This window comes from Colletes latitarsis, chromosome 11 (assembly GCF_051014445.1).
Source record: "Colletes latitarsis isolate SP2378_abdomen chromosome 11, iyColLati1, whole genome shotgun sequence".
Taxonomy (NCBI): domain Eukaryota; kingdom Metazoa; phylum Arthropoda; class Insecta; order Hymenoptera; family Colletidae; genus Colletes; species Colletes latitarsis.
Genome location: NC_135144.1, coordinates 29,745,565 through 29,806,459, shown reverse-complemented (window position 1 = coordinate 29,806,459; position 60,895 = coordinate 29,745,565). Strand labels below are relative to the sequence as shown.

The window sequence follows — 60,895 nt, the reverse complement described above, 5'->3', positions numbered from 1 at the left end:
AGGGGTGGTCAGCAGAGGTCAGCAGAGGCTGGGAGAGGCTGACAGTAGCCAGTCGTAATCGTTATACGTTGTCAGAAGTAACAGGAGTGGTCAGCAGCGGTCAGCAGAGGCCAGCGGAGGCTGGCAGACGTCAGTAGTAATCGTTATATGTTGTCAGAAATGCCAGGAGTGGTCAGCAGCGGTCAGCAGAGGCTGGGAAAGACTAACAGTAGCCAGTCGTAATCGTTGTACGTTGCCAGAAATATAAGCGGTGGTCAGCAGAGGCCAGCAGTGGCAAACAGAGATCACCAGGGGCGAATAGTAGCAAGTAGTAAGCGTTATATGTTGTCGGAAGCATCAGAGGTGGTCAGCAGCGGTCAGCAGAGACGAGCAGAGGCATGCAGTGGCAAGCAGAGATCAGCAGGGGCGAACAGTAGCATGTAGTAATTGTTATACGATGTCGGAAGCATTAGGGGTGGTCAGCAGTGTTCAGCAGAGGCCTCAAAGGCATGCACAGGCAAGCAGAAACCTGCAAAGGCAAGCAGAGACTTGTAGGGACATGCAGTTGTAAGTATTAATCGTTATAGATTATCAGAAATACCTGCAGTGATCAGTAGCGTCCGGCAGAGGCCAGGAAAGTTCAGCAGAGACAAGCACACGCTGACAGAAATCGGCAAAGACCAACGGAGGTTAGCAGAAGTCAGTAGTAATCGTTATAGGTTGTCGGAAATATAAGCGGTGGTCAGCAGAGTCCAGCAGAGGCAAGCAGTAATCAGGAGCAGTGAGTAACAGTCGCTGTATGGTGTAAAAAGTTGTCGGGAGTTCTGTATTTTTGTCAGCACTGGTCATCAGAGGTCATCAGAGGCAAATAGAAACCAGGAGTAATTTGCAGAGTTCAGTAATGAACTCTAGGAAAGGCAAGTAAAAATACCTGGGCAGTCGAGATTCCGAATCGTATGCCGTAGACGGGAGGTCGGATATTAGTTGTTCAAGAGCGAGAAGGGAAGTGTGAGCCTTTCTCTCTCGACTCCCATGAGGCGGTCCGAAATTACTTCGGGCAGCTTCGGAATAATCGAGAAGGAGGGCATGCATCAGTTTGCCTTTGTCGACTTTCCGAAACTCCACGAGCTCACATACGCGTGATCTAGTATGTGTGAGTAGGGCACCGGGTGCTGAATCTGGCATCTCTGCAGCTGTTGCCTATCAATACTAATTCAGTGAAGAGTTTCTCAACCGACCGCCATCTATGAGAAGGAGGCGCTAAAATCGCCTCCGAATTGTCAGGTAGTCAGATTGGGCCACGAAACTCCATAAGGCGGAAGGTCTACTCGTATACCTCGTCTATGGTCACGTGCCGTGTTTACGTGATTTGAAACTTTTGAATCAGGATTCTTTTCATTTTTACCCCATACTGTAAATCTACCAACTGTACCTAATTGACCAGTATGGCAGGTGTTAGAAAACACAGGCACATTAAGTCAACTTTAATTATTTCAACAGATAGTCCAATATGCAATATCTTGCAAGATATAATAACTGTTATAATGGCATTGTCATAATGAATTAAAAATCATACTTGAGAAATCCGGCCTACCAACTCCTAATACTTGAGACTGCGTATCGAAAGGGAATAAAAAGACACGTGATAACCTTTATATATGTATATATATTTTGTTCTATACATACATATATATACATATATTTTTTAATACGTAATACTCCATCGGATATAATAATACATTTGGGCCTGCATAGAACAAACAGACAGATAATGCAACATTCGCATAATTGTAAAGTATACTATAAATTAATGTATACAATATACACATATTTCTCGTGTGCTTTCTCCGATCCGTGAAAACTTTCGATTAAATAGGTCTCTTTCTGCGCAAAAGGAAGGTACAACTCGTTTTGTGCATTTTATTTTTTTTTTCGTTTCCTTTTTCATATAAAAACTCTGTCTTTCATTTTCTTTTTACGGTTAAGATTTATCACACACGAGACGGTTACGGTAAGAATTCTTTTACTCTGTAAATTTATATACGAAATTAAGCATCCAGTAAAAGAGACTAACAAGAAACTTGTAGTAACTAAATTTTGAAATGATGTAGGCACTCGATATATATATTTGTTTCTTTTTTTTCTTTTTCTTTACACGTAATTTCACTTTCATTAGTACGGAGCCGTATTTAATGTATAAAAATTTTACAGTGATTCACGAGTGGTAGGGGTGGAGGTATAGGAGGCGGGGAGGGGGTTGTTTGCTTGCTTCGGAAGTGATAACGCGTCTCCAAGGAAATTTTTCAATTGTCGAGCAAATGGTTCCTTACCATACACATCTAACGTGCCGTGTGCACAGTTTCATGTCTTAGCGTACAGTCTAAAAATTCATTTTAAGTCCGCGTTCGTTCTGCGTAACAACAATTTCATACAGGTTTTTGTTAATACTCATTTCATGCAACATTTATCACAGCGCCATCGCGGTTCGTCGCAAGGAAATACTAAACGTCGTGAACAATATTTAACGTGACTTAGTACATTCTGGTACAAAGATCCATACAATGTACAGGGTGTTCAAACAATCAAGATTTTCGGAAACTTAAATAATCCGTACATTTCCCACGTTCTCTATACGTACACTTTGTATTTTTCGTCTTGGTTATATTTTTATTACAAAAGAACAGGAGGAAGTGTTCGAAAAAAAGAATTATTCTACCCAAGCTTACGTCTAACGAGACTGATCGAACTGCGAAGGCGCTGTGTTCTTACCTAACTTGTCGATCAATCTTACTTCTGGTTAATAAGAGCGTGTTCACGTTGTACACGATTGTAAATACGCCATCAGAAATATATGTAATCTGTGATTAATTTTGTCACGCCCAGTCAATTACGAAGTGTTCTTATTAAAATTAAAAAAAAAAAAAAAATAATTTGCTTATCGCAATTGTAAATTGTAAAATGCCAATAGTACGCCAATGTATAAATGTAAACGATTTTTATTATTCATGTCGGACGATCGTGTATAATGTGAAAGGCGCGTTAACATATTCCCTTCCTTATCATTGAACACGTATTTTCTCTCTGAGACAAAATATTCGTAGTTTCCTACCTCGTCGATCGGGAAACGATTTATGCTCTTATATCGAATCACGCCGTAAGGACATATATCGGATGCTCTCTGCATTAAATTTCTCACTTTTGATGCGAGAAGTAGGCCTGTCTGATTTATTTAAACGCACTAATATGTTTCTGATAAATAAATCCCTATCTGTTTCGATTTTTCTATTTATTTTATTACACCAAATAAACCTACAACGTTTTATTCCTCTTCGATTGCACCCCATGTGTACAAGTTGTTCAGTCAGCCCTAGGAAAAATTTTAATGGGAGATTCTGGAGGCCAAAATAAGACGAAAATCAAGAATACCAATTTGTTCATTGAGGCTTCGTTAAAAAGTTATTAACGTTTAAACTTCTGCTTGTGAGAACCACTATCACGCGTTATACACACGGAATTTTAAACGTTAATAACTTTTTAACGAAGCCTCCATCAACAAATTGGTATTCTTGATTTTCGTCTTATTTTGGCCCCTAGAATCTCCCATTAAAATTTTTCCCATGGGTGGCAGAACACCCTGAATATCAAATTGGAATAGGTAATAAATTAATAAAAAACTAATAAATGGAATAAATAATAAGAATTTCTTTTCTTTGAATTCGTTTGCAAACCGTGCGTGTTTTTCCCCCGATTAGGGCACATTTTACTCGAAATAAAATAACAATTCGAAGTGATCGATTATTTCAAATACTTTATTACTTTTATTTTACAAATGACACGAGGAAAGTGACTTTTATCTCGTGCGAGATACAGATAAAGTATTTTCAAATTTAACTCGCAATAAATAGAATCGTACACCGTGTATACGTTTCAAAACAATGACATAACCTAAAAAAAGAAAAATGGAAAAGTACCTCGTCATTTTGCAGTCCGAGGTTTTTGATATACAAACAGTTCGAGTTTAGACTAAACTAAAAGCTTCGATTATATCTCGCAAACCGAACAGACTGCAAAATGGCGGACCTTTCGGTTTCTGTTTGCATTCGGAATTTGCCGTGTCGTAATTTCGAAACGCACCGTGTACCGTTTATAAACAGAATTTGTTATTATTTGCGCGACAGTGGGTGTCCCCGTCGACGAGATACACGAACGAATTGATCCCAGAGAGAAACAGAAATAGATAAATACGGCGAGGAAGATACAGAAACAAAGGGGTCCCATGTTTCAAGAACCACCTAGGAAATTGACATTGCGCAAAGGGATTCACACCCTAGACGTTCGCATAATATTTGTTTTATTTTTTTCTTAATCGCGAGTAAAAATCTATATAATTGTCTCTTGACGGTCAAAGATCGTGCACGTTCTTAACATCTTTTTGATTATACACTATAAAAATCGTCTGACTACGATGATGATTCATCCGTTCGATGAGCTTTAGAAATCCACACTTTTGCTATGTTCGTAAAACTGACACACTTACGTACGCATGACATGATACAGAGTTTGCGCAGAAAAATATTCACACTTAATTTATGTTGCGTTACAAAATGTCCAATGTGTCGTAATTACGTAACAAACGATCTTTGCTATCGAGTCTGCATTAAATAAAAAATAACGATACGCGTAATGGAAATCGACGTCGAGCTTTCATCGACGCTCTTTTCCCTTGTATCAATACTGTACAGGGTGTTCAGCCACCCCTGGGAAAAATTTGGGGGATTCTACAGGCCAAAATAAGACGAAAATCAAGAATACCAATTTGTCGATGGAGGCTTCGTTAAAAAGTTATTAACAATTAAATTCAAATATTTCAAATCGTTCTGGAAAAATTATTTTCGGTTGCGGGGGTCAATTACAATCATTTTTGGTCATTACACATACCTTCGAAATCCTATGCACTATCGAGAAAAAAATTCAAGTGCTGAAAGTTTTGGGTGAAAAAAAAGACTTTCGAATCGTCTTGGAAAAATTATTTTTAGTTGCAGGGGTTAATTGCAAGCATTTTTGGTCAACAGACATACCCCCGAAATCCTACTCAGTTTCGAGAAAAAAATTCAAGAAGGTGTGAAATTTTTTGACAAAATTAAAAAATTTCAAATCATACTAAAAAAATTATATTTAGTTACAGGGGTCAATTATAAGCATTTTTGGTCATTACGCATACCCCCGAAATCCTCCGCATTTTCGAGAAAAAAATTCAATACGAGCGGAACTTTAAATGTTAGTAACTTTGTAAGAAAGCCTCCATCAACAAATTGGTATTCTTGATTTTCGTCTTATTTTGGCCTCTAGAATCTATTAAAATTGTTCCCAGGGGTGGCCGAACACCCTGTATAAACGTTTACGTTAGTAGTTACAATGAATTAGTGGTAAAGTTATGAAAATTGTTCACGTGCTTTGAAAATAAATCTATACCGACCGTAGAAAATAATTTGCTGCTTGAAATTTGTTTCATTGTCTCATTGCACAATTTTTTTTATTATAAAAATTATTTTATACCTGTAGGCATTCTCTATTTTTTCGACAATGATCAGGAATTATTATTATAAGTATTATAAGTTGGTTTGTTTGCGGGGCACAGACGATGAAATATGACGACGACATAACATTGGATTAGTTTGAAAAATGGTTAGCGACACATGAAACAATATTGAAGGACGCGCATATTTATCTAACATATTTAATTTAGGTAATAAATAGTCTTAATCAAGGTTTTTTTTCAAACAGTGGCGCACGCATTGCTGCGCCACTCTTTTTATTTATTCCATTCTGTTCTCCGACCAGAGACAAGCTTCGAATCGTAAAATACTGTTACGGTGGTACGACATTCTGGTCCAAAACAATTATAAGTATACGTTATACTTATCGTATATTAATTAATTTCAATTCGGGGCAAAGCTAGGTAATACGCCACGGTCGAACAAAATCCCAACCTATAAAATCATTTATAGGTTATTTCAATTCTTAGGTCTCGATGAAGGAAGTCTCTTTTAAAAACCATCGACGACCTTGAAATCTCAGCGAATATAACCTTCGTCGAGAAAGTAATCGCTATTTCCGACATTTTTCATTAAAAGCGGGCCGTGTCACCTAACCTCGCCCAACGCAAATTGAACATACTCTTTCACACGCCGTTGGAAAGCTGTGTGTACGTGGCTATCGCGTCTCGCTTAATTTCCGACGTACGAATTGGTCCGTTTCCGACTGGAATGTATTTATTTCACACGGGATCTGTTCGACGAATATCTGTTTTCGATTTAACGGATACGAAACCAAGCCTAAGAAATCAATGGCAATGCTTATTAATAATCTTTCTTTTTTTTTATTCGCACACGTGCCGTTGCATTTTGTCACGCTTGTAAGCGGCCTAATGGATTCTGTACTTTGCGAGAATACAGGTTATCGATTTCTTTGTTGGCTGTTGTGACACTTTCCAATATTGCTCCCTTGTAACGAGGTGACTTTGAAACGCTCCGCGACACACGAATTAACGACGAGTGCATGGACATGGCAGATACAGTAAAGTCCCAGTCTGAACTGTTTAGAAAAGTGTATACGTTGCAAGAACCTACAACGATTAATTGTATTGGCTGACACGTTCGATATTACCCCTCGAATTTTAGTTATTTTCTGTCGCGTCCATCTTGGACGCCATGTTGGCCATAGAGATCATACGATGCAACAATCACCGTTTCGATATTTTGATGTTTAGAAAGGGTGTCGAATTCTGAGTAAAAGGCTATTAAAGTGGAAGTCAATAATCAATAATTACGGAGATATTCTTTAATTGATTCTTAATTTAAGCACTGGTCACAGCGACGTCCATTATATGATCGATATAAGCGCATAGGAGGTTAGCCAATTTCATTGTACCGAAGATGTTCGTCGCTACGAGGTGTTACTGTTAGGAAATTAGTATATTGTTTCAATCTCAGGGTTATCCAGGAAAAGTCACCTCGATTATTTCAATTCTGCGAATGATTGTCAAAGGAAGAAAAGGCTTCTAAATTCTGTTTTATATTTACCTGACACCGCCATGATGGAAGGTCGATTTCAGTGCACTTAGCAGGGGAATACATTTTGTCACGAACTATAGAAAGCTGTGCTACATACGTGACTTACGTAACTCAAGGTTCTCATGAATAAAAACACCAGTTAACGTTCGATTGGTTCGAGGTAATCACTATTCTGGTACCAATTATCGAGCGCACGCTGAAAGTCAGAAGTGCACGTGAATTCGCTTAAAAACTCGACTCTGCCGCCCGCGGGAATTATTCGACACGAAATGGCGCGAGATTTAAACCTCCAGTATTTTCATAGCCCCCGAGACAAACGTTTGACGTTAAAAAACTGAACTGCAAAAATGAATTTAATTTGAATTTTGTAAATTGGGAACTGCCTCACCTTCGAAACGAATTTTTTTTTAATCAACGATTATTAAACAGTAAAAATCTTTCACAAATTGCACAACATGTACAATTAAAGACGAAGAGAGAACAAAACTTGGAACGTATGCAAAGTTACGATTTTTTGTACACGAAAACACTGTACATCGTTATCAAGTTTTTTTTTTATGTTTACAGAACGCTTGGAGAGAATGTTAAAACGTTAAAAAATCCAACAAGCATCGCTGCTTTCGCCTTTGATGTTTGCATGCTTCGCTTCGAGAGAATAGCTTGCACTAATATGCATTCTGAGCCTGCAAAAGTGCCGTTTAAAAACGCGTACAGCGAATGTTAACAATTAGAACGTGACTGAAATTCCGTGTTTCAGGATTCTAAGCATTCGAGAAAAACAATTGAAACTTTGCTCTTTGCAATCTTTCGGAGTCCATCGAGTTCGTTCGAAGTCACTTTATTCAGCTATTCTTTGTAACGAATTTCAGGAACTTCGTACGAATTTAATTCTATTTAATTCGCGTTCGTATAAAGTTTAGGTGAACTTTAAAAAATTCAATATACAGGGTGTTCGTGCACCCTTGGGAAAAATTTTTATGGGGGATTTTGGGGGCCAAAATAAGACGAAAATGAAGAATGCCAATTTGTTGATGGAGGCTTCGTTAAAAAATTATTAATAATTAAATTAAAAAATTTCAAATCGTTCTGGAAAAATTATTTTTAGCTAGAGGGGTCAATTACAATCATTCTTGGTCAATAGACATACCCTCGAAATCCTACGTGCTTTCGAGAAAAAATTCGAATAGGTGGACAAATCTTTCGACAAAATTAAAAAATTCCAACTCGTTCTAAAAAAATTATTTTTGATTGCAAGGACCAATTATAATCATTTTTCTTACCGAAAAATATAATTTCGGGCCAAAAATGCTTCCCGTAAATTTCATGCGAATCTTTAAAACGACATAACTTCTGAACGGATTGGACGATTTTAATGTTCAAAAAGCCAAACGCCGCGTATTTTAGTGTAGAATATGTAGCAATTATAAAAATATGCGAAAGGTTGTTCCTTGATCCCGTAATTTTAGAAAAACCCCATAAAAATGGTCCAATTTTCAAACAGCCATAACTCCTACAATAGTGAATATATTTGAATGAAACTTATTTCTGAAGTAGAGTCCATTGGTACCTACAAAAAAGTATTAGACAACTTTTCTGTAGAGCGTCAAACAAAATTACTAAAAATCAAAAACGAAGTTTTAAGTAAAATCGACAGGGGGTAGGTGCCTAAATTTTTCGGCGAAAAAAAAAATTTCAAATCGTTCTGGAAAAATTATTTTTAGCTAGAGGGGTCAATTACAATCGTTTTTAGTGAATAGACATACCCCCGAAATCTTGCGTATTTTCGAGAAAAAAATTCAAAACGGGCGGAACTTTAAACGTTAGTAACTTTTTAACGAAGTCTCCATCGACATATTAGTATTCTTGATTTTCGTCTTATTTTGGCCTCTAGAATCCCCCATTAAAATTTTTCCCTGGGTTAGTTGAACACTCTGTATGTATTATTATTTTCACATTGATCTTAATTCCAATTTAAAAGAGCAATACATATAATTTACTTGAAACTGTCCAATGAAATAAAGTCGATCACAGAAATTCATTCGTTAACGTTTCCCTCGGTTTAAACATAATTTCACGAAAACGGAAAACGTTGAAATCCTTTGTCTTTTCCTTCGATCGAATCAACTTACAATTATGGAACGGCATCTCCTCTAAATGTCGACAATTGCTGGCAGTAGTCCGAAATAATCCACGACACTCGTGTACTATACAAATAAATAGAGATCTGCGTCGATCCAGTGGCGTGGAGAAACCTCGAATTTCATAATCGACTACTCAAGGGGCAAACGAATATTTACGATCCTCAGGATCGTAAAAGAAAAGTTTAAAATCGAACTAAAGATTTTTTCTATTAAATGTACGTTTGGTTTTATGCTAATTATAGTATAAAGAAGCCGACCGTTGGAACAGGAAGTTAATAAATACCGAACGATACCGCGTCGTTCATCTTCTTTGACCGTCAATAGAATCCACGATTCGATTCGTCGTTCGCGGAACGAAACGACCAGAAACGTGCAATACGATAATCATAGTTACTTCCACACGTATTATTTCCCACAACCGAGACCCGCTCGATGGAAAACGATCCTCAAATCTGACCGCCCGGGCGAAGTAACTTTCCGTAACTTCCGTAAGAAAGGAGTTACTCGACGTTTCAATTCGTCCCACGCAGTTTTTTTGTTTTTCCACTGTTCTGAGAAATGGAGATATTTCGGAATAGACGAACGATCGTACGATCGAGTGGCGGATTCGTTCTGCCCGGGATTGCTCGCTTCCCCCGTTCGAAAATTATGTTCCTGAAGGACAATAGCGGTTCAGGAATTATCTCGATCGGACATTAAAGTTCCCCGCGACCGACTCGACTAGGATTTAGCAGTGTCGCTCTGTGCTTTGTCGTTCTGGGCCTCGTTGAACCCGTCGATTAGCGTTTCAATGATGAACTTAATCGTTAGCTTGTAGATGTTCTCCACGTTCTCGGAATACCGGTCCTCCAGGGTCCTCTCCACCGCGTCCAGGAATGGCTTTTCGATTTTCTGAAAACACAATTTCCGTATACGTATCGCACGAACACATATTTTAACTATTTTTTTGTAGTCACAATGTTACAGGGCACTAGGATCAACTTCAAATAAACCCGAGAACACGCAACAATTATGTAACGCTGTATTTACTAAGGAAAATGTACATTCGTGTGTCACGACGCATGTACCATTCTTCCACGAGAAGAAGGCACACCGTTGCAGTCTGCTGACTCACGGGTATTGGTCGAGAACGGTGACGAAGATCGGTGACATCCAATCAGCGGACTGCTTTCTTCTCGTGGAAGGACGATGCACTGCACGTGGTTCGGACACGGAATGAGTAGAATTTAGAAAGGATGCGTGCAGGGGAAACGAGACAAGACGCGTGATTGGTTCTTGCCACTAGAGCGGGCACGTGACGCACCAATAGACGCATAGCACTAAGACCGTGTGTACTAAACTCTGTCCAATAAAATAAATATTTGATAAGAATTGTCTGAATAACAATTTCACCTTCCTTTTAAAAGAATCGATAAAGAATTTGTTTTCGAAAGTAGTTTTTCTGTCTTTGAACGATATTATATTTTACGGGGATTAATGGCCAAACAAATATGGCGACTGTGCATGGAAGAATCGTGTCTATCCTATTTTCAAACGCGTTTTGTATTTTTCTAGGAAAAGCGAAGCGAGATAACTCAATTTCACTCGGAGCATCGGGTCGATCGAATACTTTCGCGGTCCACTTTATCTTTCCATCGTCTCTGCGAGCATCGCCTACTTTCAGTAACTGTGAAACGAGTTCCTTTGCCCCTCTGGCGACTCCCGAAATCGTCTGGCGCGACGTTGCGTGGGTGGGGCGCAACAGAACCACGGAAGAAGACATTTAAAGCGCGAGGGAAGGAAAATCGATAGGGAAAAATCAAAGGATCTTTCGACGAGAAACGGTCGCTCAGAGACAATAAAAATGTTTTCAGTTATGACAAATGGTGTCTACCATGTAATTTCTCATCGATTCTTTATCGTAAAAATAATTATAATTTCGAGATTGTTCAGATAGAGTTGATATCGAGTTTCGATAATATTTATGTTATTTATAAAAGTCTTCGTCGTTGGATCAGACGACTGTTAATGAGATTTGATAAATATAGAGTGCAAATGAAGTAGGTGCTCGAGAACGTTTAAGAACAGTTTTAGCGAACAGGATTTTTGTTCTTGTCTGCCTTTTAAAGACTAATGGAAGCTGTTACGGCTTCGCTGAATAAGGAACAGGTAATATTTCTTAATAATTCCGTTAATATTTTCAGAGAAACGTTGTGTAATTGCATTATCGTTAAACGACGTGACGTTGACACGCTTCTGTTCTCAAACAATTCTAATTTCATTCCACAGACTTCACGTATCGTTCATGTCGCGACAATACACTTTTTTTTTAATTCACTAGACACATTTTAATCAAATAATTAGTTTTCTTAACATTCTATAGTGAATAATAAATAGTATTTGGTACGTCAGAGTCTATCCTCACTTAATTCTAACCTTAATTGAAGCAATTTTGTAATTTTAAGGGAGAAACGAACCTCATCCAAGCTGCCATTTTTACTTATCTTTTTCGAAGTTTACTAGACACATTTCAGTTAAATAATTAGTTTCTTTAGCGTTCTATAGTGGATAATAAATAGTATTTCGTACGTCAGGGTCTAACCTCACTCAATTCTAACCTTAATTGACGCAATTTTTTTATTTTATGGGAGAAACGAACCTCATCCAAGCTGCCATTTTTATTTACCTTTTTCGAAGTTCATTAGACACATTTCAGTTAAATAATTAGTTTCCTTAACATTCTATAGTGAATAATAAATAGTATTTAGTCCGTCAGAGTCTAACCTCACTCAATTCTAACCTTAAGTGGTCCAATTTTTTAATTTTAAGGGACAAACGAACCTTATCCAAGCTGCCATTTTTATTTACTTTTTTCGAAATTCACTAGACACATTTCAGTTAAATAATTAATTTCTTCAGCATTCTATAGTGGATAATAAATAATATTTAGTCCGTCAGGGTCTAACCTCACTCAATTCTAACCTTAATTGAAGCAATTTTTTAATTGTTGTATGTAGATTTTTATATCTAGTAATTCTTTTGCTGACATTTCAAAATGGCGCTTTGTTAGACTCAATTGAGAGTGTCCAGATAACCAGATATGTATTTTTACGAAGGTAAATAATTAGCTACGGGTGTCGTTTACCGAGAAACGTAAAAATTTACCCAAAAATATTGTGGATTGAAACCGGGGATCTTCGTGTGCGTGGCACCGACTTGATGAAGGCAGGTCAAGAAGACGTCCATGTCGTCGAGGCCTTTGATACCTTCGTTGAGGGCTGACATAACCTTCTCCGCGTGTTGCGCCAATTCCATGCTGTTATTTTGTTGCTCTTTCGTCTTCAGCTCGCGAAATTGCGTGAACATATTTAACAATTCCGCATTCTCTTCGAACAACCTACGGAAAAACACGAAAATTTATGCACGAGGAACAATAACTTTGCAAAAATATTTTTATTTTCTTTTTTAACGTATTATTAAACATTATAGTTGCTCTATATATATAAACTACGCGAAATGTTACGTTACGAAGAAAGAGGAACTTAATCGAAGACGCCATCTTGTTAATGGCGAGCAATTTCTGCAATTTAAAAATCCTCAGAATACTAGGACAAAGATTTAAGGGTGCATTTTATTGTCACACGAGTTTTATTTGGCAAAAATGATCCGAAATACGATGGAAAAATATTTTTTTCGAAATTTCATGTCGCATAATTTATCGTAACTGGAATATTTGTTGTCTCGTAACGGTACGAAAGCTGGTACGCTATATTTGCTCGTTATCAATTATTATCGGACTACGCGATCACGCTAGAGGCACATGCCATTTAATAGCCAATCCTACCATTCATCATCCGCGATTGTGTCAAACAAGTATCGTGTCCCGTTATCATTCGTATTCCACTTCGTTCCATAAACCTCCGTGACTTCCTGTTCGTGATCATACACGAAAAGGATAAACGAATTCTTACGATCCAATGTGATTTTTAATCTAGGAAGTTCACCGAACGATTCAAATATCTCTTAAAAATACACGGGCACGATTTCAGGGAAAATGTTTCGTTCAAAATGGCGTCGAACAAAGGGTTGCAAGCTTTCCATAACTAATACATAAATACATACGTTGAATACTCGTCGGAAGATCATGCTGATATAGATAAAACATTTTTGCTGTAATTATAAATTTCACTAGGGATTCAGTAACATTTACTAGGGACTTTTCCAGCCATTTCTGAAAGGTACAGAACTCATTTAGCGTTGGTTAATCTTAGAAACAAGTAATAATAGTGATTTAAAAATAGTCCTTTGTACCAATCTGGATCAATATATTCATCCATGCATTTACTTTTCACTAAAAGAACGCGAGAATGGATGCTATTTATATACACACAATAGTTACTGTCGCGTATAGTTGTTTTTATGGAATTTCGAAGATCGTCTCATGCTGAATAAAATCCAGGAAAATTTCTTTGGAAAATATATAGTAATTCTTCGTTCTAGTAAATTCTTTTCTCGAGGTTCCTGATGCGACGAATTTATGCACATAACCTCACAATAGAAACACATAACCACACGATCCTCTTAAATACCAAGCAGTTTGCTACAATTTTCCATTTCACCCGATCGATTTTTCACCAATTTTATCTCCGCCAATTGTTGTTACCAAGAATGTTATCTCTCTTTTAAACAACTTTTGTACAAGTTTAAAGTAACTTCAGTTTCACGTTTGCTGGGACACCGGTTCGTCGGATACGATCCATTCTCTTTAAAAGCAGCACATGCTCCACTTTCTCTGTCAGCCGACGAAGAAAGAGAACCAACGAAACGTATCTGACCCTTTTTGAAAATCCGACGCCCTATCGAGACACAAACGTCGCGTGTTTGTGCATATAAATCAAAATTAAGAAATTCACCCGCGGCTAAACGACGGAGCCTCTTCGTTCGAGAGAGGATCCCTCGTTGGAAATTTATTTGCATACAATTTCTTGCTTTTCCAGAAAAATTTATCGTTCGAATTTTTTTTCAACTTTCGAACAAAAGTGTTCTAAAAAAATAAGTCCAACGCGTGGTTTGCGTTTCCATCAGAGCGAGAAACGAGTAATCTAACAAAATAATTTTTGAAAGAGGACAAAAATTTGAAAATTTGAAGATAATTTTAAAAATTTTCCCAATTCAGTCACGAATAAAGCTCCATGGGTAAAAACGTGAATCGTTCGCCGGTGCTAGCTACGTTACGTAACCCCCCACCATCGTCGTTGGCCCGCCCACTTTCCCCCACCCTCGTCGTTAGACTCTCCCCCTCGTCGCCAGTGAAGACGTTCGAATCGGTACAATAGACATTCCAGAAATGTTCGAAATGGTACGATAGACGTTCCAGAGGCGTTCGAAATGGTACGATAGACGTTCCAGAGACGTGCGATGTGGACTTCGAACGTCTCTGCAACCTCTATCGCCCCACTTTCAAACGTTTATAGGATATCTATCGGGGAAGAGTGTCTGGGGGCTATAAACCTCTCGAATTTTCTCAAATACCGAAATAAATTTTGCAAATACTTATCGAGAAACCTATAAAACCACCAGTCCCGTGTCCATTCTAATTTACTTTAGGATTTCAATCGACGTTTTATTTTCTGTTATATCGTGGTTCACGAAAGCAGGTTTTCACGGTTCTTTTTCTGGCACCGGCGAGATGTTTCGAGATGTAGGGACAAACAAACGTCCGCCAGCGCGTTCTCTGTTCGAGCCAACCCTCTTGGGCTCGATGCCAGGCAAAATAACTTCGTTCTGGACGATAAGAAACCCTCCACACCTCCTAAACATCTGATAAATTTTACAAACACGCACACTTTACAATTGTCGTTCGAGTAGTCTGTCCATGCATCGATGTAAAACTTATCGTACAATATACGGAGTGTTCGGCCCTGGGAAAAATTTTAATGGGAGATTCTAGAGGCCAAAATAAGACGAAAATCAGGAATACCAATTTGTTAATGGAGGCTTCGTTAAAAAGTTATTAACGTTTAAAGTTTCGCCTGTGAGAACCACTATCACGCGCCGTTCTACACACGAAACTTTGAACGTTAATAACTTTTTAACGAAGCCTTAATTAACAAATTGGTATTCTTAATTTTCGTCTTATTTTGATCTCTAGAATCTCCCATTAAAATTTTTCCCAGGATTCACGAGTCTTCCAACGTTTTCGAAACAAATGGTTTTAGTTTGTTCGAAAGTTACATTAAGATAATAAATTTAGTATCGTGGATCCAGAATGAAACTCACTCTCGTCCTCCCTTCTTTTCTAACACACTAAATAATTTTCGAGTTCTTTGTTATTAAATCTCTATTTTACAAACTTGAACAAACCGGTCCATACATCGTCGTGTATCGTTCAATTTTTCTATCGTCGTAACGATGGATTGGAATTTTGAAAACTTATCTCGAGACACGCGCGAATAGGGGTTGCACGAGACGGTAGAAAAAAAAGAAATTTCTATTAACGAAGGGCCGCCAGGATGGAGCTTGACCAATATCCCGAACATAACACGCACGTACGGCCGTTTATTGATTTCGGAGGTTCTAGCTGAACTAAACGCGTCTGATACGCTCTCATCTCGAACGACAACGTCGACCAGATCGGGTTTGATTAAGTTGTCACGAAACAAGACTGATCTTCCGTCCCTATTCGAATAGATTATTACCGATCGTTGCTCGAAATACGATAAGAAAGCTTTGGAACGGTCCCTGGGATTCGTAGATTACTATAGAAAAGGCATTTTATATATCGTCGCTTTAATTCCCTAGAATTGTATTTTTTTGAAATTATTAAAAATTCTTTTAATTTTAAATTGAAAGAAATTTAGAAATTTTAAAAGGCACCTCTTTTTCTGAAAAATTTTACGCGTTCCACTGGGTCTGTGGACTTTAAAAAATTTCTAGGGCATAATTCACCCTCGTTTCTACATTAAAAATTTTACAAAATAAACAGTGTCCGTTGCTCTTCGTTTCTACTCGCGTTAGTTAATATTAATATCCTTCTATTAGTTAAATTTTACTGTATACAATTTTCCTGCAAACTTGCGTTTTAAGGAGAATATAGTTTTTATTTAATAAACAATAATTTAAACGATAGTAGTGCCACTAGAGTAGCAGTGAAGTGCCCCTAACTCGTATTAAATACGACTTCCATTGGAAATATTTTATTTCTAATTCCCTGCATTACCGACTGGAACAATTTTTGCTAGTATCCCTAACGGCGGACCGTTCTCGTCAAACACATCGGTTTGAAGTAATCGAACAAGGATTCGACGTTGATCTGTCTGGAAGGCGTCGATTAAGTTGTGTAAAGAGTTAATTAAGCTATCTGAGAACGGTGTGGAAGATCGACCAAGCTGCGTAACGAGGAACGAACTGTTGATTATATTATCATGGTGGGAAATGAGGTGGGGCAGATTAGGCTATCTCAGGAGCTGACTCAGTTGTCGCGGAAATAAATAAGGAGTCGATTACGCCGCCACGGCAAGGAGTGGTTGTTTACCTCAGGGGTTGATTAACCCCTCAACGACCGAGGATGCGACTCGACTCAGTTTACACGAGGCTTCGTGTATTTAAAAAAATTAATACTAAAGCCGACGATAGGCAAGAGCCAATTTGTTTTTTTTTCAGAGATAAAATTTACTAATTTTTTTTTCATTCGAAAATTTGTACGGGACCAAAAAATTCTGGAAATTTAGTTTCCAGTAAATTCTAATAATTTCGTTTGCTCCCAGTGGTCAAACAAGGAGAACGGGCTGCGCGTTTACTTGTATTCATATTTCACGAGAGGAAACGAGAGTTCGCGCGACGTACAGGGACCGTCGCCGAGGGATCAAAGCTACCATCAAAGCTACTGCAAAGAGGAGCTGATTATATTTTCTCATAAAGGAACGAGAAGCTGATGCGGCTGCCTTGAGAAGAGAAACGAGAGGACTTGGCGGTTTTTGTGGAGCAAGGATACGCGTACGGTGCCCTGAAGAGCAAATATGGCGCTGATGTTACGCATAGTTTGGCTCTAGGGACACCGCCGTACTTGGCTGGAATTCAAATCGAATTGCTTTTAACTCGACGAACTAAATAAGATCCTTGGGGCTCGGTTAGTCCTTGCCATATTTTTCATAGTCTCGCTTACTTTCAACCGTATCGTCTTTCAAACTGCGAAGATAAAATTTCAAGCTTGCAGAATCCTGCCTTATCGATCGAACGCGTAAAAATTAAAGACGCGGAGGAGCCTTTAAAAAAATGGCGTCGCGAGAAACAAAGAGGTAGATGTATTCGAGGTAGACTCGTGCAATTTCAGCTTTTTGTTTCGGCCAAAGAAAATAATACGCAAACGTGAATGTCCATATACCGATTCTCGATGGCAGACTACACGTTTCCAATCTTATTCCATCAACGAGAAGCTTTGTGCTTTCCGTGCGTCCGCCGTAGTATGGATAGAATCGTTTGAACCAAGCTCGTATGTGTCATCCAGCTGGAAGGTTGAGTGGCGAGGGCTCGCAGACGCCATTTATAATTACTTTATCGCGTATATAATACACTTCCAGCTTTCACGTTCGAGCATACATATACTTCGAAAAAAGATTTGAAAAATGGACATTTTATCCTATACATACATATTCTTGATTTTCGTCTTATTTTGGCCTCTACAGTCTCCCATTAAAATTGTTCCCAGTTGTTTCCGAACACCCTGTATACACAGAGGATAAAATTTCCATTTTTCAAATTTTTTTTTCAAAATCACGTCTGTCCAATGTTCACCATTTCTATTTGTTTGCAAAAAGAATTTTATTCTCCATTTTCGATCTATTTCATTGCACTACCCCTCTCCCTTAATTCTAAGGCAATCTGTATAATTATTCGACCGACAAATAATTTTCTAAAGTCTTTTTATATTTATGAAAGAGACTTTGGCAAAATTCAAAATTAATTTCTCTTACAATCATTTTATAATAATAATTGTCTCCGTTTCGACTGTGGCCGTTGACATCCCCCGCTTTTCGACGATTTCTGAAACGTGTGACACGCGAGATTTGAAACGATCAGGTTCTCAACGACGCCGAGCGTTTTTCGATTAAGTGTACAGAACGTTCATGAGAGATTAAATTTCAAAGAGAGTGTACAAAGGACTAACATCGGCAGATTGCGATGTAAAAGATGAAACGCAAGGAAAGGGAGAAACGTCAAAAATGATTTGGAAGAAAATAAAGGAAAGGGTAGAAGAAGAGAGGGGGTGGGGGGTACAATGAGAAAGGAATGGAAAATCCGGGAGTGGGATGGAACGAAATTGAAAGAAGCGTGCTATACGTTGAAATAAAAACAAAAAAAAGAAAAGAAAAAAAAAATAGTACGTCGTGGAAGAGGAAAATCGAAGAAACAGGATAGACTCATTTACGCGTCGATGCGTCCAGAAACAACCATGAGTGGTACTATGCCAGCGCTTGGTCATGTGAATAGTCTGAAAATGCCAATACGAGGAAGCCCATTGTTCGTCGGCGGTCGGAGGGAAGAGGAAAAACAACGAGTGCGCGCGTGCTTCGCGTACAACTTTCGAAGCGTGGACGTCCGTTAACGATGACGGGAAAAAAGAAAAAAAAACCGACTATAAAGCATTTGGGTATTAAATGTCCACGGTTCGGGAATAGTTTCTTGATACACGTCGAAAATCTATAACCGATACGTCGATGTCGAGGGAACTGGGAATTTCCACCAAAGAATTTAATTACGGATCCCGATAAACTGGTCGCCAGTCGCGAAACGATACGTTGTGGGACTGAAATAATCGATCCTCAAGTCGAAACGTCGAAGGAAAGAAATTTTAGGTTGCGAAAATAAGTACTGTGGGCGACCAGTTCGAGCGCTCGTCGCCAGAGGGCCACGACGCTCTTGTCTCTCTCGCAAGAGCTCGACCGTCCACTCGTTTCTACATATTCACGCTGCTCGAGTGTCCATTCAACGTCCTGGCGTCTCTCGCTTTCTCCACACAGCGAGTCAATACTAAAGCAAATTGTAAATTACGTAGTTTTACAATTGTCTCTCGAAATATCAAAGATGATGCAGTGTTTTGCAAAGTGAACGTATCAAATAAAAATATTTCATCTTAAAGTACACAGCGTTTTTCCAACAGTCGATAAAACAGTTCTCGACGACGGTCTGTGGTGAAATTAAATCAGAAAACTGCTCTCCACACCTCTCCGGGGTTCCGTTTATATATTTATCGGTATTTTTCTACGCTCGATTATTACTCCCGTAGGGGAACGAATCTCGCACCCGGTTTTCTGACCGCGATAAATTATTTCAGGGTACCCCTTTGTAGACGTATCCCATCCGCTCTAGTTACGTTCAGAGTACATCAATATCAAGGAATCCCATTATTCAGTAACAAGTTAGATAGATGAAGATAAAAAATAAATGAAGAGGGACGATCGTGGCGCGCGCGTGAAGTATAAAAGAGGTTATGAAACGAACCCAGCGGGGCGAATAATAAAATGGAGCCCGAAGAATGGGAATGAAATTTTTTAAACAAGTCGCGGAATAACGCGAACCGGCGTGCAAGATAATTGGGGTCCAATTCTAAAACACAATTTTCCTCGATTGCACGTGGAAATGTCTGCAGGTTAAGTGGGAGGGGGGAGGGGGTAGGTGTCGAGCGTACGAATTGGTTTGTTCAGAGATTAAGACGCGACTTGTTTGTTCAGGACTTTGCGAATATATCTGTTTCTGAGTTAATATTCGAATATGGGCGTAGCGCAAGAGTGGGGGAAGACGACGCGGTTGGGTTAATTTGCAAAGCCTTCGGTTTATAGGGGATGACGATCTCTGTGTGTTCGAGTCGCTAACAATATTCGGTTAAATTGGAGCAAGGTGACCACCGACATCTAACGGGTCGCCCTCTCGTACCGGACTAATAAACCTTTAATAACGGTTCCTCGAATTATAAATAAATTCTCCAAGCTAAAAATTTTAACGAGCTGCAAAAATGAAATTTAATTCTAACTAAAAGAAATTTTAAAATACAGAGAGACAAAATAAAATGAAAATACTCGATGGAACCAGTTACTCGTTACATAATAAAATAATTAAAAAAAAATAAAAACTATGTAGAATGGAATGTATGGTAACATGGTTTATAAATTTGAATATTATAGTCATTTTGCATCACAATGTAAATGAATGCCATACCAAACCCCTCAGATTATCCACGAAAATGAAACTTTGTTTTTGGACAATTATATATTCGCAAATTAATATTTGTTATAGAGCTTACTTTTACAGTTAAATTTCAATATTTTAGCTCCTTAATGGAAACAAGTATGAGAAATATTTGCATTTCTTATGCAAGTGCGATGATAGCCATTATAAATACATATATGCTTGTAAACCATAATAGTAGTATGATCGTATTGGAAGATTTGACATTGCGTTCAATGCACGACGTTTCATCGAAGATACGCAATCAAATAATTGTTCGTGCACGATAGAAGTCCAGGAGACTGTAATTAGACGAATTGGCATAGGTTGAATCAGTATCAAGTGGAATTACCTACCATATGTCGGACACGGTCTACCCATAAACTGTGCTAAGTTTGTACTATTGAAATATTTCACCGAAAAATTAACTATTTTTTTTTATATTATCCGTCGATACGTTGCACTTTGTTCTTCGTAAATTTTCCAAATTCAAATTCTCCGAATTTGGATAAAAACTATGCAAACGAAAAATTGTCGAATATGATCTCAGGAAATTATTTCAGAATTTTCATTTGGTCTTTTTGAGAGATTTGAAATCGCAAATGGCGGTCGAAATAATTTGTATAAAAAATAAGCTTGAGAGGTTAATCGCCGTTCCACTAATGCTTGTAAATTCCATCCTAGGCGTCAAATTGATTAAACGAGATCGTCGAATATCGCGTATAGGTAAAATCTAATATTAGATAACGTGTTGTAATACAGATTTGGGGTCTAACCCTTGGCTAGAATATTGATTTTACTCTTATAGACGAATATATGGGAGCCCCAGTGGCCATATTATACAAACTTATATAAAACAGTGATTTTACCGGAATTTAATTAAATATTTTTGGAAGAGTTACGAGCAATTTTCCATCAGTTCTAGAAAACGCCATAAAAAAAACATACATTGAAGTTCCTGAGGGACCCCTGTTTGATATGCCAAGGGTTAAACAGGGTTTCTGTATTCGTTCTATTATTATTAAATTCAACGCGAATTTTCAAAGCCGTTGCTCGTCTGCACCGCTCGGAAATAATATTTATTTTCATATCTTCAACCCTCGACGTGATTCTGGGTCTTCTCCACCCCGGTTTATCTTTCAAACTGTCACTATCAATAAAACGTTTTACAGTGCTATGAACGTCCTTTCTATAACTTTCCTTGCAATATTCCACCATTTTATTTCTGGATTCAACATTTATTTCCACCAGTTTTTTTTTTACTCCAAATCAATCCTTCTGCAAATCAAATTCATCCCCTTTTCACGGTGTCTAAAAAAAAAAAAATGAATTTATAATTATTATAATTTGCGTTGCTTTCGTCACGTTGAAATATCAAATTTTTTCGAGTAAAAAAATTACACGGAAACATTGCTACTTTGTATTTTCAACGAAAAAAGTTCCGACAATTTTCCATGAAAGAGATTAATTCTTTGAATTCTTTTGTAGAAACGCTTTGTAGTTCTCTTGGAGCTTTCAGACATTTTTCGACGTCCTCGAGCGGCCATCTTTTCTGCGACCCCCAAACGGACCTTACATAAGTACGTCGCTTACACTCGGTTATTATACGCCAATATCTAGAAACCTATTGTCTCCCCGCGAACAAAGGGGAGCCGACAGATAAAGGGGCCTGGCGTGTATTTGACACACAAAAAATTGGAAATTGAATCTAGTATCCGTCGACGTATAAAAATGGGAACGGATAAGGGGGATCGATTGTTGGAGTTAATTATCATTGCAGCCCACGGTACCGTGAAATTAATCGATCATTTCATTATCTACCAAATGTTGACTCTCGTCCCTTCGAGGGGTAGCCATTTTTTATACGAAAGAACAATTCTCAAGATGACAACCTATAATTGTTATTTGAGTTCTATTCAGTTTGCTTTGTCTAAGTCTCTAATTGTATTTACGATTTCCACTTTTTAAAAATTAACTAAATCTGGTATATCAATATACAGGGTATTCGACCACCACTGAAAAAAATTTTAATGGAAGTTTCTAGAGGCCAAAATAAGATGAAAATCAAAAATATAAATTTCTTGGTTGAGGCTTCGTTAAAAAATTATTAAAGAATTCCATTGACACATTTCTAATCACTTTAAAAAAATTTTTAAATTCTCTTTCAAAAACCAAAAAATTACTTTTGGTTGCGTGGGTCAATTACAATCATTTTTGGTCAATAGACATGCCCTCGAAACCCTACGTACTTTCGAGAAAAAAATTCGAATAGGTGGACAAATTTTTCGACAAAATTAAAAAATTTCAAATCATTCTGGAAAAATTATTTTTAGCTAGAGGGGTCAATTATAATCATTTTTGGTTAATAGACATACCCTCGAAATCCTACGTACTTTCGAGAAAAAAATTCGAGTAGGTGCCTAAACTTTTCGACAAAATTAAAAAATTTCAAATCGTTCTGGAAAAATTATTTTTGATTGCAGGGACCAATTACAATCATTTTTGGTCAATAGACATACCCTCGAAATCCTATGTATTTTCGAGAAAAAAATTCGACTGGGTGGACAAATTTTTCGAAAAATTAAAAAATTTCAAATCGTTCTGGAAAAATTATTTTTAACTAGAGGGGTCAATTACAATCATTTTTGGTCAATAGACATACCCTCGAAATCTTACGCACTTTCGAGAAAAAAATTCGAATAGGTGGACAATTTTTTCGGAAAATTAAAAAATTTTAAATCGTTAAAAAAAAATTATTTTCGGTTGCAGGGGTCAATTACAATCATTTTTGGTCATTACACATACCCTCGAAATCCTACGCACTTTCGAGAAAAAAATTCGAATAGGTGGACAAATTTTTTGAAAAATTAAAAAATTTCAAATCGTTCTAGAAAAATTATTTTTGATTGCAGGGACCAATTACAATCATTTTTGGTCAATAGACATACCCTCGAAATCCTACTTACTTTCGAGAAAAAAATTCGAATAGGTAGACAAATTTTTCGACAAAATTAAGAAATTTCAAATCGTTCTAGAAAAATTATTTTTAATTGCAGGGACCAATTACAATCATTTTTGGTCAATAGACATACCCTCGAAATCCTACTTACTTTCGAGAAAAAAATTCGAATAGGTGGACAAATTTTTCGACAAAATTAAAAAATTTCAAATCGTTCTGGAAAAACTATATACATTTTCGGGGGTCAATTACAATCATTTTTGGTCAACAGACATAACCCCGAAATCCTACGCACTTTCGAGAAAAAAATTCGAATAGGTAGACAAATTTTTCGACAAAATTAAGAAATTTCAAATCTTCCTGGGAAAATTATTTTTAGCTAGAGGGGTCAATTACAATCATTTTTGGTCGATAGACATACCCTCGAAATCCCACCTACTTTCGAGGAACAAATTCGAATAGGTGGACAAAGCGAGCCGCACTTACGAGTTGTATATCGATGGTTTACGAACCTTATGAACATGAAGACGCCAGTGGGTACCAGCGCTCTGAACACAGCTTTCCAGCTCGCCATAACCGTAAATTTCTGCTTGGCCGTTAACGGAAGTCGTGGATCCGTGGCGGTTTGGGGCGGCGTCTTCACGGTCGCCAATTTCCCAAGTTCGCAGCCCATGGTCGGGGGATCGGTTTTCTTCCCTCCACGGAAATAAAGAAGCACCAACACCACGACGGAACGATTCCCCGTGGAACCGAACAATTATTACGCTTTCCGGAGCTAAATCCGAACCAGGTTTCACCTCCCCCCCCCCCCCAATCGAGCCTCGTTAACCTTCGACTCGCATCAACGACACCTGATAGGAACCAATCCGATCGAAAAAAAAAAAAAACGACCGAACACTTTTAATTAAGCAGCCGTTTCTCCCGCGAACTCACGGAATCACCGTTAATAACCGTTTTCTCGAATATTCGTGCAACGCCGTTACACGAACGAGCACACCTCGAACACCGTCGACGATTCGGTTACCATTGCACGAAAACGAGGCTACTATTCGATCGGGAACGTCGAACCATCCACTCTCGCGATTCCTATTCGTTCATTCTTCGGCTGCCTTTCACCCCCGACGGTCCCTCGACGCTGATTCCGCGATAACTTTGACTTTGGTCGGTTCGAGTTTCACGGAATCCATCTTCATCCGTGGACCACGACTCGTTCTAAGGACTCGTGGTCTCCATCTTTGGGAAATCCATCCGAGTTTCTTCGCGATCGACGAACGCCCGAGTTCTGTGACTGAAACGAACGGAAAACGTCGAGGTTAGAATCTGGACGACGAGGAACGGTGGACTTTGTGGAAACCGTGAGATTCCTTCGTCTGTAACATCTAGCGAATTTCCGATTCGACCATGTATTTAATTTTGCAATTTCGTCGATTAATCACCGCGATGATGAATATTAAATAAGTTTTCTAATCCCAGTTCGAAGCACGTAAACTGGCGAGAGCCTTTTGTTCCAGGAAACTTTGACGATGATAAAAATTATGCTTCGTAATGTACACGGCGTGTGGAAAAGAAGGGTTCTGGGAATAGAGGTCTCCAGGCGTAACAGTGACTTTTTAATGGGATTTCTGCACAGTGAAACTAATGATATCTGGGTTTTAGGGAAGGACGGTTAATATTTTTACGAGATATTTAATGTTAAATGGTTGGCTACATTCATCCGTTGTAATACTACTTAACTTAACAACTATGGCCGTAACGTAGATTGCTAGGCGTTTGCCAGCCAAATCGATGTTCTTTTCCCAGTGGTTCGAGCACCGTTGGGACTTTTCTCGTACAAAATGAATCTTTTTCTCGTTATTACGTCTTCTTTATTGCATATTGTATTACTTCTATTTCAATTTCTTAATTATTCCTTCTATCCACGTTGCAATTCATACTCTGTTGATATTTAAGGTTAGGTTTCCCATGGAAACTTTATAACCTGTCTCGACAATTGTAATACAATAAGAAAATAATTTCACTTCTTTACTGTATCTATAACACTGAACAAATCAAGAACAATAAATAAACGTCGAAACAATTGAAAAGATGCTGCAGAATCGTTCCAAGACCGCGTTTGATAAATTATTCATTACAAACTTGTTTTATATCACGCAATACATAAACGATGCAAGAAAAATAACCAAAACTAAATGTACACGGTCCAATAAAAATTGTAACAACGATAAAAATCAAAGAGTTTGAACGCCAAACTATAAAATACGAGAATGTTTTGTTAGAGAACGCGTGGAACTGAAATAATGTAACGAGATGGCGCAGTCGACACAGCTATCGAAATTAATATTTAAGGTTAGGTTATATAACTTGTCACGACAAAATAATTTCACTTCTTCTTTACTGTATCTATAACACTGAATCACTCAAGAATAATAAATAAACGTTGAAACAATTGAAAAGATACACAGTCCAATAAAAATTGTAACAACGATAAAAATCAAAGAGTTTGAACGCCAAACTATAAAATACGAGACATGTTTTGTTAGAAAACGCGTGGAACTGAAATAATGTAACGAGATGGCGCAGTCGACACAGCTAACTAAGAAAATTAATATCTAAGGTTAGGTTTCCTATGGAAACTATAACCTGTCTCGACAATTGTAATACAATACGAAAATAATTTCACTGTTTATTTACTGCATCTATAACACTGAACAAATCAAGAACAATAAATAAACGTCGAAACAATTGAAAAGATGCTGCAGAATCGTTCCAAGACCGCGTTTGATAAATTATTCATTCCAAACTTGTTTTATATCACGCAATACATAAACGGTGCAAGAAAAATAACCAAAACTAAATGTACACAGTCCAATAAAAATTGCAACATCGATAAAAATCAAAAAGTTTGAACGCCAAAGGATAAAATACGAGAATGTTTTGTCAGAGAATGCATGGAACTGAAATAATGTAACGAGATGGCGCAGTCGACACAGCTATCGAAATTAATATTTAAGGTTAGTTTTCCCATGGAAACTATAACCTGTCTCGACAATTGTAATACAATAAGAAAATAATTTCACTTCTTTACTGTATCTATAACACTGAACAAATCAAGAATAATAAATAAACGTCGAAACAATTGAAAAGATGCTGCAGAATCGTTCCAAGACCGCGTTTGATAAATTATTCATTCCAAACTTGTTTTATATCACGCAATACATAAACGATGCAAGAAAAATAACCAAAACTAAACGTACACGGTCCAATAAAAATTGCAACATCGATAAAAATCAAAGAGTTTGAACGCCAAAGGATAAAATACGAGACATGTTTTGTTAGAGAACGCGTGGAACTGAGACAATGTAAACCAGATGGCGCAGTCGACGCAGCTATCGAAATTAATATTTAAGGTTAGGTTATATAACTTGTCTCGACAAAATAATTTCACTTCTTTACTGTATCTATAACACTGAATCACTCAAGAATAATAAATAAACGTTGAAACAATTGAAAATATACACAGTTCAATAAAAATTGCAACATCGATAAAAATCAAAGAGTTTGAACGTCAAAGGATAAAATACGAGAATGTTTTGTTAGAGAACGCGTGAAACTGAAATAATGTAACGAGATGACGCAGTCGACACAGCTATCGAAATTAATATTTAAGGTTAGGTTATATAACTTGTCACGACAAAATAATTTCACTTCTTCTTTACTGTATTTATAACACTGAACAAATCAAGAACAATAAATAAACGTCGAAACAATTGAAAAGATGCTGCAGAATCGTTCCAAGACCGCGTTTGATAAATTATTCATTCCAAACTTGTTTTATATCACGCAATACATAAACGATGCAAGAAAAATAACCAAAACTAAATGTACACGGTCCAATAAAAATTGCAACATCGATAAAAATCATAAAGTTTGAACGCCAAAGGATAAAAGACGAGAATGTTTTGTTAGAGAACGCGTGGAACTGAGACAATGTAAACCAGATGGCGCAGTCGACGCCAGAATAAGTCGAAAAATTAACGTCGCCGGAGATGGAAGAGATTTTCTGTTTAGATAACGTCACCGTCCTCCTACGGCGAAGAAAATAATGTCTGTATTATTATACAGGGTGTCTAGAACGAAAAGACATCGACTCGAGACAGGAGAAAGAAGAAAAGTTCCGGGAAACATACATTTGGAAATGTTCCCTCGAAGAGTTATCGCTGGGGAAACTTTACGTAATACATTCTACCGGGGATACTAAGAAAATTGTAGTAAATAAAACTCGCGGACGTAGGTTGCGTACATCGACGATGATTTATTGGAAAAGTTGATCGAAATGTCTGCCACCCTCTGACAGTTATTTTTCTTCTATATTTAACGATACAAGTCTATTTATTGGGACGAAATTTTCGTCGATGCGAATGATTTTATGGAACCGCTGGACTGTTTATTCGAGCTACGTAAACATTCGAACAGAAACGCGATCATATTTATGTCCAGTCGACGTCGTTATCCGTGTCAGATAGCGAAGATAGCGATAATGAATTAGTTCCCAGACGTATCAACGCCCTCCATTTTTTAAATACGGCTATTAATGGCCGACAACACAGGTGCAAATAAAATAAATCTACGATGTTTGGAATTGCACTGATATTTTTTTATATATTTTCTATTCACACTCGATGCTTACTGAACGATCAAATTATTTATACCGAACGAAGAATTCAAATAATAATAATCGTGTTTAATTAATGCTGGAACGAATTATTCTTGCGTTTTAATTTAAGGAGTAAATTTCATCTTGGCGAGTAGAAAATGCTTGTCAAGCGATCGGGAACAAAGCCAGGGAATTTTTAAAAGAGTATGCACTTTTCTCTGCGAAGACGTAAAGCGTGGGTGGAGGGGGAATATTTAGATCACTTTTTCTAGATATGGAAGCGGAATGCTGGAAGATAATCGTTTGGTCGCAAACTGCGTGCAATTAAGGAAAGAAAACAAATGATTTGTATTATAAAAATCGAAAATTGTTATTAACTATTATGAGATTTATTTTTCTTGTTACTCTTGGTTTTTCGAACGGGATATATTTGCTTAGTCAGATTATTCGGTTCAAGATTTTTTAATTAACAGTCACTTTAATTGTTAATGTGGAAGTATAGTGTTTAGATTGATCGAGAAATCAAGCTTCGTAGGAACGAATAAACGTATCATCTTTTTCCATATCGATTTACTAGGAACATTTATACCTACTTACAAAGTACAGAGAAATATCATTCCAAAGCGATTAAGTGGAAGCAGTCACTCGAACTCCCAGTTAAATAAGATTATAACAAAGGAATATATTATACGCTGCTTCCGGTGAAAAGTCTGATATCGACCCTATTTACTGATAAATCTTTTTTAACTGTAAATAAACCGTGTTACTCGATCTAATATACTTAAACGTCGCTCGACAAAAAGAAAGTGTATTTTTCTTCTTGATAGAATTTTTTTTTTCACAGTCAAATTCGATCCAAAAATGTTTAAACGTGGAACTCGAGGTTAATGGTTAAATGGTTATCTTCTGCGAGATAAAATAAATTTGTAATTTTGTAAACTTCGAAAAGAAATTGTTAGAAATAATTCAATCGAAAATAGGAATTAAATTCCACGATACAATTTCCAATATTCTGCAATAATAAAATGAATTTGTAATTTTGAAAATTCTGAGAATAAATTGCCATAATTATTCAAAAATAATCGGAGGTAATTCAATCAAAAATAGGAATTAAATTCTATGATTCAGTATTCAATATTCTGCAATGATATAATGAATTTGTAATTTTGAAAATTCTGAGAATAAATTGCCATAATTGTCCAAAAATAATCGGAGGTAATTCAATCAAAAATAGGAATTAAATTCTATGATTCAGTATTCAATATTCTGCAATGATAAAATGAATTTGTAATTTTGAAAATTCTGAGAATAAATTGCCATAATTGTCCAAAAATAATCGGAGGTAATTCAATCAAAAATAGGAATTAAATTCTACGATTCAGTATTCAATATTCTGCAATGATATAATGAATTTGTAATTTTGAAAATTCTGAGAATAAATTGCCATAATTGTCCAAAAATAATCGGAGGTAATTCAATCAAAAATAGGAATTAAATTCTATGATTCAGTATTCAATATTCTGCAATGATATAATGAATTTGTAATTTTGAAAATTCTGAAAATAAATTACCATGTTTACCTTTGGTATTGTCCAAAAATAATCGAAGGTAATTCAGTCAAAAATAGGAATTAAATTCCACGATTCAATTTTCAATGTTCAGTATCGAGGTTTGATTTAAAGAAAGAAAATCATGTGCATAAGTTTGCATCTCATTATCGACGTATAGCACTCTGAATGCACGTCCTTGTTTATTTTACAACGTAAGTTCGGCTACGCAAGCAAGAAAATATAGGAAACCAGTAACAACGTTGATGATAAATATTGATACAAGTCTAAAGCTAGCGAAGAACGACCGATAATTGTTTGGAACGAATTGGAACGAAACGAACGCCTCGAATAGCGTGAAAACGATAATGTCGCGTTGTCCAGCTAAATCAACAATTTTTGTTCGTTATTCGTTAATGAAATAAGAAATACAGTTGAGGAACAAATGAAAAAACAATAGTCTTAAATTAATAGTACTCAAAGCATGTTTTAAATTTAGTATTGTTTTTAATTTATTCTTATATGTAGTATAATAATTCTGAAATGTGGTATAAATAAATGTAGCAAAGTTAAATGCAATTAAAAGTCGTTAAATCCTGTTACCACTCTTGTTTTAAACGTAGTAACGACAGAATTGTCACCCGGTTCGTTTAACATTAAACAAACAATTATCTTTGACATTTGCATTGTGTCTTTAAACGCAGGGAAATTAATCGATTAAATACCTCAGTTAAAAAATAACAACGATCGCTTAAATGTTACGAATACGTTTGGAAACTCTTGGAAGGGTGATTTTCGGAATAACGATATAATACAATATCAGGTTCGGAATAATTACGATTTTAGCATCGTGACTTTGCTAATTTAAATACGAGATCCTTAAAGAGATGCGTCACTCGGAGCTGAATCACGAGGCGGTAATTGAAAAGGAAAAGTCGCGAGCAACTGTTAAATCAGCAGAATTTGTTTTCCGCGGAAAATCTCAACTCGTTCGAGAAAGAACCAGAAAAATAAATTTACAATATTTATAAATATCGTAAATAGTCCGATGCTAAAAGTCTCTCGAAAAGAAAAAACTCTAAAAAAATTAAAAAATCGAAAAATACGAGGGTAGCTTCTCATCGAGCGATTTCGAAAACGAAAGAAACCGGGAAGGAAAAGAACGAAGAATCGCTAGGCTGTATCTATCCTAAGCCTTAGAACGGATCAAACGAGGAAAATAGAAAAAAAAAAAATCGTTAATCGCTTCGAGGACAAAAAGATCGATAAAACGATGTTAGCGTACGAAACGAGGGTCTGAAAGCGACGGACGGTGGAGGAAGCGACGTTTAAGCGAATCGTCCACCGATCCGTCCAGTCCTGCTCGAGGGGTGGAGAAGGGTAGAGCCGAGGAAGAATCACCTGGAACATAAAACGCGACGTCCGTACGCGTATATTCGAATCGTCGTCGCGGCAATCGATTCGCAACGCGATTTTACGGGAACTTCCCCCGTTGCTCGTCAGCCGGAAGACGCTGGTGCACCGTGTACGCGTCCGTGTTCCTGTTCCCTTTTCCTGACCTCGCGTCCTGTGGACGAGAGTCGAGAGGACGCCCCGTTGGCGCGCACATATCCTCAACGGCACATCCTTCGGTGCACGAGAATGTCCGCTTTCTAAACTACGGGCGCGTGTGTCTCTCTCGACGGGGTTACAGTTACTCGCGGGCGCGCGCACAACGATTCACGGCGTCGACGAGGGCGTTCATCCGCGCGACCAACGGTTCCCGGAGGACCAGGATTTTCGGCTAGGATTCCCCACTGGCCGCCCCGTCGTTCCCTGTCTTCTATCTTTAGAACGTCTCCCGGGGCTCTGGACGTGAACGCGACGACGAGAGATATCGGGACGCGCGCGCGACCGTGTGTGTGGCTTTTAGCCCAGACAAGCCGAGACTGAGCCACCAGTAACAAGTGCCTCAGGACGAGCATGCACATGCGCAGCCACCTTCACCCCCTTGTCTTTTCGGCCTCCCCCGTTCCCCTCCCGCCCACCCCTTCTCCCTCTATAGCCCGCCATCAACGCGCCTCGATACAACCTGCGAACAATTAATCGAGCATTTTGCATTTTCCTTCGCTGGACCGAATGTGCTTTTCTTCCCCGTTCTACACCCTCTCGCGGGGGATGTGTGTCCAGCGACAACATGGACACTGGGGTAGAGGATGCAGGGACGATGGAGGGTGCTCGAGAACGAATTCTTTTCTTTTTGGGAACACACACACACCTATTCTCCTCCTCTGGGGGTAATTCTTTGGGACGATTTCGAGTTTTGTGATTTCGAGGGTTGCAAAGTCGATTGACTGTTTTTTTTCGGAGATTTTGTTGTAAATCTTTGTTGTAAAGATTGTGTCTCTATTGTCTTCGTTTGACAAAACTGTATTTTTTAGTTCGATTTTAAAGAGAGTGTAAGAGTGACTAAAACACACACCCCTTGGGAACACACACACCTATTCTCCTCCTCTGGGGGTAATTCTTTGGGACGATTTCGAGTTTTGTGATTTGGAGGGTTGCAAAGTCGATTGGTAGACTGTTTGTAGACTATGGTTTTGGATTTCTCTTAGAATCTTTGTTGTAAAGATTGTGTCTCTATTGTCTTCGTTTGACAAAACTGTATTTTTTAGTTCGATTTTAAAGAGAGTGTAAGAGTGACTAAAACACACACCCCTTGGGAACACACACACCTATTCTCCTCCTCTGGGGGTAATTCTTTGGGACGATTTCGCGTTTTGTGATTTGGAGGGTTGCAAAGTCGATTGGTAGACTGTTTGTAGACTATGGTTTTGGATTTCTCTTAGAATCTTTGTTGTAAAGATTGTGTCTCTATTGTCTTCGTTTGACAAAACTGTATTTTTTAGTTCGATTTTAAAGAGAGTGTAAGAGTGACTAAAACACACCCCTGTTTTTTATTATTTCGAATTCTCTTCTTCTTAGAAAACTGAACACACAACACACCCCTCCTGTACACTATAGATAAGGTTTTTATTAGTGAATATAGATTCTATATTTTACATTAGTTTGGATTTTGTTAGGAAACTTGGTAATATGGTCTTTTTTCTGTATGGAGGGGAAGTAATGAGCGAAGTAGCAGGAAGAAAGTAAAGAAGAAAAACGTTTTCGACCTAACAAACCCCGCGTTGGACGCCAGAACACTGAATGATCCGTCGAGGAACGTGTATATATGCAACCACACTGTTGGTTGAGCACTCGCGAGAGAGAAAAGTCGAGCGCGGCCCTCTGCTGGCGAGGGAGGTGTCGCCACCTGACCCAGACCTAACCTTAACCCCTTGACGCACGATTTAATTCCAAATAATTTACGTATAGTGTTTAATTTTGTTTAAATTTGTTCCTACAAGGAATAGCCACCGAAAAGAATAGATTCGTCTTAGGAATACCTCGTGAATGTAAAAATGTGTTGATTTTAATATACCAAATTCGATGACGAACGAGTAGCCTCATTATTGCGAAGCTTGCGACGAGATTTAAGAATTCGAATTAGATCGCAATCTTAAAGGACAAAGTATTCGACCGTAGTTTTTAAAATTCAGTCGATGGTGTCGTTGCAGGTGATTGTTGGCAATAATCCACGTTTCGGAGATAACAATCTACAGGTGAACGTTAGCCATTCAACGATCGTTCGTCGCTTGGCAAAGATTGGCAAAGGAGGATCGATAAGTGGGTTTCGCCTAACTTGAGCGACGTTTAAAAGCTTAAGTGCATGGGAAAGTCGCATCGATATTATCGAGAAGCAAATGAAATCCGCACTTCGAACAAATCACGTCGCTTGTTACGATCGGAATAAATATCTCGATAAAAACAAAATGGAACACTTCGTTCTAAAAGCGTTCGAAAAAATTCATCTTTAGAGCAATTTAAATTTACTTTCGTCAGTCTTGAAATCTATCTTGTGCGTACTAATTGCAATTATCTATTAACGAACGTTAATAATTATGATAGAAATTAATAATTATGATTATCGAGCGATCAATAAATGATTAACAGAATCAATTAAAGCGATTGTAATCATTAGTTTATTTCATTTATAATTTCAATCGGTTAATAGGAAGTTGTTTGTTTGTAGTTATATTAATTTCATTACCATTCTGTGTATATACCGTAGCAGTATCTCATTAGATTATTACAAATTACTGATTAATTACTTCAAATTACAAATACAGGGTGTTCGGCCATTCTTGGGAAAAATTTTAATGGGGGATTCTACAGGTCAAAATAAGACGAAAATCAAGAATACCAATTTGTTGATGGAGGCTTTGTTAAAAATTTATTAACGTTTAAAGTTCCGCCCTTACTGATTTTTTTCTCGAAAATGCGCAAGATTTCGGGAGTATGTCTATTCACCAAAAATGATTGTAATTGACCCCCACAACCGAAAATAATTTTTCCAAAACGATTTGAAATTTTTTTTTTCCGTCGAAAAATTTCACACCTTCTCGAATTTTTTTCTAGAAAGTGGATAGGATTTCGAGGGTATGTCTATTCACCAAAAATGATTGTAATCGACCCCTGCAACTAAAAATAATTTTTCTAGAACGATTTGAAATTTTTCTATTTCGTCGAAAAATTTAGGTACCAAATTAGATTTTCGGTAAGGAATTTTTTTCTCGAAAGTAAGTAGGATTTCGGGGGTATGTGTATTCACCAAAAATGATTGTAATTGACTCCCACAACCGAAAATAATTTTTCCAAAACGATTTCAAAATTTTTTTCTCCCTCGAAAACTTTCACACCTTCTCGAATTTTTTTCTAGAAAGTGGGCAGGATTTCGGGGGTATGTCTATTCATCAAAAATGGTTGTAATTGACCCCTCTAGCTAAAAATAATTTTTCCAGAACGATTTGAAATTTTTCTTTTTCGTCGAAAAATTTAGGTACCAAATTAGATTTTCGGTAAGGAATTTTTTTCTCGAAAGTAAGTAGGATTTCAGGGGTATGTGTAATGACCAAAAATGATTGTAATTGACCCCTGCAACCGAAAATAATTTTTCCAGAACGATTTCAAAATTTTTTTCTCCCTCGAAAACTTTCACACCTTCTCGAATTTTTTTCTCGAAAGTGGGTAGGATTTCGGAGGTATGTCTATTCATCAAAAATGATTGTAATTGACCCCTCTAGCTAAAAATAATTTTTCCAGGACGACTTGAAATTTTTTTTTTTCGTCGAAAAATTTAGGCACCAAATTAGATTTTCGGTAAGGAATTTTTTTCTCGAAAGTAAGTAGGATTTCGGGGGTATGTGTATTCACCAAAAATGATTGTAATTGACTCCCACAACCGAAAATAATTTTTCCAGAACGATTTCAAAATTTTTTTTTCCCTCGAAAACTTTCACACCTTCTCGAATTTTTTTCTAGAAAGTGGGCAGGATTTCGGGGGTAGGTCTATTCACCAAAAATGATTGTAATTGACCCCTCTAGCTAAAAATAATTTTTCCAGAACGTTTTGAAATTTTTGAATTTAATTGTTAATAACTTTTTAACGAAGCCTCCATCAAGAAATTGATATTCTTGATTTTCGTCTTATTTTGGCCTCTAGAATCCCTCGTTAAAATTTTTCCCATGGTTGGCTGAACACTCTGTATAGTTCGTGATTACCGATTGGTCTCGATGATGGTGATGATTAATTGTTTAATAACTACTATAACTATTTCATTAATCTAACACAAAAGTGGGTAATTAATTAACTCTGCTCTGTCTAGCATAATCTATCTCAGACGCCAGGATCGGTGGTTGGTCGAGGAATGTACATATTATATACAGTGTGTCCCATTTGAATCGAATCACAACGTCAATGCAACGGAAGGTTGGCGACATTTGTAAAATGTGCATAAATTTTAGTCGCAGTTAACTTTAATTGCCATTGAAAATATTTAATTTGCAGTTAGAAAATTAATTGTTAGTTTACTGTTGCGCGAGACAATTAACTCTTTCTTAGCGATGGACGAACAAGGTGGAAACGGGCACGGATTACTCGTCCAAATCGGATTACGAGGAACACAAACACACAGACGCACATTCGACAAACGACATTCTATTTAGAAAGCAACGAAGGCAAATTAATCCTTTCGACATGCGAAATAAGCGGTTTAAGGAAAGCTCGAGTAACGTTTTATTATTTATTTTTACTTTATTTTAACCTTATCCGTTACATCAAAATAGGAAATCGAAATGTAAAGAGGAGCCCCAAATGTTTCAATAAAAAATGAGAAAATCATTTTCTCGAGCGAAATCTTTCTATTTCTAAGTAACAATTAGAAATTCCAAAGTGTTTTTAAATGTTCTAAATTGTGCCTTTGGAATGTCCATTAACTCCTTCAGAAATACACTCTCTCGAACGTGTGTTAACGTTAGCGGAGAAATCGATGCACGAGGAAGTCTAGCAAATACTGAAACTGTCTGTTGATTTCTCCGGAGAGCGCAAACAGGGTAACTTTATAGACAAAATACACCAAGAAAATCATCACCGCGCTTAGAAGCTCGTATTTAGAAAGAAGATCGAAGCACTGTAAAACACATGTCCCCAAACATATTTGTAAACTCCATTTTAATTCCCGGCCATGTTTAACTACCACATGCATGATGAAACAAAGATTCAAGTGAACATTAGCTTGAGAACTGCTATGCAAACGACGTATACAACAGTTCTTTTATTAGTGAATCAGTTCGTTTAAAGGAAATTCTGACAGGAATTGTGATTTGTATCAGGTCAAAAGGTTTCTTACGAGGTCGACCGAGCAAAAATGTGGTTCACATTCTCCTCACTTATGGTACCGCATTCCCCTTAATCCGGGACTGATCTTTCCAGCTTCCTACCTCGCGAACGCACGAGTGGACGAAGCAGAGAGACACTCGTGTCCCGAGTATGTTACGTCTTTTGTGTCGCCGACAGAGTCGTCTTGAGAGAGCCAGGAGTCGCCTCTTACGGACGATTCGCTTTTGTTTCGACAACTTTAATGACAAGAGGTAGAAACTATGGAAGGTTAGTGGATCACGGGCCGGAGAATTAACCGATGCAGCGCTAGCGCAGATAAAATACACTTTATTGCAAGTTAATGCGTACAACAAATAGAAAGTATAACCACGTGCTACTGGAGGAACGATCTAAGCAAGACTGCCGGTCGGCTTGCGAGAAACATCACGTGACCGACTAGTTTCTTAAGTAGCGTACAGAGGTCTCCACTGGAGGATTCATATCGATGATCTCACAGAGACGTAATCGAGAAACGTTTGTACCGTTTCTTTTCATACTTGGAGGAATGTTTCCCCGTAAAGAAGCGTTTCGAAAGCACTACTTTCGAAATGTACATTTAATACGAACCGACAATGTCAACCATTATTAGATGCCAGTCGTTTCGTCGTACAGAATTATTTTACCCCCGGCGTTGTTCGTATTATTTAAATAATTTTTCAGCGCACCGTTATCTCTACTGGCACGGACAGGATGGAAAGGTTAGAGTTTAACCCAGCACGACGTAAATGACACCTGTCTCCTCTGCAAGCGCAAACATTGATCGGGTTGCCTGATATCTCCTGCGTTCTGATTTCGCGTAGATACGGGACCCTCCGACAAAGTCGAATTTCAAAATCGATCAGTTACTCTCGCGAAAATAAACGGGGGTCATCCTGACTTTGTTGTAGAGTGTTACGTTTAAACAAAAATCTCAAAAAAGATGAGGAACTGAAAAAATTCGAGGCACTTAAGCATCTAAAAATTTATTGGAAACGGTTACAAATTTTTCGTTTAAATATTTATCTGTTTCAGTTTGCCTATTCCCCCCTTCCGCCCCCAGATAAATTTCACTTTTCCGATAACGTTTGTCTCTATATACTCCGATAACATGGCAGATCCTCCCTCTGCGTTTTATCGTCGAGCAGATATTACCTTTCTGGTTTCCAATATTTATCTGTTTCCGTACCATTTGATTTCCCATCGTCGCGACGGAATAAATTAATTTCTAGGACGACGATGACGGGAATTTTTAGTTAAGTATGATCGATACGTTGAGAATATTTCAAATTTTTTATCAGCGTGAACAAAATAATAAAATTAACGAATTTATTTGGGGTTAGAAAAATCGATAATGGAGAGAGCTACCTAAGCGTGGCGTCGCCTCCAATGCTCGCCACCAGAGGGATCGTGCTCTCACAAGCACTCGACCGATCCCTTGGTTGCTATACAGGGTGTTTGGCCACTCGTGGGAAAAATTTTAATGGGAGATTCTAGAGGCCACAATAAGACGAAAATCAAGAATACCAAAAATTTCAAATCGTTCTGGAAAAATTATTTTCGGCTGCGAGGCTGAATTACAATCATTTTTGGTCGATAGACATAACCCTGAAATCCTACCCACTTTCGAGAAAAAAATTCGAATAGGTACTGAAATTTTTCGACGAAATTAAAAAATTTCAAATCATACTAAAAAAATTATATTTAGTTACAGTGGGCAATTACAATCATTTTTGATCATTATACATACCCCTGAAATCCTACCCACTTTCGAGAAAAAAATTCGAGTAGGTACTGAAATTTTTAGACGAAATTAAAAAATTTCAAATCATACTAAAAAAATTATATTTAGTTACAGTGGGCAATTACAATCATTTTTGGTCATTATACATACCCCCGAAATCCTACGCATTTTCGAGAAAAAAATTCCTAACCGAAAATCTAATTTGATGCCTAAATTTTTCGACAAAATTAAAAAATTTTAAATCGTTCTGAAAAAATTATTTTCGGTTACGGGGGTCAATTACAATCATTTTTGGTCATTATACATACCCCCGAAATCCTACTCAGTTTCGAGAAAAAAATTCCTTACCGAACATCTATTTTCTGGCCAGAAATGTCTGCCCGAATTTTCATACGAATCTTTAAAACGTCATAACTTCTGAACGGATTGGGCAATTTTAATGTTTAAAAAAGCAAACTACGCGTATTTTGATGGAGAATATGTAGAAAGTCTAAAAATATTCGAAAAGTTGATCCTTGACCCCGCAAAATGAGAAAAACCCCATAAAAATTGTCCAATTTTCAAACAGCCATAACTCCTACAATAGTAAATATATTTCAATGAAACTTTTTTCTGAAGTAGAGCTCATGGGTACCTATAAAAAAGTATTAGACAACTTTTCTGTAGGGCGTCAAATAAAATTATAAAAATGAAAAACTAATTTTTAAGAAAAATCGACAGATTTCCTTCATCGAGCAATAAATATTTTGATACCGATCCAACGCGATACGAATGCTAGTCATGTTTCTTTCTAAGCCTTAAATTGCAATAAATCCTCGATCCTAACGGCCTTCTCTCGCTCACGATGCAATCCTCTTTCAGATCTATGGTCCAATTTTTCCTTGTCTCGTTAATACCACTTTCTCGCGTACAAATTGATAATAAGTCAACAGCAGTATCGAGGGGAAAGGAACTCTCGTAGAATCAGCCACCTCTAAGTGGTTTCACGAAGGTCAGAATTTTCCCTCGCCGTTGAGCCAGACGCGCATCGCGAAATGGGGTGCTTCTACAGGGTGGTTCGGTTTATTTGATCGAAAGAAAATCCGTGTGCTTCAGGCTGAAAGGAAAAGTGTGCCGAGCGATATCGTTTCCCCTCGTTTTCTTCGCGAGCGTGTATTTATGGCAAGGATATTTTTTATCTTGCTCCCATATGACCCCCAACAATGTACCATTCAATTTTCTACTTTCTACGCGTAACACTGCGTATGCTGTATGTTTTAATTTTCGAAAGAGTATTTGTTCACTCACGAACACGTTTACGATCGTGTCTGAATTTTAAGAAACGAAAAAAGGTGCGAGCACAGTAGTCCCCGGTTGTATGGAACGATTCGTCCCCGCCTAGATGAAGTAGAATCGTTGCAAAGTTGTAATTTTAGGTTAGCTTTACATCTATTTTCGAAGGCAATAATTTGAGATAAAGGTAAACGTGTTAAATACGATATACTTCGTTCTTTTAAATATTTAGAGGTTCTTTATGAAAATGGTGTCACTTACAGAAGGGCTGATGAGCTCGTTTTGCACCAGGAATCCCAGAAGTCCCCAGGAGTACCCGAGAGTCCCACTGCTTGTCGAACGCTTCCTCCGCCATGACACTTCGCTAGTGAGGACCCAACTGTGACAGACGCACAGAGTGGAGAGACCTCGTGCGCATGAGCAGAACAGGAAAATGGGGAAACAGCTACCACTGGCTCACGCGCTGTCAGCCTATCATCGCCAACCTACAAAACGATTCATACTGTCATTCACAAAAGTCAATTTGGCATTACATTGCACATTAACAATCGAACTTAGATACACGTTGTTTAGTAAAATACCACAGGAGTATGTAAATAATATTAGACACCAACAATGAGATACGAATTGAATTTCGATGACCACAAATTTTCAACTGCACTCGCCCTGAAGTATTTAAAGTAGCTATTTTATGCCGATTGCTTCTAGATTGTACTTAAAAACCATAATTGATATGTACTGTTAACAGGATTAAATCAAACTTGGAAAATGTCGATAATTAGTTTGCGGCTCCGGAGCCACGTTCCAGAGAGTTAAACAAACTTTGTTTACAAAGTGTTTACGTTTCGCGATCAAATATAGAGTAAATAGTTATTAATGGAGCTGGAGGAAATAATATTACGTCCAATTACGTAAACACTGAAAGTCCTGTCGATCTTACACTTCCGTTAGACTTAGTTGCGTACCACTATTCAATATCCAAAATGAACAGAATTTCGATAAAAAGATATAACTTAAAATTAGTTTATGTTACGACTTTTATAATAGCAATTCGAGAATAAGTCGTTGATTGAAATCAAGATTCTAAAAATGAAGCAACAAACATCAGCAAATGGACAATAATTTCTTCGTTATTTGCAAAAATTTACTTCGGTATTTAGCTTTAAATTCACACTGTACTTTTAATTCTATCGAACTCCAACGTATTGACATATGTTTCAATATTGGTTGGAAAATTATTTTCAAGCATACCTAACCTCTTATAAATAAACGTAATACAGGGTATTCGGCCACACCTGGGGAAAAATTATAATGGGACATTCCAGAGGCCAAAATAAGACGAAAATCAAAAATACTAATTTGTTGATGGAGGCTTCGTTGAAAAGTTATTAATGTTTAAAGTTCCGCCCATACTGAATTTTTTTCTCGAAAATGCGCAGGAATTCGTGGATATGTCTAATGACCAAAAATGATTGTAATTGACCCCTGTAACTAAATATAATTTTTTTAGAACGATTTGAAATCTTTGAATTTTATCGAAAAATTTCACACCTTCTCGAATTTTTTTCTCGAAAGTGGGTACGATTTCGAGGGTATGTCGTTTCACCAAAAATGCTTGGTATTTACCCCTGTAACTAAATATAATTTTTCCAGAACGATTTGAAATTTTTGAATTTTGTCGAAAAATTTCACACCTTCTCGAATTTTTTTCTCGAAAGTGGGTAGGATTTCGAGAGTATGTCTTTTCACAAAAAATGCTTGTAATTGACCCCTCTAGCTAAAAATAATTTTTCCAGAACGATTTGAAATCTTTGAATTTCGTCGAAAAATTTCACACCTTCTCGAATTTTTTTCTCGAAAGTGGGTAGGATTTCGAGGGTATGTCGTTTCACCAAAAATGCTTGGTATTGACCCCTGTAACTAAATATAATTTTTTTAGAATGATTTGAAATTTTTTAATTTCGTCTAAAAATTTCAGTACCTACTTGAATTTTTTTCTCGAAAGTGGGTAGGATTTCGAGAGTATGTCTTTTCACAAAAAATGCTTGTAATTGACCCCTCTAGCTAAAAATAATTTTTCCAGAACGATTTGAAATCTTTGAATTTCGTCGAAAAATTTCACACATTCTCGAATTTTTTTCTCGAAAGTGGGAACGATTTCGAGAGTATGTCTTTTCACAAAAAATGCTTGTAATTGACCCTTCTAGCTAAAAATAATTTTTCCAGAACGATTTGAAATCTTTGAATTTTGTCGAAAAATTTCACACCTTCTCGAATTTTTTTCTCGAAAGTGGGTACGATTTCAAGGGTATGTCATTTCACCAAAAATGCTTGGTATTGACCCCTGTAACTAAATATAATTTTTTTAGAATGATTTGAAATCTTTGAATTTTGTCGAAAAATTTCACACCTTCTCGAATTTTTTTCTCGAAAGTGGGTACGATTTCGTGGGTATGTCGTTTCACCAAAAATGCTTGGTATTGACCCCTGTAACTAAATATAATTTTTTTAGAATGATTTGAAATCTTTGAATTTTGTCGAAAAATTTCACACCTTCTCGAATTTTTTTCTCGAAAGTGGGTACGATTTCGAGGGTATGTCGTTTCACCAAAAATGCTTGGTATTGACCCCTGTAACTAAATATAATTTTTTTTTGAATGATTTGAAATTTTTTAATTTCGTCTAAAAGTTTCAATAACTACTCGAATTTTTTTCTCGAAAATGCGTAGGATTTCGAGGGTACATGTAATGACCAAAAATAATTGTAATTGACCCCCGCAACAGAAAATAATTTTTCCAGAACGATTTGAAATTTTTTAATTTCGTCTAAAAATTTTAGTAACTACTTGAATTTTTTTCTCGAAAGTGAGTAGGATTTCGAGGGTACATGTAATGACCAAAAATGATTGTAATTGACCCCCGCAACAGAAAATAATTTTTCCAGAACGATTTGAAATTTTTTAATTTCGTCTAAAAGTTTCAATAACTACTCGATTTTTTTCTCGAAAGTGGGTAGGATTTCGTGGGTATGTCGTTTCACCAAAAATGCTTGGTATTGACCCCTGTAACTAAAAGTAATTTTTCCAAAACGATTTGAAATTTGTTAATTTAATTTTTTAAAACTTTTTAACGAAACCTCAGTCCAAGAAATTGATATTCTTGATTTTCGTCTTATCTTGGTCTCTAGAATTTCCCATTAAAATTTTTCCCAGGAGTGGCGAAACACCCTATATAGGTTAAGAACCACTGTGGCGTAGACTTTTGCGATCGACACGGAATTACGTACAACGAATAATATATAATACCAGTCGTTCTCGAGTAAATACTTTGCACGAATGCCTCAGAGTTTCTACAGAAATAAATACGAACAGGCGTGTTTACGGTCGTCGCGAAGGACTCGGGTTCTTCCCAGAAGCCAAGCGCATCCCCACCAAACGCGAGACTCTGCGTTAATTCGACTGGAAGCCGAGGTTTCGTTGCTCGAGTCTGTTTTCCCAATTGGCGATAGCCCTTCACGCGACGCGATCTCTGATCCCTTCCAGTAAATTAATTCTCGCGAATTCGTCGTCGCAAGTGTCGATACAATAGTGTAAAATAACGATATAACAATTCAAATCGGCGATAAAATAAAAGTTAAACCAGTGATAACGGCGACGTGTGTGCAATATAAATTCGTGAAACAACGGGACGAAATATTGAAATGTTAAACGGTGCAAGCTGCGTGCCAGAAGCGAACGGCGGCCATCTTTCCGGCCAGGTAAACATCAACAATAGCGTTCGAAGCAAGCTTCTACTTCTCTCCGTGAAAATTCTACTTCTTATTTGTCTCAAGATCTACAGAGCAGTCTGGAGGATGTAACAGACAATAACTTAAGCCCTGTAATCAGGTAAGTGGTTTTTTGTTCAACTGTTTTCGCTTACTGATCAACGTGTCTAACGCTTATAAGTTTCTCCTGCGTTGTTTCGCATTTGAAATTTTTCTCAAGTGTAGTTTTCTATTTCCTATGTATCAAGACTGTATTTTGATTTTCTTTTCCGATGTGTAGCTTTGAAAAATTTCAAGAGAATGTTTACATTCTTTTTCACAAACGCAGTGGTAGTTTAGAATTGTAGAAAAGCGATTTTATTGATGTGTAATTCTTGTTCGATTTCTGGAATTGTTTACATCCCTTTGAGTTCTGGGTTTTCTTTGCTGATCGTGTAGATCTATGGTGATCTATATTATCCATTATCAGAAACATTAACAATTAACATACACGTAGCGAAATGTATGCACGGATACGGGAATGTCAATCAGTAGCCTAATTGTGAATTTACTGGCAAATGTATCGTATAACTCAATATGGGTTGCTGGAATAATAGTTATGCCAATATAATCTCATCTGGCAAACCTAGGCGCGCCGCAATTACTATTCAATCTAGACATTTCGAACATGAAACCAATCTAACTATTATAGGTCAACTAAATTGAGCATGCATTTCAATATCCAATATGGCGTCATTAAGATAATAGTTGCTGAAATTTCTTTCACTTTCGCTCGATGTTTATTACTTATTCTTATTCCTACGAAAAATATAATCGTCCAAATAAATTAATTCAGCCATTTTCTACGCGCAATGGGCCCAGAATAATTTTCTAATTAAATAAAACTTTAAAAATTTAATATTTAGACACATCGATATCTACGCGTTTAAGTAATTTTAAATACAGAAAAATAATTGTTTTATTACTTTTTGGGTTGTCGCAGAATTATTTAAATTACACTATAACGTTGGAAAAGTTTTCCTAAATTATTACATTGCATTTAAAATAAAAACTAAAATTTCTTTAATGGATTTTAATGTTGAATTCTTACTTCTTTATTATTTTCTAGCTTTCGTTCGATTGTATAACTACTCGACTCTTTTATTACGAAGCGTAACGTTCTCATAAAAATTTCGCTGCACTTGTTGCCGACACGGGAGATGCTATTTTCAGAATAGAGAAATCCAGATAATCCGCATCACGGATAATCCAGCTTCTGATCGGAGAACGTAAATATATATACATTTTCTATCGTAAACATCCATCGAAAAGAAAATATTATTTATAGTTTACTATTTCATTTTATTTCTCTGGACCAGTTTCCCGAAAAATGTCCACAGTTTTGGTATAATTTAAACTTCGAAGATCCCAAATCCACCATTCGTAAAATGGAAATAAAAAATAAAATAAATATCCCATCGAAAAGAAAATAATTGCAGTTTACTATTTTATTTTATTTCTCTGGACCAGTTTTTCGAAAAATGTCCACAGTTTTGGTATAATTTAAACTTCGAAGATCCCAAATCCACCATTCGTAAAATGGAAATAAAAAATAAAATAAATATCCCATTGAAAAGAAAATAATTGCAGTTTACTATTTCATTTTATTTTTCTGGACCAGTTTTGCGAAAAATGTCCACAGTTTTGGTATAATTTAAACTTCGAAGATCCCAAATCCACCATTCGTAAAATGGAAATAAAAAATAAAATAAATATTCCATTGAAAAGAAAATAATTGCAGTTTACTATTTTATTTTATTTCTCTGGACCAGTTTTTCGAGAAATGTCCACAGTTTTGGTATAATTTAAACTTCGAAGATCCCAAATCGTAAAATGGAAATAAAGAATAAAATAAATATCCCATTGAAAAGAAAATAATTGCAGTTTACTATTTTATTTTATTTCTCTGGACCAGTTTCCCGAAAAATGTCCACAGTTTTGGTATAATTTAACCTTCGAAGATCCCAAATCCACCATTCGTAAAATGGAAATAAAAAATAAAATAAATATCCCATTGAAAAGAAAATAATTGCAGTTTACTATTTTATTTTATTTCTCTGGACCAGTTTTGCGAAAAATGTCCACAGTTTTGGTATAATTTAACCCTCGAAGATCCCAAATCCACCATTCGTAAAATGGAAATAAAAAATAAAATAAATATCCCATTGAAAAGAAAATATTTGCAGTTTACTATTTTTCGTCGTTAATAAATCAATATTAAAAATAAAAATATCCAAGGTTTCTAAATAATTTAGACTTTGAAGATCTAAAATCCACCATTTTAAATTATTCTTCTTTTCCACACTGTTCGATCGTATTATTTTATTTAATTCTATTTACGTTTTTCCATTGTCTTTTTTTTCGATTGTAATTACCCTCATCGCGCGAAAACACTTTGTATCTCGTTTTTTGCCACCGTTAAGGATCCCTCCCTTTCTTCGTTTCTCGTTTTTACTTCTCAATATAAGATGGTTTTCGGTTGCTGCACGATCCCTTTGAATTTGCCGTGTACATAATTTGACGGCGCAGTGCACGACTCCTCCTTCTTCCTGTCTTCGGCCCAATTTCGTCCTCGGAACCCCGTTTGCGTTTCTGTACCATCTCCCGGTATTCTCTCTTGAATATATTAACGTAATCTCGAAGTCAGCCTTTCGCCAATAGACCGTAATAAATTCCGTTTCTTAGCTTTTGTTCAATTTCACGGAATCGAACCGGGACTGTTCCTCAACTTGTTCTCAAAATGGCGCTCGAAACAACACTCGAATACTCTTACCTATTTACCCTACAGTTAAAAATCACTTCTAAAAATTTTAAAACTTCTCGAAGAATTAAGTCATCCACAATATACAGGGTGTACGGGAAAAAATTTTAATGGGGGATTCTAGAGACCAAAATCAAGAATACCAATTTGTTGATGGAGGCTTCGTTAAAAAGTTATTAACAATTAAATTCAAGAATTTCAAATCGTTCTGGAAAAATTATTTTTAGCTAGAGGGGTCAATTACAACCATTTTTGGTGAATAGACATACCCCCAAAATCCTACCCACTTTCTAGAAAAAAATTCGAGTAGGTGGACAAATTTTTCGACAAAATTAAAAAATTTCAAATCGTTCAAAAAAAATTATTTTCATTCACGGGGGTCAATTACAATCATTTTTGCTCATTACACATACCCCCGAAATCCTGCGCATTTTTGAGAAAAAAATTCAAAACGGGTTGAACTTTAAACGTTAATAACTTTTTAACGAAGCCTCCATCAACAAATTGGTATTCTTGATCTTCGTCTTATTTTAGTCTATATATACATAGTACATATACATATACATATACATATACATAATACAATCTCCCATTAAAATTTTTCCGAGGGATGTAACTTTTTCTAGTAACAATTTATTTTTAATATTTTATATTTTGAAGTTTGAAACATTCAAAGTAAACCACGTTCAACTTTTTCAACACCATGTTTGCTATAAATTTCAATAATGATAGATTCGTACATTTTGAATCTAAAAAATCGAGTTGCAAGAAGTATGAATTGACGCAATTCGAGTCCTCGAACGCGAATGGCCGACAATATTAACCGATACAATATAAACGAGTTTGGCCAACGTTACGTACCATCGGTATAGTGTGATATTTTTCTATAGTTCGAGTTGGAACGCGATGAAATCGAACACAATGAAATTGAATTAAAGGCAACAAGGTGCAACGTGATGTAATGGCGGATCTATAGAAACCGTTCAGAGAGCATCGAAGCGAGCATTCTAACTTCCATCCTTCCTATAGTAGAGTTCGAGCGGTGGAAATTCGCCTGGGGGGCCATTTAGAATATTAAAATTACATATTCGATCGTTTCATGTATAATCAACGAGACTTTTCACTTTGAAACCAAAAGGAATTGATACCCAAGTTGAAAATATTAAAAAATAAATAAATTCGAAGTCGAATTCATAAATTTTAACCGCCAAAATGAGTACTGAAATAAATTTTTAATTCTCTACGATTGTCTGGAATCGTAGAGTGTGGTTTAAAAAATTTACCAGTTTCAGTCGACTTTGTTCATTCCTAAAATTAATAAAACGCCCGAGTAATGGCTGAATGGCCGTCTACGCGCGAGGATTCTCTAAAAACACGACAGGAAATGGCAGTCGAAAGACCTAATTATCGGTCGAGACGTAAAGATAGACTCTTTTCCTGGACCTCATCGAAGCGGTTGTATTTAGCAATGAAACTGTAGGCTACAGGAGCAACCTAGACATATAATTAGAGCGGAGTATTTCGTGAGAAAATGCCCGACCGCATAATGGCTCCGGGCCACGGAACCTGAAGGCATATCTGCCCGATTTCGGATCCGGTAGTCTTGTTTACTCGCGAGACGATTCAGAAATCCCCGAAACGTGAAAAATATCGAATCGTGCAAAAGAATGCTTAAATAAGCAGTAAATCTGTCGATATTTACATTAAAATGCTGATTTCTTTCAATTATGATACATATATATTAGCATTATTGCGTAAATGAAACATAAATGGCTAACAAATAATATTCGCGAGCTCTGAACTATCAAATATGGAACCTAAATCCCGCCAAATTGACGCAATTAGCAGTGCTGATCAAGATGGCCGTCCCAAGTTCTAACTTTCGAATTCCCCACTTGCCGAGTTTAATAATCGATAGAAACAACTCCAAATAAATATCTAAATAATCAGAAACTGCATAATATAGACAAAATTTGAGGATTCCAGAAGAAATACGAAAGTGTCTAAAAAAAATATTCGATTATAAAAGAACTTTTAGGATCTGTCTCCGTTCTTTTTCCATGGAACTGCATTTGTAAAGGACTCGAAAAGGAATACAACACTGTTGGATTCTATCTATAGATGCGGTACCCTTTGTCTAGAACACTTCGACCGTCCTCGTAGCCCTGGAGCAAGGCTGTTAGAACGTAGTCGTCGAGAGGAACCCCTGTATCGTTCGATTGCCTCGCCATAAGCACCGTTGCGTCATCCAATAGCCAGCACGATTACAATTGCTCCATATAACGCCTTTATGCTCGTCGTGGCCAATCATTGTTAGTTGCTTCAGCGAAATAGCGTCGTCTATTTCATAACACATGTAGGACAACGTCAAAACTGGACAAAACCACAATCCAACCGTGATCGACGAATAACAAATAATCATGGCGATTATAATTACTTTAATTCCCCGTTTAATTTACACTCCGTTCTCAGAGGAGTTGTGGCACTTGGAATTGAACAGAAAAATTTCACGAATATAAAAATATACGAAGAGAATATTATTTAGTAAACATATTTGTGGCGTGTAACGTAGTAGGGCGCCACCTGCACGCTACAGAAACGCCAGGCTTGGCTGCTCGACCGGAAGTAAGCATGCTTTTGCCTTTGCATCTTCCCCTCGAACGGAGACGAAAAGAAAATTTCGCTGAAGGCACCCCCTTTGAGATTTTCGGGAGAAAATAGTGAGTCCTCTCACGGATTTCGAAAGAAGGTTTCAAGTGTGTTTTTATTGGGTCGCTTGAACGTGACGATTCGAGCAAGGAATAAAATAAATGACAGCCACGGGTTAACGATAATAAATGTATTTTTAGATCTTACGGTTCGGTGTCCCTTATCTCGTGTCCTCTAAAAGAAAATTCGAGACCGTTACAGAACGCAGCTCTGGGTTAGGTTAGGGTTTCGGTTGTCTCCGCTGAAATCTGAGATTTGCTTGCAACAACACGCTGACTCACAATACGCGACGACAAACACAACGGCACGGTGACGTTAAAAGTATTCACAGAATCCTACAAACGGAATACCGTTTAGTTTTTTAAATTCCACGCGAAGAATTAGTTTGGTCTGTTCATTCGATACTGTTAATATGAAGCGTATTATGATTGAGTCGAATAACGTAAAATGGTGGTGCAAAAAGATTGGTTCCCCTGGATATATGAATTTTCGGGAATGCAGGAGGGATTTTTCGAGATATTTTAATACTCGATACTCGGTTCCGCGGTTACGGTACTATTTCTCAGCGGAAGAGGGTCGTTTGATCGGACAGGGCGCAGGAAATTGTTGGAATAATCGTATCGAGGGTGGGAATTGTGGCGGCCATTACGGTGGGATTTGGATCGGTTTTGGTAAAAGAAATTACTATAAAATTAACATCGATACGAGAATTGTGTTAATGTAGGATGCAATTTTGCAATAAATAAAGTAACGAAGCTTATAATATTATACGAAACACTAATTTCTGTGGTTTATAAAGCAAACGAGTAATCGCAATTTGACAAAATAATTTCCATTATAAGGAAGAGATTATGAGGAGATGAAAGAATTCTCAAGATCAGATGTTAGAGAAAATTGGACTCTTGAATTCTAGCTAGGCTGTAAAAATGAGCTCTGCGACAAATTGTAGATACGTTTCCATGATATCCAATTGCTTAAAAACAAGGTTATGTTTCGTGGACAATTCGAGGGGTTTGGGTCCGGCAATGTTTGGAGCACGATCGATAAAGAAGAAACCCTCAGAGAGGGAGCCCTTGGCGCGTAATAAATCATCTGAAATAAGTCGAAATTCGTTTAAAAATTCTAGTTTGAATACTGTTAAACGCATTTACAAATGGCGACTGGGATAACTTCTGTCCTTAGATTATTTTTTGCCCTTAAAATTTCCTTTATAAGATATTTTAATTCTCTAAACACTGCAGAACGCACTTAATATGCAAAAATATAGGAAATACTTGAAGTAAGATACGAATTATTATATTTAGAGGTTGAGACGATCCTCTACGAAACTCCCATTTCATTCTGTTAATAAAAATATTAATTTACATTAAGATCCAGTCTATTGATCAGGTTTACAATTGAATTACAAGTCTTCAATATCCAGATATCGTTGCATATTTCTATATTATATATATTTACTTATTAGCATTGTCCGCTATCTCAAAAATATATTTTCTCTCGTACAGGGGTTTTTAGCAGTTCAATAAATAAATAAATATTTTCCAGTCTATTAATCAGGTTTACAATTGAATTACAAGTCTTCAATATCCAGATATCGTTGCATATTTCTATATTATATATATTTACTTATTAGCATTGTCTGCTATCTCAAAACCATATTTTCTCTCGTATAGGGGTTTTTAGCAGTTCAATAAATAAATAAATATTTTCCAGTCTATTAATCAGGTTTACAATTAAATTACAAGTCTCCAATATCCAGATATCGTTGCATACTTCTATATTATATATATTTATTTATTAGCACTGTCTTCTATCTCAAAAATATATTTTCTCTCGTACAGGGGTTTTTAGCAGTTCAATAAATGAATAAATATTTTCGACTTTGTCTCTTGGTTTGCTAACGTTTGATGCCTCGAATTTCATCCAATACATATTTATCTGTAAGCACTGTCCTCTACCTCAACTGTACAAATATCATATTTTCTCACGTACAATAAATAAATAAATATTTTGGACCCCCTGTCCCCAGTTTTCTATCGTTTACAGGCCCCCCCAAAAAAAGTACCAGATTGTTTATTTAACGGCGAAAAGATCTGGAGAATCGCGATCGATAAGGCAGGTGCCTGCAGAGAGCGAAGATCGTCGAACCCTGCAGAGGCGCCTCGACCTTCGCAGCCGTCAGGAGAGGATCAGGAATCCTCTTGTTCTCCGTAAACCTTGCCCGTAGCTCTCAGGTGGGGCGAGCCAGGCAAGGAGAAAGAGAGAGGTTCTGGTTATTCCAGGTACCCACCTGGCGTCTCACCTGAGGCACCACGCCAAGTGCTACGTCGCTGTTCGAACGGGCTCCTACGGTGACCGCACGCGTCGGAGAAAGCCGTGAATAGCTGGATCCCGGGCCACGAGGTACCATTCCATCGAAACGAAACGACGCGAAACATGACCGAAATCCCGCGAAAGTAGAGTCTCGCGGGGGGACGCCGTACGAAAGGGAAACGCGAAGTAACAGGTGAACGCGTCGCGAGGAGGAAAGATCGGTTTTCCTGGAAGTCGCGGGATCACGTGGGGCACGTTCGCGTCGACGTTACCCGGCGAGTAGTTTTTTTTATTTTTTGCGCGAACGTTACGGACGTCGAAGCGGATGAAAGAGGTTTTCCACAGTGAGCGTTATCGATCGTCGTCAAGCATGAGAGTTCAGGAGCAGACGGACGGAGACATCGAACGCGATCGTCGCGTCCTTCTCGTTGCGAGACGCGTCCCCGACAGGCCGCCGGAAAGAAGGATTGCGAACGTTCGATCGAAGTAGACTGTTGATGAAAGTCGAGGAAATCGATCGAGGAGGAGGCGGGAAATAAGTGCGAGGGACCGCGAGTGAAGAGAAGTGTCGGTCGATAAAAAAGGTGTTGGATTCGAGAGGAAGTAAATTGAACGTCGGAATCCCCGATTCACGGGCGTCGGACGAGGCTGCGCGAGGGGGCAGGGAAAGTGGCGGCGGACGGGAAACGTCGTCGTTCGTCGGTGGAAAATATCTTCTGCTACGCGACTTCTGGCGCGGCCACCGTGGAATACTCGAGAGGTAAGAGAAGCGCGCGCGCGTCCTTCGCGAAATGCTGAATTCTTTAACGGGAAAGCATTAGCACGCCATTCCGGGACACGAGAGGGACCACGATTATCCGAAACGATCCGGGCAACAGCGTGTACGGATAATCGATCCGCTCGTACGAGCGAAAGGCTACGTTTCAATCGTTTGCGCTTGCAAATTGGTCAACGCTAATCCGGCCAACCTGTTGAGCGAATTTCACGAGTGAAATCACATTCGAATAAAATGCGGTTTCGAATTTCGATTCCTTCGATTTCCGATTTCCACGTTTTTAAATGATTACCGTGGATTTTTAGTTTATGGAACGAAAGACGCGTTCCGTTTATGGGAGTTTTTAAGAGTTTTTAGTAGACTATTTCTAAGATTTGTATGTATGGAATTTTGTCGAAAATTTAGCTGCATGATGGAAGTTTTGGTACTAATTATGATTTTTTGATAAACCATTCCTGAGATATAAAGCAAAATGGAAGATAATTAATACACACAGATAGAAATACACATTTGTACATACAAAATTTCGTTCCAAATTTAGTTTTATCAATTCTACATCTGTGAAAGTCGCCGTACCAAATGATTTTCTAATAAACCATTCTTGAGTTCGGTGAAGCATCATTCTGCCAATGCAGTTGAACAAAAATTTATGTTTGGCCCGAAAAAAAATAATTTTGATGTGGGAAAGTACGAATAACTCGAATATTCCGATTTCTTAAAAGCCCCGTCATCAAAATTGAAGTATAATTTTCTTGCGTCGTTTTTAATCTACTGTTTTGAGGGGACGTTGTACAAAATGTCTGAAAATCGTCATCATAGAGTAATAGTTCTTAATGTCTCTGATAATTATTCCATCAAAAAATGGGTTTTGAATTCCAAATGACGAGTCAATTAACGCGACACGCACTCGTCCAATTTCTTCATCTTCCCTTTTACGATCGGGTGTCGTGAAACTGTCATACTGGTGACTCCTACGTCTGCTGCAAGACGTTGATTTGTTGTTTGTAGGTTAGCTTTCACCGTGGATTTTAATTGATCTACGCTTGAAATGGATTTGGGTCTACCTCGAGGCTCATTTTTTACACTAGGAAAGAAATTTTTTTCGTGCCACCTTTCCTGCCCCTCTTTCATTATACTTTACATAACTAAGTTTCTGTAAATATATTTTTTGTAGAAATTCGTGTAAGAAAAATATTTAATCAGTAGAAGAAAATAAATAGTAACAAAAATCGCTCGATAATCGAGTAAACTCGAGGACCAAAATGGCGTCGTAAATAATGGTGGATTCACAGAGAGTGGGGGCGCTGACGAAAAGGATCTATAATCTGAATTTTGACAATTTCAAGCGTTGTTTTTATTAACGAACATCGAAGAATCATAAAAATTATATAATAATTTACATTTCTATTTTTAGTGGTGAAATTTTCGAATTCGACTTTTTGTGGTTCTAAATACTATATGGCCACCCCTGGGAAAAATTTTAATGGGTGATTCTAGAGGCCAAAATAAGATGAAAATCAAGAATACCAATTTGTTGATGAAGGCTTCGTTAAAAAGTTATTAACGTTTGAAGTTCCGCTCGTACTGAATTTTTTTCTCGAAAATGCACAAGATTTCGAGGGTATGTCTATTCACCAAAAATGATTGTAATTGACCCCTGTACCTGAAAATAATTTTTCCAATACGATTTGAAATTTTTTTTTTCCGTCGAAAAATTTCACACCTTGTCGAATTTTTTTCTAGAAAATGAGTAGGATTTCAGGGGTATGTCTATTCACCAAAAATGATTGTAATTAACCCCTCTAGCTAAAAATAATTTTTCCAGAACGATTTGAAATTTTTTAATTTCGTCGAAAAATTTGGGCATCAAATTAGATTTTCGGTAAGGAATTTTTTTCTCGAAAGTGCGTAGGATTTCGAGGGTATGTGTAATGACCAAAAATGATTGTAATTGACCCCTGCAACCGAAAATAATTTTTTTTGAACGATTTGAAATTTTTTAATTTTGTCGAAAAATTTGTCCACCTATTCGAATTTTTTTCTAGAAAGTGGGTAGGATTTCGGGGGTATGTCTATTCACCAAAAATGATTGTAATTGACCCCTCTAACTAAAAATAATTTTTCCAGAACGATTTGAAATTCTTGAATTTAATTGTTAATAACTTTTTAACGAAGCCTCCATCGACAAATTGGTATTCTTGATTTTCGTCTTATTTTGGCCTCTAGAATCCTCCATTAAAATTTTTCCCATGGTTAGCCGAACACCCTGTATAGCACAATGGTCACATTGGTTTATGTTTACTTCATTAATCGAGGTCAATCTTCGACTGGTCGATATTGGCAATTTCACGTGGTTCGACCTAATAGTGTTAACATGTTCGCCACCACGCATCATACATGTGTGTCGATTCTCACGAGAGATCCAACCGCATAAGCGTGGAAACGACGATTTTCGATTTTATGAATATTCACTCAACTAGTATACTTTTTATTAATTCGTGAATTCGTTCGTAAATCACAATATAATCCCATTTATGATATTTAAATGTGCAAACACCCTGTATAGCGACGCCATTTTCTTTTTAACTTAATGATACGTAAATCTTTTGAGTATATAATTCTACAAACTCAGAAATTACGTCTTGGTAGGATTTGAGGTTAATAAGTAATTATCGAACTAATAAAATTAAAAAAAAAAAAAAAATAATTCACCCAAATTTTAACGCTTGTCGAACGAATGCTCAGGCATTTGTGAACGCTGTTTCTGTTTTCCCGCGATAAAAAGTCGTGACAGCATTTATTTTACATAATTATAAAAATGATGGGAGAATGATCAAAGCAACGAATCGCGAAAAGAATACAATAGCATTGCATCAGCGGCGCCATTGTTCATTCAAGCGATACGAATCTGTACCTTTGCCAAGAGTACGTATTAATTAAGAAGTTTTACCAACGAAACAGAATTTTTAATGCATCCTATGAGTTCGGAATAACGAGTTGACGATTGTTTTGAAAATGGTTCGCGATGATCGAAGAAAATTTCTTTTTTTTTGTTCATTTCAGTGTGTAATAATTTACTATTTATTTAGCCGACTTAAAGACATTATTTATAACGTTTTTTACTATTTTCTAACGATAAAATTACAATACCCCGTCGCGTACCGATAGAAATAGAAATCTATTAGCACATTCACGGCCAATGGTTATCAAAGCGCTATTAGAAATTGAACGATCGATTTTTCTAAGCTTTGCAGGTCTATTACTTGTATCAATTGCGTTTCTATCGTCGCGTGAAGCCTATTCAATCGCAATATAAGTATGACGCAAACGTAACGTTGTGCTGCTTCTAATATTATCCAATTTATATCAACCGGAAACACATTTTGTATCGTTCGTTTACCAAAAAATTATATACATCTTAATCTCTCTTGCAAATAACTACAAATAGGTCAAGAACGTGCAATAAAAAAAATCAAGCTCATTTTCTAGTCGTGTTATCGTACGATTGGCAAATGGAGGAAAAAGAGTTTATAAAGATGTCGACAGAGTAAACGAAACCGCAAGTTTCTCTTCGTGAAACACATTCTGCATACGTTCGCCGATCGCATGGACGATCTTGTACTTATAAATTGCTCGAAGCATTCCTTCATAATAAGCTGGCAGAAATTCCAGACGATGTTGACTCGATTTCATACTACTGGAGATCCTGATTGGCTAATACATGCACTGGAAAATGCCAAACGAGTAGGAAACTTTTTTCTTCTGCATCGATTAAGCCCCCAATTAGTTTCTTTGGCATTTTAGACTTCCATTTTTAAAGTTACGAAACTTATAAATATTATTTAATTCGATATGTTGCATCCAGATAAGAATTTTTCTCGTCCGGCGACATTAGAGTGTAGATTGCTCGCATTTTTATAGAATAATGGGGAAACATGCTATTAGTTTAAAATAGAAACATTTTTTTCCTTTTCTATAACCTCTAAGTATACCTTATATAGAACATCATTTGCGTCTCCTTTGCCCCCCATAGAACAGTCTACTTTTATCGTTAATTTTATTTTTATTTCACCGTATTTGTTCAAAATTAAGTACTACGAAGATAAAGGAGACGAACAAATTATAGTCTAACCTCTCAATTCATTCTGCAAGTTATTTTGAATACACTATAAGCAGAGCAGTCGTTGCACAGCGTCTATAATTAAATTTCTTAATCCCAATTTATGAATTAATTTTTCTAGTTCCACCACATAACCTAAAATTTATTGCCTACTTTCGTAACCTTGCTGAAACTCACAAATCCTATTCAAATTTACTTCCCTAGACATTATTAATTTCTTTAGTTCTACCACATAACCTACAATGTGTTGCTTACTTTCGTAACTTTGCTGAAATTCACAAATTCGATCCTTTATTTTCCTCAACATCTCGATTTGAGAATTAATTTCTCTGATTCTACAACATAACCTACAATTTGTTACATACTTTTGTAACCTTGCTGAAACTCACAAATTCTACCCAAATTTTCTTCCCTAGACATCATTAATTTCTCTAATTCTGCCACTTAACCTAAAATGTGTTGCTTACTTTCGTAACTTTGCTGAAATTCACAAATTCGATCCTTTATTTCCCTCAACATCGTATCTTGAGAGTTAATTTCTCTAGTTCTACAACATAACCTACAATTTGTTATATACTTTTGTAACCTTGTTGAAACTCACAAATTCTACCTAAATTTTCTTCCCTAGACATCATTAATTTTTCTAGTTCTACCACATAACCTAAAATATGTTGCTTACTTTCGTAACTTTGCTGAAATTCACAAATTCGATCATTTATTTTCCTTAACATCTCGATTTGAGAATTAATTTCTTTGATTCTACAAAATAACCTACAATTTGTTACTTATTTTCGTAATCTTGCTGAAATTCACAAATTCTACCCAAATTTTCTTCCCTAGACATCAATAATTTTTCTAGTTCTACCACATAACCTAAAATATGTTGCTTACTTTCGTAACTTTGCTGAAATTCACAAATTCGATCATTTATTTTCCTTAACATCTCGATTTGAGAATTAATTTCTTTGATTCTACAAAATAACCTACAATTTGTTACTTATTTTCGCAATCTTGCTGAAACTCACAAATTCTACCCAAATTTTCTTCCCTAGACATCATTAATTTTTCTAGTTCTGCCATATAACCTAAAATGTGTGCTTACTTTCGTAAAATTCACAAATTCGATCCTTTATTTCCCTCAACATCGTATCTTGAGAGTTAATTTCTCTAGTTCTACAATATAACTTACAATTTGTTACTTACTTTCGTAACCTTGCTGAAATTCATAAATTCTACCCAAATTTACTTCCCTAGACATCATTAATTTTTCTAGTTCTACCACATAACCTAAAATATGTTGCTTACTTTCGTAACTTTGCTGAAATTCACAAATTCGATCATTTATTTTCCTTAACATCTCGATTTGAGAATTAATTTCTTTGATTCTACAAAATAACCTACAATTTGTTACTTATTTTCGTAATCTTGCTGAAATTCACAAATTCTACCCAAATTTACTTCCCTCGACATCATTAATTTCTGTAATTCTACCATATAACCTAAAATGTGTGCTTACTTTCGTAAAATTCACAAATTCGATCCTTTATTTCCCTCAACATCGTATCTTGAGAGTTAATTTCTCTAGTTCTACAACATAACTTACAATTTGTTACTTACTTTCGTAACCTTGCTGAAATTCATAAATTCTACCCAAATTTACTTCCCTCGACATCATTAATTTCTCTAATTCTACCATATAACCTACAATGTGTTGCTTACTTTCGTAACCTTGCTGAAACTCACAAATTCTACCCAAATTTACTTCCCTCGACATCATTAATTTCTCTAATTCTACCATATAACCTACAATTTATTACTTACCTTTGTAACCTTGCCAAAATTCACAAACCCCATCCACAGAAACAAGAAACTTAACACGATAGAACAGAGTCACTGTTAGAAGTCACCGAATAAAAGTGGCTCGAAAAACCGACTGGCACATACGACGGTCGCGACGATTGAAAGTTCCATCGTATTTAGTGGGAAACTGTCGCGTGTTTCGACCACCGATGTTCCATCAACCTTCCCTGCCGCCTAGTTATTTTTGGCCCAGGCTGGTCGCATCGTTATTCGCATTAGCCGCGACGTCCGTAATTAATTGGAAGACCGGTCGAAAGCGTTGGACCACTCGAATAATACTGTTACCGTCGAAACATCGCGTAATTGCACGCGGCATTTTCGTCGTTGGAAACGCACGTCAGAGAAAGCGTACGAAAATTTTCAAACTAACGTTTCACCGACGCAAATTCGATCACGTTCCGTCGAGTGTTAAATTACTTTTGTCGGTTCGTATATTCCGTGTAAATTGCGTAGCGTTATCGGGGCGTCCTTTCCGACGTCTCGAGCCCCGTAATGCCGCTTCATTAAAACGCGACGTGCAATTAATCTTTCAATTATCGCGCCCCGTTGCGTTTCGTTCGATCGGCCGGATTCGCGCCCGTTCCGATCGATTCGAATCTCCCGCGCCTCGATCCCCGTTTTGGTTAGGTTTGCGACTTGCGTTTGGAACTTGCGAAAGTAACCGATAATAATAAATATAAAAATTCGAAACCTTGTGTCGGGGATGCAAAATAACGAAATTTAAATTCGGGTAAAAATTGACCTGGATCGAAGAATTTTTAATTTTTTCAGCTTCTGGATTTTCACTCTGATTTTCGGAACAATGGAAGATCGATGGCGATTGCGTGTTCCATTGGAACTTAAAACGTATCTTTATATCGAATGAATTTGTTAGCAACGAAGTCATCGCGGTTTAAATAAATGAAATTCTACGTGTTAACCGTTTACCGACCGATTTCGCACGGCCTTCGTAGCTTCTTTAATTTATTGACCAACCGTCTACTATATCGAGCGTAAATGTTTCAAGTTGGTGAACGCAAAACGTTCGAATTGTTCCGCGCGGAATTAGAAGACGACGGAGTTCAAACGTAGAAACCTGGAACGCTATTTTTCTCTTCCTTCGACCGATTTCACACGGCATAATACGTAACAGAATCACCATACATTTCCCCTCGCTTAATTACGAAAGTAACGGATCGCCAGGAATAATCCTAGTTTTACATTAACCTCCTAAGTATCGAATTAATGCAATCGTATATTGCATCATTGAAGTTCACGAAACCCAAATGACATATTTATTTTCATTCCACTGGGTTGGGGGTGTGAATTAAGAAAATGAAGAATAACAGTTTGTCGTTTTTGGGGCCTCGTTTTCGACAAAATGGACTCTGCGAACTTTGGCATAAGTAGAAAAGAAGACTAATGGTCAGACGTCAGACGATAGATTTTCAAATTTCGTAACTCGAAAACGAAACCTCTGACGAAAAAATGTTATTCGTTCTTTTCAACTCATCTTTACGTGTAGAATTACCCTATGAAGGGGGGATATACTATATACAACAAACATCTTACGGTACAATAACACTAGATAGGAATCTGATATTTAAGAACAAGTTCGAAGTTATAATATATAGTCAGATGGGGTTGGTAACCAATTTTGATTGCATTTATTTTTATTCAACCTTTTTTTAAAAATTATGAAATATACATATATTCGTATTGTTAATAAAATTCAAAATAAATCTGCAACTTTGCATAGAACTAGCATTAGTTATCGAAGTGTAGAATATGTTGAAGCAAGCAAGATTGCAGGAGGATCGACGCCATATTTGAAGGGTCAGTGCGTTCTCTCACCGCTGGGGCCCACTTTTGACGAATCGTGCTATAGATTTTTTGCACAAATCTATTATTAATTATGGAAATACGAAGGAAGTAAGATTGCAGAAGAATCGACGCCATATTCGGGGGTCCAGTGCGTTCTCTGACCGCTAGGGCTCACTTGTGACGCGTCGTGCTATAGAGTCGAGTCGATATCGCTCGCGTAATATTGTTTAAAGAATAATTTCTAAAAGAATGGCGCGTTCCGGACGCACGATTAATCTTTTCCGCGAGAGGCTTAGCGGGACCAACCGGTGCGTAGCTTCGCTTTATCTGTTAGCTCGATAGATAGGCGAAGGAGCTCTGTACAGTTAGTCGTCGACGCACGGTATATGGGAAGACCACGGGCAAAAGAGCAGATGTTCGTACCGTTGAAAATGCGCATACGTTTCGAGGCCCCGATTCTCCCGAGGAAATCGCTCGAGCCGACGGATTCCTCGAGGCGGTCTCCTCGGTCTCGCTCGATGGAACTACCAAACGAGATACGGAGATAGGATAAGGAAACTCGACCGTTTATTACAGCGTAGAAATAGTGATTTTCGCGATTAGTCGGGGAAAATAGTGCCTCCTGGTGCAACGGGGCCTAGGTACCGAGAAATAGGCAGAAACTCGTAAAACTGGTAGATGGAGCGCGTCTCGTTGTTTGCAAGATGCTAATTTCAAGCTTGTCGCGAGGCTTCCGTTGGCACAAATTAGCCAGACGCGGCGAAATATGCTTCCTGAATTCGAGTTACGTTGTTAAACTTGATCTGGACTGGGTATCTCGATAGAAAGCAGGCTCGTTTCGAATTAACGATTTGGTAATGCCAACTTTAAAATATTATTCGTCTCTACAACACCAGTCACGGTTATACGATAGAATTAATAGTACAGTTGGAACAATGTTGGTTGTTTAACCGATGAAAAATTGACGCAGCGTCGGAACACTTTATTTACAACTACCAGAACAAACTTCTGAACTTGGGAGTCGTATAAATATTTCAGTTTGCAGAACCTACGGTGCCCCATTAGTGTGTACCGTGCAAACAACGCTAAATCTAACAAACAAAATGGCGTGTACGCGTGTGTGCTTGCAGTTGGGAAAATGAGTTACGAATAGGTTATGAAGTTCGGTCAGTTTGATCGCTGATCGATATCTATGGTCCGCGAGCACTGAATTTCTTAACTGTTAACCGGTATATTGTTTCGGGGCGATTGAAATTAAGCGCGCTCGAGAATTCCGCGGTATACGAATATTTGATTGAGACCTAACCTCTTTTGGGCGATCCGTGTTCCGTTCCGAGGCGTAATTTTATGGAGGATTTCCATTCTCACGGTGTTGGAAGGGCGGGAAGAAGGATGGACGGCCGGCT

The 60,895-nt window shown here is 37.2% G+C and overlaps 1 protein-coding gene across 3 annotated transcripts; it reads right to left on the bottom strand.

The window, feature by feature from the left end:
- Positions 1 to 1,625: 1,625 nt before the first annotated feature.
- On the bottom strand, positions 1,626 to 57,754 carry LOC143347707 (globin-1). 3 transcript variants are annotated; one of them, XM_076777142.1, is made up of 5 exons: positions 57,648 to 57,754; positions 39,605 to 39,828; positions 23,867 to 24,642; positions 12,338 to 12,569; positions 1,626 to 10,084 (listed from the first exon to the last, which is right to left on the bottom strand). In XM_076777142.1, the coding sequence occupies exons 3-5, from the start codon at positions 24,025 to 24,027 to the stop codon at positions 9,914 to 9,916; spliced, it is 564 nt and encodes a 187-aa protein (XP_076633257.1). In that variant the 5' UTR covers positions 24,028 to 24,642; positions 39,605 to 39,828; positions 57,648 to 57,754; the 3' UTR covers positions 1,626 to 9,913. The 3 variants fall into 3 exon arrangements, with proteins under 3 accessions (XP_076633257.1, XP_076633256.1, XP_076633258.1); XM_076777141.1 differs by lacking the exons at positions 39,605 to 39,828; positions 57,648 to 57,754 and adding an exon at positions 30,957 to 31,461; XM_076777143.1 differs by lacking the exons at positions 39,605 to 39,828; positions 57,648 to 57,754 and having other exon boundaries at positions 23,867 to 25,348.
- Positions 57,755 to 60,895: the final 3,141 nt, after the last annotated feature.

Coding starts and splice junctions, on each gene's coding strand:
- LOC143347707 (XM_076777142.1), bottom strand. CDS start 24,027: ATGGGCTGCGAACTTGGGAAATTGGCGACCGTGAAGACGCCGCCCCAA. Junction 12,570..23,866: donor GGCGTCTTCATGTTCATAAG/GTTCGTAAACCA, acceptor GTTTTTCCGTAG/GTTGTTCGAAGAGAATGCGG. Junction 10,085..12,337: donor TCAATCCACAATATTTTTGG/GTAAATTTTTAC, acceptor TTGTGTTTTCAG/AAAATCGAAAAGCCATTCCT.